General features: G+C 39.2%; 4 protein-coding genes and 1 long non-coding RNA gene across 6 annotated transcripts; 1 reads left to right on the top strand and 4 right to left on the bottom strand.

Moving 5' to 3' along the window:
• Positions 1-5,148: 5,148 nt before the first annotated feature.
• LOC122643692 lies at positions 5,149-5,610 on the bottom strand. The gene has a single exon (XM_043837287.1). It carries the CDS (start codon positions 5,608-5,610, stop codon positions 5,149-5,151), a length of 462 nt encoding a protein of 153 aa, XP_043693222.1.
• An 893-nt stretch (positions 5,611-6,503) lies between these two features.
• LOC122643691 (cytochrome P450 71B10-like) lies at positions 6,504-8,134 on the bottom strand. Its single transcript, XM_043837286.1, has 2 exons — positions 7,196-8,134; positions 6,504-7,118 (listed from the first exon to the last, which is right to left on the bottom strand). Exons 1-2 carry the CDS (start codon positions 8,078-8,080, stop codon positions 6,504-6,506), a joined length of 1,500 nt encoding a protein of 499 aa, XP_043693221.1. The 5' UTR covers positions 8,081-8,134.
• Positions 8,135-21,638: 13,504 nt separating this feature from the next.
• Positions 21,639-26,471, top strand: LOC122642177 (serine--glyoxylate aminotransferase-like). 2 transcript variants are annotated; one of them, XR_006330019.1, is made up of 6 exons: positions 21,639-21,948; positions 22,582-22,866; positions 24,580-24,946; positions 25,055-25,265; positions 26,083-26,302; positions 26,374-26,471. XR_006330019.1 is itself a non-coding variant. In XM_043835606.1 (5 exons), exons 1-5 carry the CDS (start codon positions 21,744-21,746, stop codon positions 26,218-26,220), a joined length of 1,206 nt encoding a protein of 401 aa, XP_043691541.1. In that variant the 5' UTR covers positions 21,639-21,743; the 3' UTR covers positions 26,221-26,304. The 2 variants fall into 2 exon arrangements, 1 of the variants encoding a protein (XP_043691541.1); XM_043835606.1 differs by lacking the exon at positions 26,374-26,471 and having other exon boundaries at positions 26,083-26,304.
• LOC122642178 lies at positions 26,427-65,062 on the bottom strand. Its single transcript, XR_006330020.1, has 5 exons — positions 65,051-65,062; positions 64,242-64,250; positions 43,030-43,098; positions 41,977-41,980; positions 26,427-26,438 (listed from the first exon to the last, which is right to left on the bottom strand). It is a non-coding gene; the product is annotated as an uncharacterized LOC122642178 (long non-coding RNA).
• LOC122643689 (disease resistance protein Pik-1-like) lies at positions 65,063-65,723 on the bottom strand (the record flags this gene model as incomplete). The annotated part of the gene is made up of 3 exons (XM_043837285.1): positions 65,718-65,723; positions 65,545-65,623; positions 65,063-65,235 (listed from the first exon to the last, which is right to left on the bottom strand). Coding segments are annotated over exons 1-3 (258 nt in total), but the record flags the coding sequence as incomplete, so codon positions are not given.
• Between the last annotated feature and the right edge of the window lie 214 nt (positions 65,724-65,937).

Genomic DNA, 65,937 nt, shown 5'->3' with positions numbered 1-65,937 from the left:
GTGAAGGGGCTTGGTGCTATTTCTAAAATGTTTGAGAGATAAGAACGAAATTTATGAAGGGATTTTTCAATTTGAAAGATTCCATTTATTGGAATCTAATTGGATCTCAAAAGAATCTTGGTTGACTACAACAAAGAAACACGAATGAAAAACAAAACAGAGCAAGGATGACACAGATTTAATGTGGTTCACACACCAATGTGATGTGCTACATCCATGGGTGAAGTTGAAGATAGTTCACTATGGAATGAAAGAAAAGTACAATGGAGATCTCTCAAGTACACCCAAGCGGCGCAGCAAGAAGTCTCTTTTCAAAACCCTAACATTAAAACCCCAAAACTCATTTCTAATTCTTGTTTACACAAGACAATAAAACTCGGTAATGCTCCCTCTGACCTCAAAAATAAATCTCATTTAGGTCACCACCAAAACTGTCGGAGTGAGTACAAAAATTTGAGACACACATAAAAATCACAATATTCTTTTTCTTCATACACTTCTCAATTGATTTGGTCTCCCATTCCTTGTAGTAATAGTCTAAGTCTTTGTTAGCAAAAACATGTTTTAAACTCGTTCCCCTTTTTTATCGTTTTAAACGTGTTTTATCGTATGCTTCCCAAACATACGGTAAAAAAGGGGCAAACGGCAGGAATTCCTGTTTTAAACGTTTTTTTTTTGTCATTTTTTAAAAAACTTGGACTTATTAAACAATGGCTTACTTAATTCACCATATTAGAGCTCTCCCGAACTCTGATCGACTTGATTCTTTCACCGACGAAAGCTGAAAGGACTACATTTCTCATGATATCACCTTCAACTCAAGGTCAATGCATGGACCCCAAAATTGAGCAACAAATTGATGTATCTATTGAAAAGGGTTTCTAAAGTGACGACTCCCAACTCCAACTAAACATGCATCACTCTATGAGTGTGTTGGCTGTGTTGACAACAATGAGCAACACCATAGCCAAACCACATTGCTTAACTTTGGACATTATGGTGTATGAATTGTGAATTGATATTGGATGATAATAGATGACATGTCTTGGAGCTTACAATGGGTTAATTGATATACATATTTGTTAGAATTAGAAGAGGATAATATTGATTTGCATTAATTGATTTACAAAGATGGTGCTACTTAAATAGCACAAATACAAGAGATTCTCACATGTGATAATGGAGAGATTTTAGTGATAAGGTTTCCATAATCACATGCGATGATAAAAAGGAAATAAAGATTTGAAAGAAGCTTTCCATAGGAGACAAATATGATCTCTCCCAGTAGATCAAGCTAATAGTCCCCCTCAAGTTGGAGCGTGTAAGTTACGAACGCCCAACTTGGATAGGAGGAAAAGAAATTGATCACGCCCAAGGGCCTTAGTGAAAATATCCACTCGTTGCAGCTTGGATGAGACATGGAAGGTCTTCAGACAGCCTGATTGTATACGCTCTCGCACCAGATGACAGTCGAGCTCTATGTGTTTAGTGCTCTCATGGAAAACTGGGTTGGCTGCGATGTGAAGAGCAGCCTGATTGTCACAAAAAAGTCTCATTGGTGTGGGTAACACCACACCCAGGTCTTGAAGGAGCGCACGCAACCACAGCAGCTCGCATGTTACAACTACCATAGACCGATATTCAACCTCAGCCGACGATCTGGAGACAGTGACCTATTTCTTGGATTTCCAAGAGAGGGGGTTGGCACCCAAAAATGTGATATAACTAGTAACCGATCGTCGTCTGGAGGGGCATGCAGCCCAGTCGGAATCCAAAAATGATGTGAGAACAAGAGTACTTGGAGCTGAAAAGAAAATACCAGTGCCCAGGTAGGACTTGATGTAGCGAACCAACCTCAGGGCCGCATCCCAGTGTGGTTGGCGTGGCTGATGCATAAATTGATTGAGAGTATTGACAGCATAGGTGATATCAGGCCTCGTAATGGTCAAGTAAATGAGGCGTCCTATAAGCCATCTGTATAGCGATGGATCTGCTAGGGGAGGGCCTACATCAACGGCCATGGATTGATTTTGTTCCATAGGAAACGTTGCGGGTTTTGCACCAAGAAGACCCATCTCAGTAATGATAGCCAATGCATATTTGCTCTGATTTATATATAGACCATCACGTGTACGAGCCACTTCAATGCCGAGAAAATATTTAAGGATTCCCAAATCTTTGAGATGAAAGCGGGTATCCAAGAAAGTAACCAGCCGTTGGATTTAAACTAAATCGCTGCCGGCCACGATGATGTCATCGACATAGGCCAACACAGCCATATAAGAACTTGAACTCGCCTTCACGAAAAGAGAGTAACCGGACTTCGATTAATGAAATCCAGCATCGAGCAGCGCCTTGGTGAGAGTGGCAAACCAATTTTGAGACGCCTGCTTGAGACCATAAAGAGATTTCTGCAGTTTGCAAAAACGTGTCTCCCCCTCTTTGCCATAACCAGGGGCTAGACGCATATACACATCTTCGTCAAGGGCACCATGAAGAAAGGCATTATTGACGTCAAGTTGGCGAAGGTGCCAACCACGGATTGCAGCCACAGCCAACAAACTGTGCATAGTAACTAGCTTGGCGACCGACGCGAAAGTTTCATTATAATCCAGTCCTTCCTGTTGGGTATATCCCTTAGCAACGAGACGTGCTTTGTAGCGTTCTATGGAACCATCAGCACGGCGTTTCACCTTATACACCCATTTGCAACCTATCGAACGTTTACCTGCAGGCAGAGGCTCCAAAGACCAAGTGTTATTCTGTTCCAGGGCTAAAATCTCATTTTGCATGGCTTGTTGCCAGTGGGGATATTGAATGGCTTCTTTAAAAGATGCGGGTTCATGGTTAGAAGATATTATATATAAAAATGCAAAATGTTGACTATTAAAACCTAAATAGGACAAAAAATTGCTAAGTGGATAAGGTGTGGTACCTGAAGTGACGGATGAGGATCCTTGCGTAATGGCACCACACACAAAATTCTGCAGTCGAGTGGAAGGAATGCGAGCACGCTCTGAATGGCGCAGGACAGGTGGGTTTTCGGGTGGATGGGTGGTGGAGATGGATGCAGGTGGACTTGGTGGAGCCGTGGGTTGAGGATCCAGCATGGGAGCTAGTGGGTGCAAACCGGATGGGGATGGCTGTGGGGGAATGTTGTCAATGGTGGAACCCGGGTCTGGAGCGGGGAGAGGAAGAACCAAGTCAAAATTTGGACTAGGTGGAACCAATTTGTAGGGAAAAATGTTCTCGTGAAATACCACATCACGAGAGATAAAATATTGGTGTGTCTCAATGTCATAAACCCGATACCCTTTTTGACCATATGGATAACCGATAAATATGCATTGTATTGCACGAGGATCAAATTTTGTCCGTCCTGGGTGGTGATCATGAGCGTAGCATAAAGAGCCAAAAACATGCAAATGATCATAGGATGGTGGTGAATGCAATAACAGCTCATGAGGTGTTTTGCCCCCGAGATTGGGTGTGGGTATGCGATTTATGAGATAAGCGACTATGAGAATGTAGTCCCCCCAAAAGGATAAGGGTAAATGAGCCTGAAATCGCAATGCAAGGGCAACCTTGAGGAGATGCCGATGCTTGCGTTCTGCTACCCCATTCTGTTGCGGGGTGCCAACACAAGAATGCTAATGATGAACACCCTCTTTAGAGAGAAATTCCTGAAATGGTCGAGAAAAGAACTCTTTCCCATTGTCAGTTCGAATTTTCTTGATGGTGGTTCCAAATTGGGTTTTAACCAATGCAAAGAATGAAAGTAGAAGGCCATAAGTCTCAGATTTTTGACGCATTAAATAAACCCAAACACAGCGAGAGAAGTCATCAACTAAAGTCAAAAAATAATGGGCACCGGTGTTCGACGGGGTGTGGTACCCCCCCCCCCAAATGTCACAATGAATGAGATCAAAAATTACAGTGCATCGAGAACTACTAATTGGAAAAGGGGAACGGGTTTGTTTAGCTAAATGACAAATATCACAATGTTTAGGTGTAGAAATAACATCGGAAAATTTATTTGATAAGAAAGATAAACGGTCACGTGATGGGTGACCCATACGCATTGCCAAAGACTTGAAGAGAGTGCATGAGAAGCATGTGGTAAAGTGGGTAAGGAGACAGGGCTGCCCGCGGCAAAGTGGTAAAGGCCATTACGCAGCGTTCTCGTTCCAATCAACTTCTTCGACAGAAGGTCCTGGATGCCACAAAAAGATGGAAAGAAAAGAACAGCACAGGATAACTGATGAGTTAGCTTACTAACGGATATTAAATTAAAAGAAAATGAAGGCACATAGAGCACATCATTAAGAATAATATTAGGTGTGAGATTGTGTGTGCCACGATGGGTGACTGGCATGGTCACGCCAGTGGGTAACCGAACCTGTATAGGTGTGGAAAGAGGTGTAACATTGAGCAACAAAGATAGATCAGAAATCATATGGTCAGAAGCCCCACTATCAAAAAGCCAAAGTTGAGATCCCAAACCTGAAACCGAAAAACAATGATCCATACCTGCAAGATTGGCAGCAGCAGAAGAATCAGTGTTCAGAAGCGATAGGAGCTGCTGAATCTGTGATGGCGTGGACTAGCCGTAGTGGGCTGGGCTGGCGTTGCTGCAGCAGCCTTGGCTTGGTTCGCAACCGAAGAGCCAGGCTTTGAAGATGGGTTGGAGGAACGGCGATGCTTCGAATGCCCAGGTGGGTAACCATGCAACGGCCAGCATGTGTCCCTAGTGTGACCGGGGACCTTGCAATGGTCACAGAAGGGACTGTTTCTATTTGAATCAGCTCCCCCTGAACCACCATTATTGCGGGACGGCTTAGATGATGCAGACCGATTCACAGCCATGGCAGCCGTGTCAGAGATGGGTGGTGCAGAGAGGGAACGTTGCTGCTCCTCTTGAAGGACGAAATGATATGTGCGGTTGACATCAGGAAGGGGATCCATAGTGAGGATCTGAGCATATGTGTCAGATAGACCCATAAGAAACTGGTATACCCGTTCTTGCTGGCCTGCGGAATGGAGAGCATTTTGGGCACCGCAAGAGCATGAGGGAACAACCACATAGGATGCAAGTTCGTCCCAGAGAACCTTCAATTTGGTGAAGTAGGTGGAGAGGGAATCGGTACCTTACTGTATAGTGGCGATGGAGCGCTTCAAATGGAAGACGAGAGGAGCATTGCTGCGAGAAAACCGATCCTCAAGTTCCTTCCAAATTGAAGAGGCAGTCTCAGCGTAGATCACGCTGTCCGCAATGGTCTTGGTGAGGACATTGAGGATCCAGGAAAGAACCATGAAATTGCATCGATCCCAAGTCTGGACCGCAGAGAGTGGTGCAGTGGGACGTGTTAGGGTCCCATTAACGAACATCATCTTATTCTTGGCAAAGAGTGCCATGCGCATGGCTCGCCGCCAAGTTGGATAATTGTCACCATTGAGTGGCGTGGAAACAAGCAACGCACCAGGATTGTCAGAGTGATGGAGATGATATGGTGAAGAGGGATCGAGGCTGGCAGAAAGCATAGGGGCTTGGGAGGTGCCAACCTGCAGGTCACCAGAAGCAGCGATTGGAACATCTTCCTGGTTCGGCATGATGGAGAAGAAGGCTGAAACGTGGAGAGGGAAGAACCAAAGGTTGAAAAAGGTCCAAGATCTTTTAAAAAACTGATACCATGTTAGAATTAGAAGAGGATAATATTGATTTGCATTAATTGATTTACAAAGATGGTGCTACTTAAATAGCACAAATACAAGAGATTCTCACATGTGATAATGGAGAGATTTTATTGATAAGGTTTTCATAATCACATGCGATGATAAAAAGGAAATAAAGATTTGAAAGAAACTTTCCATAGGAGACAAATATGATCTCTCCCAGTAGATCACGCTAATAATATTGATTAAATTTGGATGTTACTGTTTATTTTGAACATTAGAAGCATGTATTTCAAATAAAATTCCTCAATTTATATGAGAATAGTGCCGTTTTTTATATTTAAACGTTTAAAACGCGTAGCGTTCGTTTTTCGTTTTTTTTTCTTCTGGTTTTCTGTTTTTATGACCATTTTATTTGACTGCTTGTTTGCAATTTTTTACCGTTTAAAACCCGTACCATTAGACTCTGTTTTTTATTTTTTGCCGTTCCCCTTTTTGCTAACTATGGTCCAAGTAGTATTTGCTGCTTTTACTCACATTAATCCTCTCCAACTGGGCCATTAAAACACAATTGAAATGTGTTTTCCCAATCAACTATGTCCCAAATCTTCAGGAGTTCAGCCCTCTAATTGAAAACTAATAATTCAGACAAAACACATATAAATGGGGAAAAAGAGCTGAAACTAAAACAATGACCACACACCAGCCAATACAAGCCGATTGGAATTTGCAATGCAAAGAAAGCTACCATTGCATATTCACTTTGATAGAACACACAATGTAATTATGTAAAGCAGACAAAGAAAGAAAGAAAAACAAATTAGACAATTTCAACTCAGGTCGTAGGGAGTAGCCATCAGTATGAGAGGTGTCTTCTTGATGAGAGTGAGATTAAATATCTCCTCCATGTTGATGTCTTCAATTTTCATTCCTTTGGGAAGTTGCCAATCAAAACTGTATAAAAGATTTGCCACTGCGAGCTCCACAATTGCAACTCCCATATTAATCCCAGGACAACCCCTTCTCCCTGATGAGAAGGGCAAATACTCATAGCTTTGCCCTCTCACATCAAGTGGGTTCTCAATGAATCTTTCTGGAATGAAATCATCTGGGTTCTTCCAAATTTTAGGATCTTTGTGGATTGCAAAAACGTTAACATGGATTCTTGTTTTGTTGGGGATATCATAACCATCTAACTTGCAATCGCACATGGTTTCTCGAGGAATTAACAGAGGTGAAGGTGTGTGCAATCTCCAGCTCTCCTTCAATGCTGCCCTGAAGTAATGAAGCTCTTCCAGATCACTTTCTTGGACCTTTCCCTTCTTACCCACATGATTTCTGATCTCGGCTTGCACCTTCTTCATCACATTTGGATGCCTGATAAACTCTGTCATTACCCACCCCATGCTAAGAGCACTTGTGTCTACTGAAGCAAGGAATACATCCTGAAACGAACCAAAATAAAATTGAGGTTGTTGGGTTCAATCTTCAGAAAATAAGATGAAAGGTTTGATAAGCTTACCTTGAGAACTCCTTTGATGTGGTTATTGGTGATGGGAATTCGTCTAGATTGGTCTTTCTTCAGTCGGAGCAAGACGTCGATGATGTCTTCGTGCTCTGTTTTCTCCCTATTGGGATTAAGGTGATCCTGAATGGCCATCTCAAAGAAATTATCCAAATTATGGAAAGCCCTATCAACCGTTGCAGTGTGTCCTGTGAGTTTGTCAATGATTCGCCCAAAATAGGGGAAGAAATCCTCTCCAGAAAAATTGCTCAAGCAAGCCATGGCATCATGGACTGCTTCAGAGAATTTACCATTATCAAAGCCTCTCCCTTTATAAACCTTACCAAAAGCAGTCCTGCATATCAAGGTGTCTGTGAGATTCACTATCTTCTCAGAGATGTCAATAGGATCTGAAGAAGCTTTGGCAATAGAATCAACCATATTAGCAACCTCTTCTTCTCTCACATACAGATAGGATTGAACGGCTTTGGGGCTAAGAAGCTCTAAAGTACAAATCTTGCGGATCTCTCTCCACCATTCTCCATAGGGAGTGAAAGCAATATCTTTGTAATCATAAGATATCTTTCTTGTGCCAGGCTGAGCAGCTCTGCTACACATGTTGGCATCTTGGTTCTTCAAGACCTCTTTTGCCATTTCAGGGGATGAGACAAACACCACCGGTACCCTGCCTAGACGAACAAGCATGACCGGTCCATATTCATGGGCGAGCTCTGCTAATGTGCGGTAAGGCAAGGCACCCATTTGATGCAAATTGCCTATGATGGGAAGCCCAGGCGGGGAAGGTGGAAGCTTGAGTGGCTTCCCAGTTTTGGTTTTCCATATGAGAAGCAGGAGAGGGAGAAGAGGAACGAAGAACAGAGCTAAAAATGTAAGTAAATCCATTAAAGATTGATTGTCTCAGCTCAGCTCTGTTTCAATGGTGTTATGAACTTATGATATATATTAGTGGTCTTGGGCACTTGGCAATGCAGTAGTTGTGACTGGAGTGAAGTCACTGTTCGAAAGTGGGGCTACTATAGTGTCACTCTCTTATATTTAAATTGGGATCGGGATCCTCTTGCCGCGGCCGGCATGCAGCCTCATATAGGCAGTGCGTGGACCCACCCGGACAGGGTGCTCAAGCAGTGGGTATGGCGGTCATTTCGCTCCTGTCAGTGTGAAGCTGTGCACCGATCGCACATTCAAATTGTTTAAATTGGGACAAGTACACGCCGAGGCAAAACACCGTTAATGTTCTTTTCTCCCTATTTATTAATGATATTCCTCTACCTTAAATTTTGTATGTGATTCCATCAAAAATTGAATTTTTATCTCTCCTCTTTCCTTGGTAATTTTAAATGATCAAATTATCCTTCTATTCATCCGTCGGTTCTCATCAACCACCTACCCGCTTTTTTCCGTCCTCAATCCCACCCTGCTCCTGCCCGGGGAAAGAGGCAGCTGACCACTCAAACCAAACAATTGTTGCCATGGCAGAGCGTGACTGAAGTAGGTCTGCCCAAATGAATAAATGGCTTGCAACTGACCAAGTGGTTGTATTGATGCCGAGGAAGTTTGTGCGGAGGTTTGTTGAGGGTGAAGTTGAAGTGAGGACGGTAGATTATGTGGAAATCCTAATTCCAGATATAATTTTCAAGCTATTAGAAATCCTCCTCTGCCCAAGGTGATGCGCGATTTGATTATTTCTTCTGTTTCTAATTTTAACAAATAGCGCAACTGAAATCAAGGGGTAAAACTTATCTTCAGTCCCAATTGGTAGCCACGTAGCTTCACAACTTCAGGAGAGTTGAGGAAGAGTAGCCATGTCGCTTCAAGGGAGTGAGCACTTCAAACTCACAACAAACAAAGGAGAGATTTTGTGGTGAGAGTGAGCAGTTCACACGAACAACGTGCTTGCAAAGATCATCGGAGAAGCCCTCCGTGTTTGGCGATGGCGACGGCGAGCTCTATCTTCAGCGATGGGGATGGCGTTGGGGAAGGCGATGGCGAGCTTTCTTCTTCAGGAATTTCTTTCCCTTTTGTCTCGATGGTGTTTCAATATTCATTAAGGGTAAAAATGTAAAAGCACCTTCATTAAGGATATTATGGGTATTTAGTAAATATTTTTGTGATGACATCATCACTTAACTATTCTCAGCTAACGGTAGGGGTGTGTTTGTAAGAATCTTTCAAAAATACAGGAGAGGTTTATGAAATAGATGAAATCCTAGAGATGGTAGATATAATTGTTTGAAAATACAGAGGTGGTAGATGTAAATTTCCCTAAAAAATTATCATCCTTATCTTTTGTTGTATGGATGATTGAGCCCTAGAAAAATTGACTTGTTTTTAAGAGAGAGAGAGAAATAGATCACCAAGTTATTATTAATTTTCGGGAGATGGTTGTCCATACCAATAGGTATTTTGCTGAATGATGAGGCAAAAAATTTAAGATTGGTAATGAGATAAGGATTGAGTTTTCCCACAACCATTGTAAAGAAAGAATCCTTTGCGTATGGCCATCCGATCACCAAGAGAAATATTATTTTTGAGTTGATCAATATGATCAATATAGGGTGGGAGTTTGTTAATATGACAAAAAGTCCCCTCCTATGATCACATCACCAATGGACGAAGGGATTCTTCCCATCCGATTGATAGAATGAAAGTTTTGTCATGAGTTCAGGGTTTTTTACAATTATCACCCTAAAAACTTTCATATCTATTATTATCCCCTCCCCCAAAAAAAAAATTTCAAACAACTGCTACCCTCCCCTATTGCATACTAATAACTAAGTGACCCCCACCGTTATAGACCTGTAACGGGAGGGGTTAGTAGTGATACTGTGCCGTTGTCACGGAATTTGTAGGACGAAAATGCCCTTCGTCCAAAGTGAAATTTTTTAAAATTACCACCTCAAAAACTTTCATATCTACTATTACTCCTCCCAAAAAAAACTTTCAAACAACTGCTACCCTTCCCTATTGCATACTAATGACTAAGTGACCCCCACCGTTACAGACCCATAACGGTGTGGGTTAGTAGTGATACCGTGCCGTTGTCATAAAATTTGTAAGACAAAAATGCCCTTCATCCAAAGTGAAATAAAACAATCTTCAAAGGGTTATACCTTCACTTCCTCTTCACTTCACCTATTGCAGCGAACCGGAGGAAGAAGAACTTCATCCGCAGCCGATACATCGCCCGCTGAAGAAGTTCATCAACACAATCCAAACAAGCAGCAATGGATTTCTCGCCAGCTAAGGAATTCCAATCCCTGGATGTGGAGAGTAATTCATCAATGGTGTCGAGGAAGGCTGAGGCATCGGCGAAAACAGACCAAATGGGCTGGTCAGCTGAGACATATTGAGAGGTCTGACGATCAAGAGATTTCAAAGTCTGCTCCAAGGCAGCATAACTTCGAGGATCGTCGCTGTTGATCTTCTCAGACAACTTCTCTCTAGAGAAGCGGCCGTCGAAGGAGGAGAAGAACTGAAGAATGCATGTCATCAGCCATGGTCTCGGTCCGGCCAAGAGTCTTAGCAATGTGGCTAGCCACAGCGATGAGTTTGTCTTCACCATTTTCAGCCATTAACGTCTGAACCTATATGATTCAATCCAAACTCTCTCTCACCTAAGGCAATAACCACATCACTGAGATTGAGAATGAAAGAGGGATAAGGTTTTTTGTACAGATTTGGCTTCGAAAATGGTAATCAAGAGAAGAAAAGGTATCTGTGGCGAAGTGTTGGATATGGATAGGGAGACAAGAAGATGAAGAAGATGAGATAATAAAGGGTTCTGGTTCTCCTTCAAGGAACGCAGTTTCTGTGAAAGAGAGTAGCTATAGTAGTAAAACATCCTAATTCCTATGGAGGGCAGGTCGTTGAGACGAAGAAAACAAAAAAATAACCCTTGGAAGATTGTTTTATTTCACTTTGGACGAAGGGCATTTTCGTCTTACAAATTCCATGACAACGGCACAGTGTCACTACTAACCCCCTCCGTTACGGGTCTGTAACGGTGGGGGTCACTTAATCATTAGTATGCAACAGGGGAGGGTAGCAGTTGTTTGAAAGTTTTTTTTTGGGGGGGGGGGGGTAATAGTAGATATGAAAGTTTTTGGGGTGGTAATTGTAAAAACTTTCACTTTGGACGAAGGGCATTTTTGTCCTACAAATTCCGTGACAACGGCACAGTATCACTACTAACCCCTTCCGTTACGAGTCTGTAACGGTGAGGGTCACTTAGTTATTAGTATGCAACAGGGGAGGGTTGCAGTTGTTTGAAAGTTTTTTTTTTGGGGGATAATAGTAGATATGAAAGTTTTTGGGGTGATAATTATAAAAAACCCCATGAATTAATGATACTATCAATTATTTGACACATGAGTTTACCAAAAAAAGGAGAATGTTTTCTGTGCCGGGCCGTAGGCTGCGCCCAGACACATGGGGGTGAGCAAAATGACCATCTTGTCCCTTGAATGGCAGGCTTATGTGTCTGGGTGCAAGCTACGCTGCGACACAGAAAACATCAGCCCAAAAAAAAATTATTTAACACATGAGAAACTACATTTGTCGGGAATACGTGGTTGCACAACTTTCTCAAAACCATTTTTTCAGCCCAATATATCCACCTAAGAATCCATCTGTAAAACAATTAACCTATTCAACCCAATTTACGTGCATCTATTATTCCACCCTTTGACAACTACAAACTTAGTGAGACTCTTAACACCCCCCCCTCCCCAATATATTAAAAAATATCCCCTTGTATTGGATGCAACCCACTCCCCCAATATGTCTATGCACATATTCTGATTATTACTTGTATTCTCCTATTTCTTATATTTTTTAAGATTCTATTTTATCAATTGACAAAGTTGAATTTTATTTTATATTTTGGGTAAAGGACAAAGTTGAAAGTTGACATGTGAGTAGGAGAGGTAGGGGACTACTTGTCTACAAAATTTATAAAAGTGGTATTCATACGTTTATAAAAAGGGTCATCTACCCTCATGAAAAGGCCGTTTACCCATACATTTAATTTTTAAGTATTATGTAATACCATCAGGCACGAATATTTGTATTTGTTTACTCATTTTATGTTTATTAGGATATCCATTATTCTACCAAAAAAAAAAAAAAAAAAAAAAGGATATCCATTAATTACTCGATCAAATATGATTTAAGATAGAGGGTTTTCTCTACTTATTCCTGTGGTATTCAGTGTGGGTCGTCGTTGGTGGCTGAGTCTTTGACGGTGTGGACAGGGCTTCTCCATACGATTAGTAGTGGTCTTACTGAGATTATTATTGAATCTAACTGCTCTTCGCTTATCTGTCAGTTGAACTCAAGTTCCTTTGATTTCGAGATTCTCAACCTCTGCAAGGATGTTTCTCAATTACAACTGCCCTTCTCCTCTTGCATTTTTTTGTATGTTCCAAGGTCCTCCAATGTTTTGGTAGATTCCTTGGCTAGGTCGGCCTTGTCGGATGCGTCCCCGATCATTTGGCCTTGTACCACCCAGTGGTTCATCCAGCTTGGTTTAGCTGATGCCACTACTTGTATGGATGCCCCACCAACTATGGCATAGTAATGGCTTGGGTAAAAGAGGATCCACATGGTTAGGAAAGAGAGAATCCTAAAGGGTCATAGATGTTAAAAGGTGTGGGGCAAAATCACACACAATCGGCTGGTTGGGAATTATTTTCCCACTAATTAAATAGATATAAGCACGGATCTATTGATATTCGCTTTGTATTCAACTTAGGGATGTCAACCAGTCAGGTTTGGTCGGGCTTAGCCGGGCTTCACGTTGCTTAAAGCCTGCTTCGTGACCGTCGGTTTAAGCATTCGGGCTAGGTCGGGCTTCAGGCTATAATCAGGTAATATAATCAGTCCTTAACCGGGCCTTAAATAGTGCAAAATCGGGCTATGGGCCTGTTTAAATATAACGGATTTTAATCGGTGCAACCCATTAAAATTGAATATTTTAATTTTACAAAGAGGTGTACCATCTTGCCACCTCTTTTCTCTATTTTTCCCATTAAAATTGAATATCTCAACTGTTCAAACATGACCGATTCATTAGAAATAGGCTGAAATAGTGCAACCTGTGCTGGCCCATGTCCCATGATATAAATTTAAGCTAAAAAAAACATAAAAATCTACCAAATACGTCAGGCCCACCCCAACAGAAAGTTAAACAGATTTGGGCCAATAAATCAAACAAGGCCCAAGCCCATAGAAAAGTTTACAAGTTAAAGGGTCGGGTTGTAACAGGTCAGGCTAAGTCAGGCCTAGAATTGGGAGGTCCGGTCGGGCGCCCAACGGGCTAGGACCCTACACCGGGATCGCCCAGTTAATAAACATGTCGGGCCGTTTAGTAAACAGGCCGGGCCGGTCCGGGCTTTAGTCAGGCGGGCTCAGTCGGTTCTGTCGGGCAGGCCTAGAATTGACAACCCTAATTCAACTCACATACAGTGATACAGCCCTAAATTAAATAGGGAAAAAAGAACGATGTTTGGTCACGTGGCTCCTGCGCTTAGACATAGGACCGACAAAATTACCACTCAACCCCTCTTGAAATTAAGAATCCCATCCATGTTGATGCCCTTGTGTGCTCTCATTGGCCCCCCGCGCTAGTGCAGGGGCCACACGACCAAGCGGAGATCTCTTGCCCATTAAATAGTTGGGTGGCAAAACAAGATATTTTCCCTAAAAAAAAATGTTGCTTGGTCGCGTGGTTCCTATGCCCAAACACATGAGTGAGCAAAATTACCATTCATCCCCTCTTAAAATCATAAGAATCATCTGTGTTGATGCTTGTGCGTAGGCTCCCCCCAACCCTCGTTCCCCCTCCCATTGATATCGGGGCTACACAACCAAGCAACGATCTCTCGCACAAAAATAATATAGTTGGGATTTGGGATGAACCCTCAGATCGAGCAAATGTAAGTTAGCAATACCCAAATCCAAGCCCAATTAGTTTTCTTTTTATTATTATTTTTGGTAAATCAAGCCCAATTTAAACTATAAAATGAAATGGATTGTTACCAAATTTGGTCCAAATTTGGTCAATAAGATACGGGCTGGACAAAGGACGCTTCTCAGTATTATTATTTCTGGCAAATTTAGTGTTTGGGCATTCTCTGACTTCTAAGGCGTCCAAGGTTGTCTTTCTCTCGGGTTTGGTTATTCCAATCACTAGTTTTCCCGTAATTGTTTCTACCAGTGGGAGTTCCTCTTGTGCTAATCTGGTTTAATAAATTTTTAGGGAAAAGGAACCCTAACCGATGCTGTGTGTGGGGGGATGTACCTGCGCTCAGACACAGCTCAACGCAAAAAAGACCACCGCACCCTCTTGGAAGGATGGAAAGGTGAAAAGGTCCAGAGGTGCGGCGGTCTTTTCATACCAGGCTGTGTCTGGGCGCAAGTACACGCCCACACAGCACTGGTTAGCGTTCTTTCTCCCAAAATTTTATTTCTCTTGAGCTGATCTGCTTTAATAAATTTTCTTTGCTCTTGACCGGAAAAAAAAAAGGATACAAGAGGTCTACAGTCATTACCCAAAGGGGGGGAAAACAGAGGTTCAAAAGAGTGGCCACAAAACAGAGAAAACTGGGGATAAAAAGAGATGTCAAGCAGCATGTGTTTGGATCATAGCCCGCCAAGCCCAAAGATGATATGCAGATCAGGTTTTGGCTAATACAAAAAGCCCAGTCGGAGCTCAGCGCATTGAAACATCTCAGCTAGGGCTGCTAAGGGTCCGGTTGGGCCGAGGCCTTTAAAACCCTAGCCCAACCTTGAGTCCCCTTAGCTGGGCCTAGCCCGACCCGGCCCTGACTTAGGATCAGAAAAATCCAACCCTGACCCACCCTCAGGGTCAAGCCAGGCTGATGATTTGCCCTGACTATGGGGGGGAAGGGAGATTCATGGGCTGGCCAAGCTGGGAATGGGAAATGCATGCGCTGGTCAGGTTGGGAAGAAGAAGACAGGATCGGGTTTGACCGGGCCAGACTCAGCCCTGACTCAGGGTCGGAAATTTCCAACTTTGACCCACCTCAAGGTCAAGGTATCTCAACCCAGACCCTGTTCGGGCTCAGGGTGGGCTCAGGCCGTCAGGACCAAACTTGCACCCTTAATTCTCAGCCATCACCCGTTTGGGCAGAGTTGGATTGATCGATACTGATGCCAACCCATATCACAAAGATCCACCAAAGATTGGATTGGGCCGGATCAACCGATTTCTATTGGGTTCGACAGAGCTCAATTCCATTCCAGACACCAAGTTTTAATTCCCTGATTTTTATATCACTGAGAAGTCATATTTTAGCTCAATATTTTATAAGCTCAAGGATATTTGGACATTTTGTTACCATAAAACAAAAAAGAGTATATTTGGACATTTCATAGTGACTAACAAGCCTATTTATTGCTGGAGGGAGGGATGTCTTGTATTCCGTTGCATGGCAAGACCTTAGGGCTTGAGGCTTGGAGGAATCGACCCACCTTATGTGATATCTTTGTTAATGGAGTCTCAGTGAATTAGGGGTCCATGCGGGGTTCGGGGGTGGCAACCCCTGAGGAAATTTTTTTAGAATTTACATGGGAGTAATTCGGGAAATTCGTATCTCTCTGTTTTCCTATAAATTGTTACGAATGAGGACTATTAGGGTTACTGTAGTTCTTTGTAAACATAGAGAGGCGTAAGGAAGAGAGCTTATAACCCTTCCTCCATTATTAGTGGAAACCTCACTCATCTCTTCGTGGACGTAAGCACCTTGTTGAACCAAGAAAATCATTGTATTGCGGTTATGTGTGATTGTTTCTTCTTTCTATTTATTGTCTTTTTCTGAATTGTGAATAAGTTTCAGATCCTACATTTTTATAACGTACTAAAAAGAGCCTATCCAATGCACGAGGCTTCTGTCATTACGGGATCTAGGGAAGGTCATTACGTACGCAGCCTTACCCCAACTTCTTAGATAGACTGTTTCCCTACTCGTTTCCCTACTCGAACCCACAACCACGAGATCATAATAGAGTAACCTTACCATTACGTCGAGGTCCGCCCTCTAAAACATACATACTTAATTTAACCTAGTTTCAGAAAGGAAAATGTAATTAAATAATTTCATAGAGGACAACCAAAGCATGTCTAAAATGTCTTATATGCCTTATGGAATAATTTATTTATGAGTGGTTATCCATGTAACAATGGAAGGTGCTCAAACATGTCTTCCATGAGTCATGACCCAGTCTGGCACTTTTTCTAGATAGGCTTAAATATCTTCGATGTAGCAACTTAATTGGTGCTCAAACATGTTTCACACCACCATCTCTATTTGAGAGTGCATTTAGTTCTGTAATACAAAGTTATTAGAAACAGTTAAGAATCCCAACACCCCCCCCCTCCTTTCTTCTTTCTGTTTTTTTTTTTTTTTTTTTAATTTTTTGATAGAGTGATTTTACAGCTAAAAATACAAGAAAATATTAAATACATAATTACATGTAAAGTTGAAATGAGACATGAAACTTGCCATGTGGCCAATCCAAAGGGTTAACTAGGAAAATAATTCTCTTCAATTCCCTAAATTGTGCAATGCGGTAGTTCGGGATGGAGATGTTGACTCGTGGCAGCTCGAACATCCAATGGTCCGAGCTCATTGATTTTCCTTTTTTTTCTTGAGCTCGGCACCGTTGGATGTCCGAGTTGCCACGTGTTGACATCTCCACCCCAAACTACCACACTGCACAGTTTTAGGAAATTGGAGAAGATCTATATGTAAAATGGTCAATTTTGACAACTCTCTACATGGCCAGAATAGGTAAATATGCCATCAAGGCAAAAGTGATAAACAAACATTTCATTTTGATTCTATACCCCTTTGGAGTTTGGATAATTCTTAAATCAACAATAAAAAAGGGTGTATCTAATGCACGAGTTTCCCACCATTTTGTGGTCTAGGAAGGGTCATAATGTATGCAGCTTTACCATCGGTTCATGGAGAGGCTGTTTCTCAACTTGAATCTACGACCACTACGTCACAAAAGAGCAATTCTGAGACCAAAAATATCTAGGAATGATTTAACCATTTTCACTGTTAGATAGTGTGTAGTTTGAAAGGTCAATGCTAAAAATCTTTGACTCAACTCTGAATTGTTTGGCTCTATATTATTTATTGGGGGTGAAAGGGTTTCCAACTAAATTTAGTATACTTAATAGATAGAAGGTGAAAATGTATCCTAGGCAGGGCAATCTAAGCAGGCTGGGCTGAGCTAGAGGATACTCTGATATATACATTAGAGAATCCAAATTTGTATTCTCCTATGATCTTTTCATTTTATAATGACTTTCAATAAACAATTAAAAAAGAAGTGTGACTGCCACGGAGTAGGTGATGTAAAGAAAGTGCTTTTGTGTGACTTTTTTTTTTAGTAATCATCAAAGTTGTTTTGTGGTCTTAGATCATGTGGAATTTTTTTTTTTTTTTAAATAATTCAATTGGACATCATGGACCCATAAACTAGTGTCAGCCCAAACTAGCCCAAAAGTTGTCTGGGGTTGGCAAGTCAGATGGGTGGGCCCAAAAACCATTAATCACTTTTTTTTTCTTAACAAGTATTATATGTCATTGATGAAGACTAGGAATGTAAATGAATAGTCAAAATTTGTTTTCGTATTCGTGTCTGTGTCTATTTAGTACTATTTGAATCCGTTCGAAAGCTAAACGGATGCTGATATGGATAGACTATAACTATCTGAAAAGCTATATTTACATGTAAACGGATGAAATATCCAATCCGTATCTGTGTCCATATCTGATTAGCACTATCTGAATCCGTCCAAAAGCTAATCAGATGAGGATATAATACTATTTGAGCCAAATCCGATCCGTTTACATCCCTAATCAAGACACTCAAAGGAGAGAAAACAGAGATGAAGAAGCCGGTGGCCATTCTAATGCTCATTGTCATTCTCTCTGTATTCTTGATCTGCAAAATTAGTAATGTAGAAGATCAATGATATAGTTTTAAGTAAATCGATTCATTTAATGGCCAATGAACCCAAGATGTGTGATGATTCATTGTGTTTGATCAGCAGATTATAAAGGGTTTGGCTTGTCATGCCTTGCGTATGGATGGAGTCACTCTCTGGTTTTTTTTTTTCACAGGAAAAAAAAAATTCTCCATTTTTCTGAGAAAATTTTACTTACAACTTTTGTTTTACTTGATAATCCCATGTGGATCCAATAAATAATAATTGGGGAAGTGTTCCCTGTGGGGGAGCATGGTCTTTGTGTGGGGACCATTTGGAGCGCATGGAAGTATCTATAGGAGCATCATTTTCTATTTCATGGGGGATGGGGTGGTCATTTTGCCTCTTCATGTATCTAGTTGCACGCGTGGTGCTCCCCCCTCCCCCCCAAAAAAAACCATTTTTCTATAATAATTTTCCCATTTGCTAAAAAAAAAGTAAGGGGAAGGGTATGCCAATAATTTTTCCAATGGTGAGGGGGGTTTGGCCATTTTGACCCACCATTTGACTGTACATATAACCTTTTTTATCAAAAAAAAAAAGAAAAGGAAAAGTAATATTCCATTCAAAATCATAACAAGTAGTAATAACTTGGTTTCTCCTTGCATGGTCAGCATATCTGAAATAGATTTATTAACAAGAAAAGAAAACTTGGCAAAATTATGATACAATCAAATTCAAGAGTTAAATGGATTGGGAACCTCTCCAATGAGCATTCCGCCCCATGAGTGTTTAATGAGGTATCCAATGTTTGGATTGCCATGCGCATATCCCGGTGCATGCCAAGGCAACCCAGTCGTTGGATGTTCATTTGGCACTCATTGGGTGGGATGCTCATTGGATGATTCGAGTTGAACCCATATGACCTCCTGAGAGATTTGAGAGGCCAATGCAAGAAACCAACCACTACACTGGCAATTGTATGGCTTGGTTCCCTACGAGAGAGTGTGTGCACCTTGCAAAATGACCACCCATTATCACGTCATCCCTCTCCCAATTGTTCACATCGTCATATATTTTCACAAAAATACAAAAATAATAATAATAATAATAAATAAATAAATAAGAGATTTTCGTATTGAGATTCTTCAAGTTGTCAAATAATATGTATCCTTATTTTTTACATTTTTAATATAATATAATTTATTTTTAATAAAGATAATAATATTATCATATATATGTCTTTGAAAAAATATGCATGACGATGACATATTTTGATAATGGCGTAATGGCATATCAATTTCAATTTATTTTTAAAAATTCTTTTATACCTCTTATCTTAAAAACCTTTTGAAATAAACAAGGGCTAATTAGGGGAAGATGTGATGCATACACCAAAGGTGTCATTCGGACACTTCCAATAAAAAAAATGGCTAATTTGCTCCTTTGCGTGAACTACTGCTTACTTTATACATATAAAATAATTAAAAAATATATATTTTAATGTTATATATGGTTCTTCTACCAAAAGAATGTGTTATATATGGCTCAATTTTAATATCTTTCCTAGTCAGCCGCAAGATTCAGGCTGCCTCACAAACTTATCTGCCACCGTCGAGATTCCGTGGGCCCAAGAAGACGTAATGAAATGGCCCAGGTAGTAATCCTCTATAAATATTGATTCTTCCCTCTCCTTTTCCATACCTCCATTCTCAAAAGTTTAATTCGGCTCTACCTGCTTTAAGTTTGGCGCAGTGGCAGGTTCCTGTTCCTGTCGAATTTGGGGAGAGATTCCATCAGGTAATGTATACTGCAGTTCCCCTTTTTTTTTTTTTCTCTCTCAATTTCTTAATCGGGGTTTTAAGAATCGGGGATTAAATCGGTGAATCGATGGATCCGGGTGATCATTGCCATTTTCACTGATTTGACAATGTTGATTCACACTCAAATACCCTAGAAATTCCTTATTTTAAAATCTGAGGACCGATTCTAGAGTTGAGCTCCTCTCTAGGGAGCCCAGCACGCCCAGGGAGCATCCAGCCATTGGGCTGTGCCGCACACATTCCTAGGCATGCATCGAGATGTGTGCGGCACAACCCCACCCTTAGATGCCCCCTAGGCACTCTCTGAGTGTTGAGCTCCTTGGAGAAGGGGAATCATTGGCCTACCAAAAATTAGCACCCACTATATGTCTCTCTCTCTTCTCCCTTTTGAAATGACTCTCTTGCCTCTCTTGTATAATGCCCATACCGCACCCATTGGAACTGAGGCTCGAAATCGAAACCTCAGGGGGTCTAAGTTCCTACCGTGCTAGTCCATTCCAATCCTACTAGGTAGGGAGTTGTTGGATCCGGCTCCTCTCCAGCATACTTGTGTGCCGAACGGTGTCCAGCGCATATCGTGCGGCTGGGGAGCTCCGATCCACACTACCGCACGCATCCCAATGCAATAACGTATGGATCGAGGCCTCCCCAGTCGGACAATGTGCGTTGGACATCGTCCCACGTGAGAGAAGAGCTCAATCTAGGAGTTGTTCACCTCTTTGAGCGTGGCTTGTCTCAAATCATTGAAGTGCTAACCTAGCACTATAAGGAGTCTAGAGGATCCAATACCTCACATTTATGAATTTAGGTATCCCCTCCACTTCCCTACCCAGCCCAGTTTTCCAGTCCCCTTAATAGGAAGGACGTAATAATCATCCTACCCCTACCCTAACACTCTGCCCAGGTGGGATCCACCCCTCTTATTAGAGGGACTGGGGAACTAGAGAAGATAATTTTTCTCGGATTGGCGGTATCAGTCGACCTGTATCGGTGTCAGTCGATATTGAAACTAGCCCGATACAGGATCGGTGGTATAAAAACCAGGGATCACAGATTCACATCCCCTCCGTTTTGTTTTCACGGGGACTTTTAAGTGGCCGGAGAAGATCCGTGACAAGATTGAGTCGGCCGGACGACTGGAAAGATATCGTATTTATTATTTTTGCAATTTTCAGTAGTCGAGTCACAAGTGGCGCCTTCAAGTCTACAAGGCTTGAACCATGACCCCCCCAAGTTCCCAACAACGAAGTTCATGCCTATTACTAGAGTTCCAAGTGTGTTGAGAGTTGAGATGGGTTCTTGCTCGTAGCAGCATGTGTCCTCCTCACTCTTCATTACTCAAAATTATTTCAATTGTGATTCAACCCTTGCCTTCATCTCCGAAGAGTGTCACCCAGAAAAACATATAAAATTTCGAGTTGGATTCTCAAATCCGACCTTCTCCCAGCTTGAGGCTGATATATGAAGTTTTAATTTTCTTTTCTGATAGAAGATTTATGTGGGTTAATCTGGTTTAAATCCATTGGTTTGCTCCTGCTTATTATCTTTTGTTCTTCTTTCTTTATTAAGAATTAGTTAATTGATGTACTGGAAATGGGTTTCTTTCTTACAATATGAAAATTCATTAATTCTGATGAAGGAGAAACCTACAGAATGAAACTTATAATGTTTTTTTATGATGGGTTTTCAGAGGTGAGAGCAGCAGATCGCTTTGCCCAATTCAATTGTTATTATTGTGAAGTTCTGAGAAGTAAAAAAGATGGATTACGTATACGCTCCGGGAAGGAACCATCTTTTTATTCCAGGGCCTGTGAATATCCCAGAGCAAGTCATTCGGGCGATGAACAGAAACAATGAAGATTATCGTTCCCCTGCTATACCAGCCATGATGAAGACCCTTTTGGAGGATATTAAGAAAATTTTCAAGACAACTACAGGGACGACCTTTATTATTCCCACTACAGGTATTCTTTGATCAATCACATATTGTAGCATTTGTTGTTTTATGGAAGATAATTTCTATGGTTTTTGTATACATTTGTCTGAGCTATTTTTTTTCTGTTCAATCAAATTTGTTTGAATTTCATGAATCCTGTATTTTATTATTGAGTGAAAGAATTCATTCTTTTATATTTTCCATTACAATCCTGCTGGAATTTAATTGCACTTATGTTATGAATGAACTCATCTAAAGAATATCTAATTGAACTCGTCATACTGTGCTAGAATTTCAATTTTATTCACAACTGAATGTTTCTGAATCAGTTTATCGTTCACACTACAGAGAAGTGTACTACTGAAGTATTATAACTTGATTGATTTGTTGACGAAAGGAAATTTGTTTCTTGATTTCAGACATATTGATTACAAGATAGAAAATATAGAAGAATCACTTCACAGACCATTTCTTAGCCCCCCATAACAAGAACAAGTACTGACTACAAGGAGATGATATTTAGATTGAAAGTGCTCTGCAGTCCTGCTTTGTATTCCTATTAATTTCATACATTTCCCCTTCAGTGTTATTCTCTTCAGTTGTTCAGTGTTTGTCAGAATTAACTTAGTATTATTAAGATGATATTACTGTTATCGAGCAGGTACTGGTACATGGGAAAGTGCGCTTACAAACACATTATCTCCTGGTGATCGGATTGTATCATTTGTGTTGGGGCAATTCAGTCACCTCTGGATTACTGCACAGCAACGCCTCAACTTTGATGTTGATGTTGTAGAAAGTGAATGGGGCCAAGGTGCCAATCTTGACATCCTGGCATCAAAACTTGCAGCCGATACTGCACATACCATTAAGGCTGTCTGCATTGTCCATAATGAAACTGCAACAGGAGTTACCAACAATATGGCTGCTGTGAGGAAAATACTTGGTAAGCATGAAGTTTATTGGCCAAACTAAATTGCAAAATCCATAACCTAATATTCTGTCTCTAAGATTGTGCTTAACCCTCTGTACAAAATGCATCCAAGCTGTTAAAATTCATAGGTTGTCAATTAAAGTTAGTACTTTACCAGATATGTTACTGGTAGGCTATGTTCTTAGAGAAGAAGATAAGATATGTGGGGACCTATAAAAGTAAAGTAGTGCTTGAACCAAAATAAGACATTTTACACATACATGAGATCTAAAATGAGGGACACACATGTTAATGCCAAATGTATTCAATAGAAAAGGAGATATTTCTTCCTTTTCATCATTCTTCTTTTGTGGGTGATTTTATTTGGATGTAAATCTGGACATGTTTCTAATCCCAGGTACTCTTCATCTCATTTGTTAAGTATGTTCATAAAACGAATAATTCGACAAATCAAATTCAAAAAGATGGTGAATCGTCTTATAAAATCTAAAATAAAAAAAGGTTTATGGATTTTTTTTTTTTAGGGGGTTGGGGGAGGGGGGGGGGAGAGAGGAGAGGAGGGTTACGGATTACGTTCTATTATGAATGCACCTAGCAGATTTCTAGGTTTTGAGACAATCGATATACCGAACAGAGTTTGATTTGCTCTCTTCTCCACAAATTATTAAAGATTTTTGTAAAATAATAACCTTTGGGGGATGTGATGTACTGTAGCATAGAGGGTTCTTGAAGAAGTTGCAATCATCTGATTCTTCTTGTGGTCTCTTTTCCTTCTACTTGGTCCTCATAGTTCTTCATACCATTTGATTGCTAGAGCCTACCAATTCTCTCCGCTTCTCATCATGGAACTTTGTTTTTGTGAAAACAGAGCTACACTCTGAACTGGTTATACCCTTATAAACAGTTCTTTATTTCTCTCTATTTTTTATTTTTTATTTTTTTGCCAGTGTTTTGGTGTCTTCCTGTGTTAAACCTAAAGTGTTCCTCATTGAAAATTAGAATGTTATTACAGTTGCAACTTTTTGACATTCCGATTCTAAACTGGCATGCTGTTTTGTGATTTTTCTTAGTCAAATCAACCTGATTAACACTTACTAGTATTTTAAGCAAATTTATCAACCTCTATTGAATTATAGTTCACATACTCAAGAATGATCGACTATAGTTCAGGGAAGAGATTTGTTCTTTAGTGTTCCTTCTTGCTAGTGTACTTGAACTCGCAGAGTACTGAGCTAGATGATGAATTTCAGAAAATGAGACACACATCCAATTTTCAGTGACTTCTGGATGGATATAAATTACATAAGAAACTCATAAACTAAACTATAGTTGTGACTGAAGCTAAGTACAAGAAAAAGCAGATTGGCCTGGAAAAAGTTATTCAGTGTTCAATCTTATCATTGCTGGTTCTGCAAAGTTGGTTTAGAAAGTGGTAAAGGATATCAATTAATCATAACAAATCAATAAGCTAATGTAGATCCTTTAAATTGACAATAATTAGAAAATGGATGTTTAAATCCACATAGATAAAATATAGGATCCTGGTAGCATTGTGGCTCGATATCTGCACTCACATTTCATTTTTTTTATTATACTCAATAATATCTTGTGTTATTGAAAAAAAAATGCACATGGATATTTTTCTCTTCTTCTACATTAGTTATGTGATTCATGTTTTATCATTATATTCATACCCCTGATCATAATTCTCTTGTTTCTTCACAGATGATAACAAACATCCTGCACTGTTTCTTGTTGACGGAGTTTCCTCAGTTTGTGCTCTTGATTTCCGTATGGATGAGTGGGGAATAGATGTAGCTTTAACTGGGTCCCAAAAAGCTCTTTCCCTCCCCACTGGTATGGGCATTGTTTGTGCTAGCCCTAAGGCACTTGAAGCATCAAAGACAGCCAAATCAACACGGGCATACTTCCGCTGGGATGACTACCTTAAAAGCTATGAATTGGGAACCTACTTTCCATACACCCCTAACATCCAACTCTTGTATGGGCTGCGAGCTTCTTTGGATCTCATTTTTGAGGAAGGACTTGATAATGTAATTGCAAGGCATAGTCGCCTAGGCAAAGCAACGAGGTACACTTGACTGTTTCTTCCTGTCAACCGTTCCAGAAATTATTTTGGCTCTTCTATTTGATCTATTTGGAACGGTGGAGGTCATATTCTTACAAATTTGACATGCAGGCTTGCTGTTGAGGCATGGGGTTTAAAGAACTGCGCACAAAAGGAGGAATGGTATAGTAACACAGTCACTTGTGTGGTTGTTCCACCGCACATTGACGGTGCAGAAATTGTTAAAAGGGCATGGAAGCGATACAATTTAAGCTTAGGCCTTGGCTTGAATAAAGTAGCTGGAAAGGTTTTCAGAATCGGACATCTTGGTCACCTTAATGATGTATGGTTCTGTTCTTCTTGAAATAGAATAAAGCTCCAGTTTTTTTTTTTTTTTTTTTTTTTTGTCTTTTTCCACTCATGTCTCCTTAGAGGGGAGGATTTTTGGTAAGACCTTGCAAGTTTCTTACTTAAAGAGTAAAACTAAAACATAGATCTTAATAAGGACAATTAATAAAACAAGTGCATGAATTTTACTGAACTCTATGTCAGATTTGATACTATATTATAACTAAATCTTAACTTTCATCTAACTACTAAATATTTTCCCTTCCTGGTTTATAATGTGATTATCTAGCTGTGACTATAGTATGAGCACATTCATTATGACAAGTGAGTTCCTTGTCATCCAAGTATGCCAATGAAGAAGGAGCAGTATTTAATTTTCCTTGTTTTTCCACATTGCATCAAATGTAATGGATAGGATTTCTTGATCTATTGGATGGTGAGAGCCATCTAATGGTACTCATATTTACATCATATGCATGGTCATCTCCAACAGTTATGCTGAAGTTGACGCTTCTGGTTAATTTCCCAAAAGTATAAGGATCATGTATCTGCTTTTAGAAGTTCCTTCTATGGTTTCCTCACCAGCTCTCTCATTACCATATATGAGGGCTGGTTCAAAATGCTTGATTTTCAGCATAGCTCTGGTTTGCAGGCTGGATTGATAGCTAGTGAGATGGAATGGAGGTCAACAGACATTTTGTTCATGCACTATATTAATTCCCCTACTATTTATGTGAACAATTAGATATCCATCTAATGGATGTAATTTTTATGGGTATGAAAACATAATTTTGTTTCCATGATCTTTGCAGCTGCAATTGATGGGTTGTCTGGCTGGTGTGGAGATGATCCTCAAGGACGTGGGATACCCGATTAAGCTGGGAAGTGGACTGGCAGCAGCTTCTGAATATCTGCAGAATACCATTCCTATGATCCCTTCTAGGGTTTGATCCATCTGCCTGTGAACTGACTGTTCTGTTGTTTTCTTTTCAAACTATTGTAAAAAGAATAAACCCCCGGCACCCTCCTGAGGCGAGACTTCTGTTCTGTTATATTCTTTTCAAATTATTGTAAAAAGAATGAACCCCCTGCACCCTCTTGAGGCGAGACTTGCTTAGAATCCATACTCATATGTATTGCTTCATGCATAATCCTGTATTTAAAATTTCTGTCTAATATTAATGCTGTTCTTTTGCGGATTCATTCTCTCTTTGGAGGCCAGAAGTAGCTCTTATTTAGCTGAGATGGCTTTCATGTATTATGGTAATAAAAATTACAGTCAACCATCAATGAAGAAAGAATATGACCCTAGCAAACAATTGATAATCCTCACTCAAATCATTTAAAGAACTAGTCATAGACATATCATGAAGATATAATTCTCACAGCCAGCAGTGTGCCAGGATAGCCCCTGAAAGCATGTTTTTTCTGTTGCAGTTCGTGGGGCTGTAGGTCTTGGAAAACTACTTTGTTTGGTAATAAGATGTGATCTGAAGAGGGATCCATACTCTGGATAACCCAACTCCATTATAATTGTCCCAAATAGATGTTCTAGATTAGGCAATCAGATTACTGGTAGGGGTGTCATAATGGAGCCTGAATCGGAAAAAACCGACTGATCCGAATTCCTTATTGGTAATCTTCGGTTCTGGATGTTTAGAAATTGATAAAAATCGAAATCGACCAGACCAACTGAATCGATTGAAACCGGACCAATAACGGTTGGTTGCAATTAGACTTTTAGAGACCGAACCCCTTACAGTTCATCTTTTTATGCAAAGTAACCACTCTCAACACTCGAAACAGAACTTTTACCTTGACAGTCCGAACCTTTTACCCCTGCTCCATTTAATTGGGGATTGTACTGGTTGGCATGGACTGCCTCCAGTGTGGATCCTACTCCATGAAATAGAATCTTCTCCCTATAAAGGGGCATAAAAGCTTATTTTTTGCATCAAGTGCGAATACGATGAAGTACTCCATCGTTTGGACATACCGGCAAGTTTTTGGGGACGGTAACCACTTTTTTCATTTTTCTATGTTAGGGGTATTTTGATCATTTTACATGAATGATTTGTGAACCAGTCCAGGGGTGTGGGAACCTTTCCAAACCACAAATAAAAGAACTCTCAGCCTCGAGGGATACTCACCATTGTGAAACAGTTAAAAGTCAAAGAAGATATCTGTGGTTTCAGATTGTCGGGGGTGAGCACAATCCTACCGGTACCTTGCTCAAGAGTGCTGGAACACAGAAAACAAAACCATGAAAACAAGGATACACGAAATCATCGAATGCAGAAGTAAGCAGCCAACAAAACAGAGTAAGTTTTGAAAGCTGGGATTTTGAAGATTAAAAAAAGGCCATCAAAACGGTGTGCAGTTTTGAAAGCTCCTACTGGCAGCCAAAGGGCCTTGAACCCTAGGGTTTTGGGTGACAAGAAGTTAGGTCAAAATAGTGTATGGTTTCGAAAACAGGGTGATGAAAAGGGTAGGTTGGGCATTACTTACCTGTTCGGACCATGTTCACGGCTTGCGATTGTTGATTGGTTATTTTCTTTCGTCTATGGTTATTTAAAGAAACCAATTTTGTCAAACTAACCACACTACCCTTCCTCTGATCTCTGGTTGTTTGTAGAAAACTAATTTCTCACTCTGACCACCCCACCCATCCTCTATCCTTTGCACTAACTCATCATGGAAGTCACTCCCTAGAAAAGCAAGCAATCCTCTAAGAGAAGCAAAAGCCACAACTCAGATTTTATAGACTGGAATTCAGTCGCTCACAAATAGCCAAATGGGTACAAATGATGTCCTCAATTATACCACTTTTTTCCCACTAATGCTCACCTGTCCCATATAAAACCAGCTACTCTTAAACATTGCATTATCCTCTATTTCTATAAATGAAGCTAAACTGAATATATCTTCCGGACCAACAAATGTGGAGATGGGTTACTGACAATTAACTGCACATGTACAGATCTGTAGATGAGACAACAAACCATTATACAGGAAAGAATAGTTCACAGTATAAATGTGGGGATATTCTATCGGAAGTTTTACAACATTTAATAATGGTTTTGGATAAAAATATGTCAAATCATTGAGATATGGCCATTTATTCTAGCCCCTTCTACTTAAAATTCCATCATTTTTGGTTGAGTTTTTAATACCTACTGTGAAGGTTGATACCATTCATTTAAGCAACTGTCACCCATTTTATTTACTTGAGTTATCAAAGATGGAATCCATCTAACGCCTGTATTCCTAATCTTTTACTGTCAACTCACAAAAATGGAAAGGTCTAATCCTTCTATTCAATGCCTGAGTATGAATCATGGAATGAAAGCTTGGGGGGATGCATAAGGCTGATCTATCAAGTACTATAAGGTTTGTCTGTGCAAACTTCAAGGAAGGAGCCCAATTGGAGTCTTAACTCGAAAATGTCTGCTTAGGATTCCATTCCTCATTATAATTACATTTGGCTCTCTGGGCAAGGGTTGGGTGGACATCAAAATAAGGCAAGGAGTATTTCCAAGATCTTGACAAGAACAAGAAAGATTTTTTGTGGGTAAATGAGCAAGATGGAAAAGCCATTGAACTTGCATTCAGCAAGAAGAAGATCAAAGCATGGAGAATTGGCTCGGGCAATTTTAGGTTAAATATCATAATAACCAATATTGATAATTTTGAAAAAGATAAAATCTCATCAAACAACATTCACAACTCTGAAATTGCATACCCACGAAATTCTGATAAAGTTGTTCATTCTTTTGTAGCTGGAATACTTATCTTGATTAGAAGGTGAAGCTCATAAAGTACAGTGACTTTGTCAACTAGGGGCTGATATTGTTTTCCATGGCTGATATGAAAAGATCAACCCCTTCTATGGTGGATGGTTTGAAACCAGGCCAACGAAAGATTATATTTTGCTCTTTCAAGAGGAATTTTGTGAAGGAAGCTAAGGTTACCCCATTTTGTGGATATGTATCTGAGCATTCAGCTTAACACCATGGTGAGGCAAGTCTTCAAAGCACAATAATTAGAATGGCACACAGAAAGGACTCTACAAAATAGAGGTTCAATAAAACCAAAAAAAAAAGATATGGAAATGGAAAAGACTCCATGTGCTAGTACTATGGAGTGAACCTTCCAGTGTACTAGTATTTAAGAAGAACCACTGCGATAAATCAACAACAAACTCAGCCTTATGCCAACTTAATGGGGTCGGTTACATGGATCCAAACAAAACAAGGTAGGGGAAAACTGGGGTCTAAAAAAAGGGAATGAAGAGATGGGGAAAAAAGGTGAGAAATGAAAAATGACAAATGGAAGATAGGAAATAAAAGAAAAATGAAAGACGAAAGTAAGAGGAAAAAGGCACAGCCCAGCAAGTCAGGAGAATCTCAGCTAAATGGAGTTTGCTACATGGATCCTTGCCCTCCAACAGGCTCTATCCGAGGTCATACTTGGAACAAGACCTAGACTATGCATGTCCTTCCTCACATCTTCTCCTATGGTCATTTTAGACCTGCTCTAGCTCTTTTAGCTCCTTCAATCAGGATTCTATCACTCCTCCTTACTGGGGCGTCCCTAGACCTCCATTGGACATGACCATACCACCTTAAATGACTCTCTCAGAGCTTGTCATTGATCGAGGCAACTCCCAAGTCAGCTCTAATACGATCATTCTTTACTTTATCCTTCCTAGTTTTTCCACACATCCATCTTAACATCCTCATCTCTGCTACACAAAGCTATTCAATATACCTTCCGCCCCATACATCATAGCTGGTCGTACAACAGTCCTATAGAACTTTCCTTTAAGTTGCAGAGGAATACGTCGATCGCAAAGCACTCGGACACGCCTCTCCACTTCATCCATCCCACTTTAATTCTCTGTGAAACATCATCCTCTATGTCACCTTCTTTATTCATGATTGACCCCAGATATCTAAAATAGTCACTTTGCGGTATCTCTCTTTCCTCAATTCACACCATATCAGTATCCATCATTGTATGACTAAAATTACACATCGTATACTCCGTCTTCGTTCTACTAATCTTAAAGCCATTTTTTTCCAATGTTGATCTCCAAAGCTCTAACTTAGCGCTAATCCCTGCTTTTGTCTCATCCACCAATACGATATCATCAACGAAGAGTATACACCACAGTACCTCGTCTTAAATGCTCTTGGTTAGGTCATCCATGATAAGCGCAAAGAGATAAGGGCTTAAGGCTGATCCCTGATGTAACCAAATTGTAATTGGGAATTCCTTGCCCTGACCTCCCGTAAATCTCACACTAGTTACCACGCCCTCATACATATCTTTAATTATATCCACGTATTTACTTGGCACCCCCTCTCTTCACTAGAACATGCCGGATTAAATCTCTAGGAACTCAGTCATAGGCTTTTTCCAAATCAATAAAGACCACATGGAGATCCTTCTTGCTATCTCTATATCTTTCCATGAGCCTCCTCAATAAGTAGACAGTTTCTACTGCGGATCTACCTGACATAAAACCAAATTGGTTCACCAAGATATGGATCTCTCTTCTCAAACGGGCTTCAACAACCTTCACCCAAAGTTTCATAATGTGGCTCATAAGCTTTATGCTTCTATAGTTATTGCAACATTGGATATCACCTTTATTTTTGTAGATCAGGACTACAATGCTTCTCCTCCATTCATCTGGCATCTTCCTTGTGTTCATAATCTTGTTAAACAGATTGGTTAACCAATATACCCCACAACTTCCAAGGGTTTTCCACACTTTTATTGGAATCTCATCTGGACTTGCTGTCTTGCCTGCTTTCATCTCTCTTAAGGCTTTTTTAACTTCCGCCACACTAACAATTCGTTCATATCTATGACGTGTGGTGTCTTGTTGAATGATGTAATCGTCCAGAACATTTCTTCTCGGCCTGTCTCCATTTAGTAGGTCACAAATATATTCATCCCATCTCTTCACAATGTCCTTATCTTTTACCAACACTCTTCCATCAGCACCCTTGATACACCTTACCTGGTCGAAATCTCTACTCTTCCTTTCTCTCATCTTTACTATCTAATATAAAGCTTTTTCCCCTTCTTTGGTGTTTAGGTTGATATAGAGATCCTCACATTTCTTTGCCCTAGCGATCCCCATAATCTTCCTAGCTTCGTTTCTAGCATCATAATACCTCTTTTTATCCTCTATTTCTTTATTCCTTTGACATGTCTTAAAACACTCTTTCTTGGTCCTAATGGCTGATTGGACATCATTGCTCCACCACCAAGTCTCTCTAGGGGCCTGACGACTACCCTTCACTTCCCCTAGCACATCTTTGGCAACCCTTTTAATACAAGTCATCATTTCGTTCCACATCACATTGGTTTCTCCCTCAAAGTTCCATTTTCCTTGTTTGACCACATTATCAGTAAATGTCCTCAAGGATTCCCCTTTTAATCTCCACCACCTTACCTTAGGGTATATAGGTTTCCTCCTCCTAATCTTCTATACACCGAGGCACATCTCTAGGACCACCAGTCTATGTTGGGTGGTTAAGCTCTCCCAAGGATAACCTTACAGTCCTTACACCCCATTTTGCATGCCCTTCTTGTTAGGAAGCAGTCTATTTGACTAGTATGATTCCCACTTTTATAGGTAACTAAGTGTTCCTCACTTTTTTCAAAGAAATGTTCACAATGGAAAGATCATAAATTACCGAAAAGTCTAGGATTTAGGTCCCCTCCTCATTCCTCTCCCCAACTCCGAAACCGCTATGTACACATTCATAACCTCTACGATCCCTCCCAACATGTCCGTTCAGGTCACCTCCAAAAATATTTGATTTATCTTGGTCAAAACTCTGCATTAAATCATTCATGTGTTCCCAAAATTGATATTTACTACTTTCATCAAATCCTACTTGAGGTGCATAAGCGCAAACAATATTGACAACCTCTTTCTCCAATACCAGTTTGATAGATATAATCTTGTCTCCTAGTCTATTGACCTCTATTACATCATTCTTTAGATCTTTGTCCACAATTATGCCCACTACGATAAAACATTCCTGAGAAATGAGAACTTTAAGAACATAGTGCCAATGACCATTACTGATTATGTAATACATTCCCCACTTTGTAATTGGAAAAGAAATCATGTAGTTAAATGTTTAGAACTAGTGTCGCCGTGTGGCTGAGTTATGTTTGCTGTTGTTAGTTTTATATTGTCCACCCTTTTGTTGTTTCTTGATAAGAGTGTCTTCCAATCCTGTCTAGTGATTTGGTTAAAAGTGAGCTGGTGTATGCCATTTTGGGTGTATATTGCAGAAGAATTTGAATAAAATGCCTAAAGTCAAGAAACATGAAAGGAATTATCATATTTGTGACTCTTAAAACCAATATGTCAGTTAGTAATATCTGAAAGCTTTTCAACATCAGTTATTACTAGAAGAATTCTTTCTTTTGTCTATATATTTGAAGCTACATACCTTGAACCAAACGGCTTCAGGATCACAATTTGCATCAAATTGTTGAAGGCCTTTGGAACAATTATGAAGCCAACAGCACCAGGCAAAACAACATTATTTGTTCATTAAAGGGAAATTGTAACTCATAAGTGGTTTTTTTTTTTTTTTTTTTGATAAGTGTAACTCATAAGTATCATACGAATTTATGTCAAACTAATCCAAATCAGTTAATATACTGGCACACAAAAAAAAATCTGTCTGGACAACCAAGGACCCTGAAACACAAACCCATGTTGGCTGCTCTTGCTGCGCTCACCAAAATGGCCAGGTATTTACATTTACAGTGGATTTTAACTATGGCCAGATATCTAGCTTTATTGAAACTGATCCTTGGATTTTAACCTTGTTGGGCATTCTATCAAACAGTAATCTTGCACTACTAATATACTTACTCACAATAGGCATACATAGTGATTAAACATCAACACCATGAAAATATGTATAATCTACCACCACGTAGACTCGACCAAATCAGTTTCAGTGATCAAGAGTCAAGATAACTACCGACACACAGACTCGACCAGAGGCAAATCCTCAAAAGAAATACTAGCCAACATAGTAAGCCAACCAACAAAACATGTCTAATCTTCTTTGAGTTAACATCTCCACCCCCATTAGTCTAAATAGGCCATACGTCAATACTATGAGGGTTCAAACCAAGTCTACCAACTCCTAACGAGAGAGAGAGAGTACCTGCACAATGGTAGATCGTGAATGACGGCTCTCCGTGGAACAGAGTTTTTTTCAAACAGCAAAGAGCAAGCTAGCTTTCTTCTTCGAGTGGCATAGAGATAGAGATAGACTTATCTGAGTAGCACAGTGAGAGTCTTCTCCTAGTAGCATAGTGAGAGGAGAGAGAGAGAGAGAGAGAGAGGGGGGGAAATGGAACGATTCCAGCAACGAACATGGCATTGGTCGGAGCGAAAGAAGATAGAACTTCACTGAATCGAGAGCAATGTGGCTTTGGCTCAAGTTGAGCCATTTATCCAAGCCGCGTGAATCAATGAAACCACGCTAAAATTGAATTACCCACTTTGTCCTTAATTTTAAATCGTTGAAAGAAAGAGACAAGGGTTAGAAAAGAGAGGTTACAAAGTCCATTGTAACTGGTTCAGTTACAGATAAATTTACACCAATGATAAATTGATTTTTTTATTTATTTATTAAAACTTCTACTTTAATTCATTTTAGGAATAAAATGCGGGACAATTAAGAAGACCTTCAAGTTCTAAATACAAACTCTTCTAGGGTTCCATTCTGGAGTTCTGTTTTAAGTATTATGTATTGTTTTTAGAAGAATTTTCTGAAAAATGAAAATGACATTGGAGAGTAAGGTTTTAGTAATTGGTATCGGTATTGGTCTTTGTTGATACCAATTGGATCGATCCGTATCGATCTAAATCTGTTAAGTATATCCCTATTTTTTTCAAAAAATAGTTTTTTTGGCATTTTTATCTTTGTTCATATTGATCCATTGATATGGGGACCAGCCATGAATCAGTATCGACTGATACTGATATCGATCGATCCTACAAATCTAATACCAATTCCTCAAACCATGATCGGGAGTCGAGACATCTTCTCCGAGATTGAATGTCAAGTACAAAGTTTACCAAAAAAAAAAAGAATGTCAAGTACAATAGTATAAAAATTGAACCAATCCCAATTCCGGCTATTCTGTAACGATGGATTCTCAGGTTTTGGAGATCGGATATATGGGTTTCTGATGAGAGTGGAAGATTCTAGGGTTTTTGGGGTGAATCAGACCTATTCCAATCATTTGATCCCGACTCTAACTTTAAAATCCTAACAAACGTCTATGTGTCACTACATTATTGGGCTGTGAACAAAGAGATCCATTGTGAATGTTATGGTAGCGATTCACAACTAAGGGTGTCAATTTTGGTCTAGAATCGGACCGGACTGGAACTGATCCATCTAACAATTTATTGGTTTGGTTCCAAATCTTCCAATTAGGAACCGGTGGAACTGGAACAAATTCATTTCCTAACCCTATATAGTGTATAATTTTAAGACTTAAGATCATGAGAGCTAAGGTCAACCCTTTATTTCTTCTAGTCTTTCATTTTTACTGGTACCGAATGTCTCATAGAATATTTTACCATAAATTTGATTGTTAATTTAAAGGTCTATATTTGGAAATGCTAACTTAAAAACTAGGGGTGTTAACTGGTCGGGTTCGGTCGGGCCTAGCCGGGCCTCACCAATTTTACAGGCTACACCGTGTCCGACAGATTAGGCATTCGGGCTTGCCTTGGGCGGGCATGGTGCGGTTTCATTTCGGTCGATCGATGTTTGGTCTTTAATCGAGGCAGCCTTATTCGGGCTAAACGGGCCTAAATCGGGCAAAAAATGGGCTACTGAGCCATTTAACTCTAAACGGTCTCTAAACGGTGTGGGTTTACTAATTAACATGCAACTAAAATTTTAAGTTCAAACCATCACATTGTTAGGCAGTCACGGTACACCTCAACTCAAAGTCAAATAAAGCTTATCCCAACTAAAATAGTAACACAACACCGAATAGAAACACATCTAACAAAGTAAGTAGAGGAGAAACAAATAACAGTACAACACCAAATAGAAGACACATCTAACAAAGTAAGTAGAGGAAAAAAAAATTGCAGCATAACATCGAATGAAAATACATCTAACAAAGTAAGATCTAAAAACTAAAAAATAAGCCTCATTTCACCTATGTTAATGTATCTAACCAATAAATGTCAAAGACCAACAAAAAAACCAACAAAAACAGGAAATTTGGAGGGAAGGGGAGGGGAAGTTTATAAGTTAAAGGTTCGGGTTGGGTCGGACTGTAACCTATCGGTCTAGGTCGGGCCTGGAATCGATCGGTCCAGTTGGACGCCCGATAGGCTAGGACCCCACACCGGGACCGCTCGATTACCAGGCCGGGCCAGGCTTTAACCGAGCGGGCTCAGTTGGGGCTATCGGGCCGGGCCTAGAATTGACACCCCTATTAAAAACATACCTTAAAATAATAAGGGTAAATTACACGTCACCCCCTGGTTTTCAAACGAAACTCAGATCACCGCCTGGTTTTTCAAAAAACTCAAATCTATGCATTATTTTCTCACTTCTCCTAAGGTCATAATCCATGAAACCACTCCACAAAGACATAAGCTATGCATGTATTTTCTCACTTCTCCTAAGTCAGGTTTGGTCCGTCTTTGGCTCTTATAGTTCCTTTAATCTGAATCAAATCATTCCTCCATACTGGTGTATTTAAAATTTTAAAGGCCTCCGTTGAACATGGCACCTCAAACCACTTTCTCGTATCTTATTATGTGTCAAAGCTACTCCCAAATAAATCTCTAATATGATCATTCTTTACTTTATCTTTCCTAGTTTTGCGACTCATCCATTTCAACATCCTCATATTCACTACACTGATTTTTATCTATATGATGTTTTTTAGCTACCCAACATTCTGCATCCTGTCGTATGCTCATATAATAAATTTTAGATTAATTCGTTTGTCGAGTAACAAAACAATGAATTGAAAATCTAAGCTACCAAGAGGGTGCACACATGACTATAAATAAGACATACATGGAAGGGTATGACCCTACATGGAATTGTAAATGATTACGTTTGAAGCATAAATTTGACAAATGATTTATTTAGACTATTTCCTAGATATGAAATAGTTAAAATTTGCATATCACTGTTCGACCCTGATAAGATGACTACGTTCATCCACTCATTTTGTCTTTGTCCCAAGGTCACAATCCACAACCGACCACAAAAAACTTTCCACACTTAATTAAGATTTTAAGTAAGAAATGGATTTTTGCTTTGTGGAAAGAAAGAAAAATTGGTACGTAGGTCAATTGTAACGGATCTCTTTTTTCCTCTCTTTCTTTTGACTTTTTTAACACTTAACCAGTTAATCTCTCCCAAATTGGAAATCAACTGTAAAGAAAGAGCGAAAAGAGAATAAAGAAAAAGGAGGCGTGCCAGAGTAAGTTTTCTTTAGCAAAGAATCCACTCCTGACCCCTGTAGTATTTTATTCTTCTTCTTCTTCTTATTCCATGCCGCTAACTGAGGAGGTGGCCTGGACTGGCTAAGCAACTGGGTTTCTTTACTTTCTAAAAAAGCCAGTTGGAGAGAGAGTGACTGTGTGAGTTTAATCTCTTTCATCAGCTTTTCCTTTAAATTCCTACTTGGTGCAAGTAAAGATTGCCTATTTCCATTTTTTTCATCTTTCCTTTGAGATATCATCTGCTCTATGATTTAGCTTGAGAAGGGGGGGGGGGGGGGGGGCGGTTCCTGAAAAACTTTGTAGTTTCCAGATCTTAAGTCAGGCCTAATTGGTTTTAATTGTTCCTTGAACCCTGTTCTTATTGGTGTAGATGTTTCAGTTTTAATATTTATTTCTTTCAAATTATTTAATTTCAATAAATTGGTGTCTTTAGAAGAGTGGGTTTAATTTATCAGTAGTTTAAGGGAATCGAAGTGCCTTCTTCTTCTTCTTCTTTATTTGACAGTGAATTAAGTTCTATTTGATTCCAAAACAAAAACAAGTCACTTCAATGCATGGATATCATATATGGGAAGTCTGGTTAAGACCCAAACAAGTAATCAAATTGACTTTAATTTCTTCTGTTGGTGTACTTGTGTGTAGGTTGTGGTGGTCCTAATTGGTGGATATGGGAAGGTTGGCTAAAGTGATCAGAAGTTGAAGTAGAAGATGCTGCTGCAATTTTTTGGGAAATGCCCTAGCTATCCTTTGATAGAGAAGTTAATTAAGTGGTGAAGGGGGATTGACTGATTGATTGATTGATGATCTGCCTGGCTCCCTGAATGCCATCTAGGAAGCTTTTGTCAAAATCGACTGACACTGTTCTTAGTTGGCATCTGGGGAGCCATGCAGATTCCAGAATACTAACCTCCAGTGATCAGATCAGATCAGATTCAAAGCCCCTCTTCCCTCTTCTCAGGTGAATTACTGTCACAAATACATCCTTTATTATATTTATTGATGCTCTGCATTTTTCTACTCCTCTTCTTCCTCCTCCTTTGAGTCCTTTAGTCAGAGAGAGAGAGAGAGAGAGAGAGAGATTGAGATTGAGATTGATTACTAGGTCCTATTGTGCAGATGATTTCATCATGGATTATCAAATGGTATTTTCTTTTAAATTGTTGAGATATTGAGAGATATAGAGTTATCATCCCACATTGCTGAGACCTTGGATATGTCTTGCTGTACCATTAGGTTATTTTTATGAGATAGTTGAAGATTTTGGATCGGACCCCCCAAGTGGTACCTCGAAGTGATACTGAAATGATATTTTGGCCCTATCCCACTTTCAACAACAACAACTCAGTGGATTTTGATTGAAGTGGGCTATGATGTTCTGTGTGGAGAGCATGATTTGCACATGTTGGCATCTTGGAGGGTGGGATTTTCATTTTTCATAAGAACAGGTGGTCATTTCACCTTTTGTGTGTCTAGACATGATCGATACATACCTTAGATATGTCTTCCTGTGCCATTACGTTATTTTTATCAAATAGCTAAAGATTTTGGATCAGACCGTCAACCGGTATATTTTGTCTTGGTCCTATCCTATCCCACTTTCAACAACAACAACTCAATCTATCTTGACTGAAGTGCGCTGCAATGTTCTTTGTTGGGAGCATAATTTTTGCGCACGTTGATATCTTGAAGGATGAGATTTTCACCTTTCATAGGGCAGACGGTCATTTCATCTCCTCGGTGTCGACATTTTCAATACACACCCCCCACATACATAAAATTTTCTTCCCCTATCTGCCTTTCTCAACTATTCTAAGTTGGTAGTGTAGATTAGGCAATAGGAAATACGCTCCATCCCCTGATAGGGTCAGTCTGTGGCTCTCTCTGCTGTCCCCATGACCTTTAAGAACAAAAGCTAACAAAAAACCAAACTTTTGATTTGCCTTAGATCCCAACCGTTCGCTACCATTTCCACTTTGCCAAGGGAGTCTACACTTGTCATGGAGGAAAAAGAGAGAGAGGGGCCCTAACAGGGTATGAATAATTGGTGTGGGGACAACGAAGTGGGTGGTTTAGATAAGTCTTTTAGATCAATTACAGCCAAAGGTTTTTAAAACTTGGACTTCGGCAGTGGGATCGAATTTCGTGGGTTTGAATCCAAATTGGCCAGAAATAATGGAAAGGATTTGACTGCAAACGCCAACGATGGGACGGCGAGGGCAAAGATTTTTTTTTGAAGGCTGGAAAGGCCGCCAAGGGTATCAACATGGGTCGTTCTTCTTTCAATCCAGATCGTCAACGGCCTGCCTGAGCAGCATCGTGATGAGGTGCGGCGCAATGATCATCTTATCCTTGTTCGACATCTTGTTCAAATGGGGGTAGGGCAGTCATTGCACCATGTCTCATTAGTGAGCTGCTATAACCGCTATGGGCAGCAGGTCGTAGAGGATCAGGGTCCTTCTTTTCTCCTTTTTGGAAGGAACCCCTTTTGCTTTTCTGTTTCCAGCCTTGTCCTGGTATGCCAATCCTCTCCTTTTCTATATATCAAAACTAGGGTACTGCCAGGTTCGTAATCTCGGATTGAATTGGTCAATATCGATTGGATCGGATTGGTATCGGCTATGACTGATTCTATCAAAGTATTGTGAATCGGAATTTGGATCAAATAATTATTTCAGATTAGACGTTCCAATCTGATATGCATGACTTATAGAGAAGGGTGTTAAAACCCTTTTCCCAATTCATTCTTTGAGCTTTAAATCGCAACTTACAGATTTGGTAGCCTAAAATCTAAGAAAAAAATTAAAGGGGATCTTACCATTTTGACTGGGGAATTGATTAAAGGAATATTTTATGGGTGAATGCTATTAGAGTGTATGTTCTCCCAACTTATCATCACTTTATTATTCTATTGTAATCGTGGATTTGATATAAAATAACCTAAACAGTGCATTAAATTCCCACCTAGTAACCGGTTTCTTCTGGTTACGGTTATCAAAACCAGAAAAAGAAAAAAAATAGCAAAGGGATTGTTCGTTCAGTTGAGAGTTGACTGCTAGCTTGCAAATCGCCCTATTTAGGCGTAAGAGGGCAATGGCGGGTAGGAGAGAGAGAGTGGGGGGGAGGATGTGGTGCTACGGGGTGCAGAGGTTTTTTTTAGGAAGCTAAGTCATATTCAACCAAAATGACATCGTTCTAGATTGTGTATGTAAGGAATCATAATCAAGTGCTAGACCTCTAACGTTTGCTCATGGAGAACAGGGTTTTGTTTTTAAACATTGGTTGCTTTGAGTGGAGCCGATAACAAATGGAAAGAACTTTTCTAATTTGAAAATAAAAGTTTTAACAAAGTTGAAAAAGAGGCAGATAGAATTAGAGAAGATACGTTTGGAACCTCTTCTAATTTTTTAAATACCATTCTTCTTGAACTTAAAAGTTTCCATCAATCAAAATGAAGGTACCAGAGTCTTCCCATGGATTGCTATTAAGCAATTTCAACAACCCACCACCAGGATCACATCTAAATCTCTCCTCCCTTCCAACCAACAATTATGGGTTTCTTAAAGCCTGCAACTTCTGCAATTATATGCCAGTTTCTCCAAGGTTTTTAAGTTTGGCTTTAGTTGCAGACCTCATAGACATAGAGGATGTTTGATACCGGTGAAGTGGGAGCAAAAATAGTTGCCAATAATGGTTGTGGATGTGGATAGGGGCGGGGACGAGCGCTAGGGTAGGAGCGAGGAGTATAGGTTTAAGATGCCCAAGGGCTGGAGGGAGTTGCAGAGAGGTGGGGTAGGGAGGGGATGCAGAGGCAGGGAGGGTAAGAGGGATACAGAGGCCGGGAGGGGGAGAGATTAAGCTCTGTATGGTAACGCTTCTATTTTTTTTAGTGTTTTTGGGTTCTACACACTTTTATGTGTTTCTGGGTCCTGAAATTCTATATGGTAATCCAAAAAAAAAATGTTTCTAAAACTCAGAAGAACCAGAAATCTGTATGGGTCGTACTTAGCAGAATCGTTTCTATTGTTTATAAAAAATTACGTAATTACCACTTATACCATGGTTTTTGTACTTATGTTTTTTTAACAAAAAAAAACAACAAAACAATAACCACAATTAAAAACTACTTAAAACTGTTTAGGCAGTACAACCATGAGTTTAAACAAGTTATTACAACTGAATTCTAAAGATGAAATAAAACATAAACAAGAACAATTGATATGATCAGGTTCCATATCAACAAGAAGGATGTAACATCGAATACAAAATACTTCGGTTGATTTCCTGTTGGTGGATGACTTCAAATGACAGTCTTGATAACATTATCATTGATACGCTCATCAATATCCTCATCAAGATTGTGCCACTTGAAATGCCCTACATGATCTTCATTTGCGGGGCATTTGAAAAATCATCGTCCTGGATTTTTTTGTGTGCGAGATATCTTTAACACCATTGAACCTTGACCACAAGGACACATAGGACCTTCACCTTTCATCTTTCTGTAAGATTAACTAAAATTAGGGTTTATAATTTTGAAGAACTATGTAAAAGAGAAAATTGCACATAATTGGAATATGAATGTTAAAACAAAGTCATACTAATATAAAAAACAACATATAACCAAAATGATAGCATAAAAAAATAACATTAATGTACTTGAATATCCAAAATTAATAAAAATTATGAGTCAAGTAATGTGAGCCATTCCATGCTTTGTTGCTAACTTGTTCGCAATCCTCTTCCTAAGTACATCCATCTCTCAGGTGAGATAACATCATCTTCCGATTGTTCTTCTGGATCCTTATCTTCATCTCTATACTCTTCAAATATTATGTCTTTCTCTTGTTCTTCTGGATCCTCTTATCTTCATTTCCATACACTTCTTCTTCAATGTCTTCTCTTTTTAGTTCTTCCAAATACGCACTAGACACACGACCATTATGAACCATTCCTAAAATAAAATAGAAGAAACATATTATGACTATATCGAACTTAATCTATAATAAGAAACACTAAAAATCCTTAACAACAACTTAAACAACATTCTCACACAAATAGATTAAAAAGAAAAAATCACCACAAGCAATTCCAAATTCAAAGTAACACAACAAATTATCCTAAAAAAATAACTTTTAATTCTACTCATAATACAAATAACCAAACTTCAATCTAGAGTACAGAGGAGTATGGACTTCCTGTGTGCAGGACATGAAATCAAGGTTTCTCTCCATTATGTGCCTATCCCATATCGAGTCATCATCAACAGTAGCAGTTCTTGTCAGAGTATTCCAACCAAAGCCAGTTGTGTCAAGTAACTTCTTAAAGCTACTATAGTCCTACCTCAATTTGTTCATCTTGTTTCTCATTTGTATATAAGAAAATTTCAGACCGGTTTCTTTGGTAAACTCTTCCAGTATGTTTCTCCACCTTGTCTTGTTAAATATACTTGTTGTTCGATTACCTTTTCCAACTCCACTCACCATAATGTTAACAAAGATGTCTATATTAGATTAATTCCACTTGGCATTCTCATTTTGTGAACTTCCCATTATCGTAACTATTTAAACAAACAAATAGTTCAAATCTATAAACCCCATATAGGATCAATCAAATAAAATAACAAATAGAAGTTGTATAAAAATAATAATCATAAAATGTCACAAGTTTTATAGAAAGAATGGTTGTAATTTTCCTAATGAAAGAAAACCTTTTTACTCATGCTGCTATTGGATTACAAGGACACCCTCCCAAGGTGTTGGCTGGTTGCACTGAGCTTTCTAGAGAGCCACCACCATGCTTACCTTCGTTTCTCCCATTCTTGTTTTACCCCTCTTCCCATTAGTTCAAGCAAAAAATTGAAATTGAACAAGCTGGAGCAATCCTCAAACCCATATAAGTGTATCCAACATATATGAGGTGAATCACCAGTACCCCAATATTCAAGCGAAAAAATCAAATTGAGGTTCAGCAGGAGCCATTCACAAGCACCTCTAAGAGCTCAAGCTTATCTAAGTTTACCCAACATAGAAAACTGACCCCAAATGCCTAACAACCGAAACTTATCTCAAATAACCAGAATTTTTCATCTCAAATCAGCAATCATATAAACCCTAGGTACAAAAATTCTCTGTGAATGTTATAAATTGAAACAAAAATCAGAATATTTTTTATCTCAAATCGCATGAGCAGGGATCAAATAAACCCTTTATACCCGAGAAATTTGATGAAGCCCATACGGCTTCTCCAATCCCTCTGGCTCATGTGAGTGATGAGGAATAGTCTCGTGTATTTTTCATATCAAATCGCATGAGCAGGGATCAAATAAACCCTATGTACTAGGGATTTGGTTACTATGACCAGCGACTTCAATCGACAATCAAAAAACATAAATTTTTCGTCTCAAATCGCAAAGGCAGAACTTCACGATTACCCATCCTCAATGTTAGATCCGTTAGGTTATTTCTGATTCACCCACACCCACAGAAGCAAAAGAAAATACAGAAGACTAGAAAGTGAACCAAATTGCAGGGAAGAGGTAGAGAGTACCTTCGAAGAGTCGATTCACCCACACCCACAGAGCTTCAACTGCACAAAGGTCCTTTGAAGAGCTTCTACCCACCTACAATACCGTGAATTGGCTTCGATCACAGGGGTCTTCCAAAGAAGAAGACGCTCTCTCTTCTAAGCTGCTGTGTTTCTCCAACAAAGAAGACGATAGAAGAAGAAGATTTGGTTTTGTTTAGGGCACAAAATGATGGTTTTTATGTTTTAAATGACAAATCCCACAAATACCCCGCGTACTTAAAATGGACGGTTGTTTCTCTGACTTTTTAAAAAAGTGTTTCTCAAATGTGTGCTAAAAGTGTGTCAAGTGCCTGAATCGTTTAAAAAAAAACCAAAAAAAACAAATCGGGCATACTATTCAGATTTTAGCGTGTTTCTGTTCCAAAAAATGGAAAAAAAATACCAGAAACACTAAAAAAAATGTTACCATACAGAGCCTAACGGACTAGACTAAAGTGTTACAATGTTTGAAAAATAGGAGTGCAATTGGACATAATAAAGTTTCAAGGGTGCATCTGTACAAATGGGCAATTTGAGGGTGGCATTTGAAAAAAACCTAAAAAAAATAAAAAACGAAACTTTCAAGGATTAAAATCCTCTGCAATGCGCGCTTGAGAGTTCGACAGGTGGAAGAAGCTTCATCCAATGATGTGAGTTTGATGCAAGGCAGTGTTTTTTTTTTCCTTTCTTCTCGAGCCCAATACTTTTGGATGTCACAACTTCCATGTGTCAAGCTCTCAAGGTCACACTGCAGTGCACTGCAAGATTACGGCACTATAGATTAGGGTGTCATAGAAACCCGGCCATCCCGACCCAGCCCTAACCCTCCCTGAGCCCGGACAGAGCTGAGCTGGGCCTGGGGATAAGAAAGGGTCGGGTTGGGCCAGCCCGACCCTGTATTGATCCGATGAAGTTTATTTCATTCGTGCCTGCCCTTTCACCCTGGTATTTTGTGGGATGTTCATTAATCATTAGGCGACTCAAGCTGCCAAATCTGAGACTGGAATTCAATCTAATTCGTGGGATTTAAGCAAGACTTTAAGTCTGGTCCTTCCATCGCCAGATCTGAGTTGCAGGTTTCTTTCTTTAAACTTCGAACAATAGTTGGAGTGATACCTGTTGAATTCAATAGGGTAAAGGGTCAGAAACCTTCGCCAGAAATCTTGCTTGGATTGGAGTTGTGTTGAGTAAGTTCTCTCAATTTAAAGAAGTCTAGTCTTCCCCCCTGTTCTGTGCGCAAGGTTGAAGTCTTGAAGACAACCTTAATCGTGGGTTGTGTCAAAAACACCTTACATTCTTGTTTTCCCTAAAGTGCCCCTCCCTTCTCCAATATTTCCATACCTTAACGTTGTTTAACGGTAGGTTTTCTTAGTTCCATCACTTCCATGACACAGTAGACAATGGGCCAAGTTATTCAGGGCCAATCAGGCCCAGCCTGGCCCAATCAAGGCCGAGCTTGGGAAAACCTTGCCAGAGTCGGGCTGAGTGTAAGGTTTGTTAGGCAGTGTCAGGACCAGGCTGGGCTTGGGTTTAGATTAAGACCTTTAGGGTTGGGCTAGGGTTTAGGCCAGGCCCGGCCCATTGACAGCCCTAACTGCAGAGGAATTTTTTCCAACTTTGAAGAGCAGGTATTTATGGCCAGGACACATCTCACTTAAGAGGCAAGAGGAAGGGCTGCATCGAACCTACACTGGCCAAGCCATCAAGTGGTGTTCTCTCTGGTTCTTTTTTTTTTAGGAAAAAAGTTCTTTACGTGGGATGCGGGGGCCACAACATGCCCAAGTACAGTGGTGATGGAATGACTGCCATACCCCCATGTATGGCCAAAATTCTACCTCTCAATGTACTGTCGTGCATGCTCTCATTGGCTGGCACGTGCGGTGTGGCCCCTGCATCCCACGCAGGAACGGCTTCCCCCTTTTTATAAACAAGAGGAAAGACAAACTTTTAAAGAAGAAAAAAGAAAGTGGCTCAATTCTTAAAACTGTGCTCCCTCTATGGCTCAAATTGTCTCACAAATCTCTTTTTCTTTTTCTTCTTTACAATCATCTGACCTTTCATCGAAATTCACTCATAGCATAAGTTCTTTTGCAGGTAACCGAATGAACAAGGGAAGAGAACGTTCATGAAAGATGATTATTTTTTTTATTTTATTATGTGTTGAAAATTGGAATTGTGTTTAAGCTTTCCCAAGTTAATGTCAATTGGATTTTGATGGGGTTATTCTCGGTCAGTGATTCAATCACTTTCAATTCTCCTCGCCAGGCCCCCACCTTCCCCCCACTTCAATTACCCCATGATACAGTGCGATGCAGTTCGGGGTGGAGATATCGACACCTGGTAGACATGACATCCAATGGTCTGAGTTGCACCACCTCAATTTTTTTTCTCTTTCTTCTTGAGTTCAACACTATTGAATACCATGCCAGTCAGGTGTTGACATCTCCACCCCTAACTGTACTGCATTGCACCATGGGATAATTGGAGAGGATTCCCCCCAAAGGGTTTCCCATCATGATCGATCATCATCATCAGTATAGTCACTGGGCACGCGCTAGTTGATTGACCAAAGGAGAAGGCAAATGAGATGGAATTGGAAAACAGGAATAGTAGTTGATTTAAGCATTTGTGATTTGAACCACATTCATGCTTCTTTAAGAGTCCATCTTTATTTTCCACAAAAGTTGATTGACGGAAGTACATCAGACTAAATTGAGATGGAAAACAGGAACAGTCTTTGATTTGAGCATTCGTTTACCTGTAGCTATTCACCAAAGCTTAGAAGATATTCGCATAAAATTCTTTTTCTCTTATTCCCACTATAATAAGGCAAACCATATGCCGGTGAAAGAGAAATGGTAGGCTAAACATTAAACTTTTATATTAGAAAAACAACGCCCAAAATGATGATTTTGTGAAAGAAAATGAAGATAAAGAGTAGAACAAACACATTATCACACAAGACAAAGTTTTTACCTGATTCACTATTTTTCTGAAGCAAAAATTACAAACCCCCCTCAAATCTTACACACCTCTCAGAGAAATAAGGACACTTTATAAGAGAACCCTAAGCCATAAAAGTGCATAAGTGACCCTAGAAGCCCAAGAGACCCACTTGGTCTAGTTCGGACCAGAACCCAACATATGTCAATATACATATCAAATCAAAGATCTCGATGAGCTCCACAAGAATCAAGGCCCATAGCGCTAATGTATGCACTTTTAGACCATTCTAGTGTGTTTCGAAGCGAAACGGCCCACCGAAGAATCACATCACTTTCTAGAGTAAGATCAGAGAGTGATAAGGACACCAATAACATTTTAGAGCCAATATGAACAAAGCTCTGCTAGCGAAGAAAGCTTGGGAATTGTTACACCCTGAAACCACATTATGGGGGGATCCTAAGGAAAACAAATTACTTTCCTAATACTGATTTCCTGCATGCATTGGCTCGGTCAAACTCATCCTGGGGTTGGAAGTCTGTTATTGAAGCTCAATCTCTCTTGAGGAAAGGATTTAATTTCTTCCAAGTAGGCAATGGGCGAAACATTACCCCATGGATTGACTATTGGATCCCACATACAGGTCCCTTCAGTATCTGCTCCCTTTCCCTTACCTAGGGAAGCCCCTTAGTGGGTAGAACCGTAGAACTGCTAATTGATAACCGATGCACCCATTCTTGGAAGGTAGAGGATATCTTTCACTGGTGGCCACCTGATATAACCTTATATATGTATTATTAATATTAATCCTTTACTATTAATTAACAAGGAGGATAGATACGTATGGCTTCACACCTCAAATGGTTTATTCTCAACACCCTCAACATACGGGTTCGCAATTCAGGATCTCAGCATTCCCTTCCAAATCCAGTGTGGTTGAAGATTTGGCACATTCCAATGGCCCCTAAAACTAAGGGTATCAATTTTGTACCAAAACCGAGAACCGATCTGGTAGGAACCAAAATCGGCCCACCCAATAGCTTATTGGTCCAGTTCTGGATCTACTGATAAGTTATTGGTCTAGTTCCAGATCTACCAATTAGGAACTATTGGAACTGGTGGAACTGGAACAAATTCACATCCTAATCCTGTATATTATATAATTCTTAAGACTTAAGGTCATGAAAGCTAAGGTCAAACCCTTTATTTTTTTAGTCTTTCATCTTGATTGGTACCACTTGTCTGATATACTATTTTACTAAAGATTTGGTTGTTAATTTAAAAATAATTATTATGTGAATAAATCTGATGTAAGATCAACGGTTCAAAACAATTCTTGTGTCAATAAAGTTGCAACACCGTGGCAAATTTTTTGGAAGATCAGATATTTTTTAAGTTTTGGTGGGACTTTGGAAATAGCGTGCCTATTCCTGAATATGAGCAAACGGTATAGAGGCCTTTCCCTGTTTTGGTTCCCGAAACAATTTTTTTGTCATTTGGGATTGTAAGCTCCTTCATGTTGATGTATTACGATTCTACTTTGGAAAATTGTCACCTCAATTTTTTTGTCCATCAATTTCCTCAATTCCCTCTAATAAAGGGAGGTGGACCCCACCTGGATAGTGTGTTTGGGTTCTTTAACCCTCTCTATTAATACATGATTATAACTTCTTGTTAACCAAAATAAAAAAATGATTATAACTTTTAACCCCCCCCCCAAAAAAAACGATATAGAGGGGTGCATCGGGTTTACAAAATCATAATTATGATGGAATCGTTTACAGTTGATTCTTGATTCGAATTGGATTCAAATCGGTTCGATCCAATTGTTTCTAAGCTAGTTTGTGATGAAAATAGAATCGAATTAGGAATCGGGATCGGCTCATGATTCGGTCTGATTCAAGGTGGATTATAAAGAAAATGACTAGGAATTGTCCGATTAGGATCCAATCCAATTTCAATTCATGCAGCAATGATTAGGAACAGTAAAAATTGGGACCGTTGTCAACCGATTCCACCGATTCACTGATCCAATTCCCAATTCTTGAAACCCTAGGAGTATAACAATGAGGTGTGCTAGAATGGTTCCATATACAAGAAAGAAAGTAATGATATCATTTCACATGAAGAGGAGAGAAATAGAGAGAAAATGTGTTACCATACCCGTCCCCGTCCCTGAGGGCCAAAGTGGTTTTGGACCAAGTCGATCTTGTACTCAATCTTCTCTTTCATCAATCCATTTTGGGCTTTTCCGAAGTCATTGTCAAAATGTTAAATCATTGTTTAGCTTTTCGTGGTGAAGTCATTGTCAGTATGCATAGTCATTCTTCAAGGAGTGAAACTTTTGCGACGAAAAAATATATTTTTAGCCACATATCACATATTTATGTCGCTAAATGGTCAAGAGTCAAGTATACAAGGAAGTCATCCGAGGCAAATGAGATTCGATCTTTTCATCCGAGTCCCAACAAATTTTACAAAAAAAAAAACCCATTAAACTATTCTCATTGATCGAGTAAAATGGAAAAAATCCTTAAGTCCTCGTATTCGATAGTTTGTTGATGGAAAATGAAACCCTATGATGTCCCTCAGCAACTTGTTGATGGCTAACAATTGTGAGTCTTTGCATATTTGATTATCAATTATTGCTAAATTAAATGGTGTATAAAATGGATAGAACTTGTAATACAAGATGAATACGTACGTATTTCTTTAATCAATCACATTGATCCTCATAAATGAACTCCAACCCTTTTTTTGGGATGAGGGTGAGGATGAAGGGGGGGGGGGGGGAGATTCTATTTTTTTTTTCCCGTTGATGAACCACTATACACTTGTAAACAAAATAACTTGATGAACAATGAATTCATAACATATATAATAATAGAAGCTTCAAGAAATTTCAATCAAACTTTTTAATGAAATATGGATTAACAAACCATGGCCCCAAAGGCCAAAACCACTAAAGAGGTTTCCCATCATCACTCTTCATTATTTTAATAACTCTGTTCTTTTTTCCATGGATCCACGGATCAAGAAATCCTTGACCAGAAGAACAATGCAACCCGGGAGATGAAAACCAGGAAAAGTCTTTGATTTTAATCATAACTCCATCCTCCAATCATTAATTACTATAATAAGGGTACAAGTGAAATTAAAGACTCAACTGCGTAGTACGTAGGATCGTTCTCTTCTCAGGTTCGCTGTCCGGTCAGGTTTGCAAGTTCCTCTAATAGGGGGTGGAAATAATGACCTCACCCCCTGCCCAAACACATTGCTCGGGTGGGGTGAGGTCGTCATTTCCACCCCCCTATGAGAGGAACCTGCGAACCTGACCGGTCAGGGAACCTGAGAGGAGAAAAATCCGTAGTTACGTACGTACCAATCTGTAATAGCCAAAACTAAATTAAAAAAAAAAAATCCACTGCAATGCCTTGCCCTATTCCAAGGGTGCACTACCCAGTACATCACACTTAATTAGCTGTCTGTACAATATTTACAAGGATAAAAAGATGCCACTGCCCATGTTTTTACGGTTGAATTATTAACTAGTATCCTTCACATTCACATGACAGAGCAAGAACATGGCGTTGGTGGTTCGTAAATCATATCGTATCCTACGAATTGCGGATGATGATAATATTGAATAGTCTCCTTCTCCTTCTTCTCATCATCTGACTTTTTAACTTCGTGGAGGGTTAAGATTTGTGTGTGCCCAACCTTTTTCCTCAAACACTTGGTCAGACGAATGGTGTCAACACTTTCTCCAATCACCACCAGTTTGTCTTTCTCTTCTCCTTCTAACTTCACTTCCTCCACCCCTTCATATATCAATTATTAATTTCATCCTTTGATCAGTACTACTACCACTACTACTAAATTTCAATCAAAAACATTAAATAAAATAACTTTACTATACTAAGTAGTAATGAGAATGGATCATCTGCACGTAGTCACGTATCAATAGGTGACCGTATATGTGAGAGCCAATCATATTTTAATTTTGTTTCCATAAAAATCTCTCCTCCTCTTATAAATGGCAAAAATAGGATAGATGGTTGGCTTTCACATGTATATTCACTTGTTGATACGTGCAGCGGAACCGAACTCATTACTAACTACACATAACTTACCAACTGAGGAAGCAGCAATCTTAAGGGTTTTGGTCCTGCACTTCTGGCAGCATATCCCCACCTTCATTACTAATTTCTGCTGCTTTTACATTACACCAATCATTACTATTATTTCTGCAGTTGATAAATAATGTCTAAAACTTGAAGAGGGCACTAGGAATTGGTGGGTATACCTTCATATTAATTCTTCAAGCTAGCCCTTTGATGATCTGGAAATGAGGATTATATGATTCTTCTATCTGAAACACTGAAACTAAGAGAGAGACAGAGAGAGAGAGAGAGAGGGAGAGAGAGAGAGAGGATAGAAAGGGCTAAGGTTCTCTCCTTCCTTAAATACTAAAAGAGTGATCAAACGAAGACAGAGAAGAGTGAAATTACATGGAAAAGAGGTCTGAACAAGTGATGAAGAATAGTCTTTGAGACTAAGGAGTGAAGAAGGGGGACGAAATTAAATTAAAAGACCGACTTTGGAGGCCACGTAAAAATGGATGGACCTATTGAGTTTTCCTTAAACCACCCAAGACACCTCGTCAACGGTTAGGTCTTTTTATTTTAATTTTTGTTTTATGGAACGGTTTGTTGTTGTTGTTTTTCTTCTTATTTTTATTTGGGAGAATGTTCTGTATGCCGCAACGTAAGCTGCGCCCAAGCACATGGATCTGTAACTCAAAGGGATATGGTGGTCATTGCACTCACCCCATTTGCCTGGGTACAACTTACAGCATACAGAACAACACCCTTTCTTATTAGGGAACTATTTTTCTACACAGGAGTGTGGTCTACGCCAACACTCCCTTGTGTCTATCTCTCTCCTTCTTAAAATAAGGGGACAGAGGTATCTTTTCACATGGAGAGGAGAGAGATAGACTCACGGGAGTGTGGCCGGACAGAGAATTTTTTTCCCTTCTTATTATTATTAAACTTGTAGTACTTTTCATAGTAAACAGGCTCCGCAAACCGCGTAGGATTAATGGAGTTTGGGATTTTTTGGGAGCTGGGTGGGTCCCTCTCCTTGGTAGAGACAACTAATTAAGTGTAAACCATTGAATGGGGAGCTGAGAAGACGAGAAGTTTATATAATAAACCACTGAAAAAGGACAGAAAGAGTGAAATGGCGAGGAAATTAATTTAATAATAGAAGAGAGAGAATAAATTTTTTCTTTTTTTGGGCAGAAGAAAAGAGAGAATAATTAAATTTTAGAAAAATAAAAGGATGGATCGTGTGTTTGATCAGATTGGTTATCAGTTTGTTGGGACTTTAGGAACCCCATTCCTGAATCTTAAATAAGTAATGGGGGTCCTCTTTCCTTTTCTCTGAGTCTCTGAAATAATTCTCCAACCGTCAATCTGTCTTATTTGTCGTACCAAAAAAAAAAAAATCTGTCTTATTTTTAGATTTTTCAAAAAAAAAATGAAATAAACACAAAGTTTTCCTTCACCCATAGGGGACAATTCACCCACCATCTTAGAAGTGACAAACACAACCAAGGATTTTGTATGTTCCAAAATACCGTCCCGATATTCATTCCCACCCTTCGATTCCATTCACTGTTGGTAGAGCGACACTCAATCCCTTACTTTATGGATATGGAACGAATATTCAATTTTCTTTTAAAAAAAAAAAAAAAAAAAAAAACCAATGTTATGATCTAGTAATACCGTGAACTAATCTAATTAACGGTCTATTGGTAATTCATCTTAGACACCCAAGTGGACCACCAACAACAAATAGCTTACTTTTTCCTTTAAGATTCAAAGTTGACATCATCATATGATTCATATATAATAATGGACTGAGTTTTCCTTCGGTCATGGGGATCGATTCACCACAATGGGTTCAAATGCGTGCAGAGTATCAAGAATGTATTTTGGGGAACAACACTAAAATCCATAGGGGTTTGTGAACCCTAAGATGGTAGTTGAACGTTTATCAGGCGGTGGAGGAAACTTTTGTCCTATAATAATATAGTTGGACGTATAATTGTCTATCACATGGATTTTTACCTTGTCAAATGCAGTGCATTGCCTAGTACACCTACATGGCGCATCGGATGGTGCACCACATAAGGAGAGTGATGGATTTTTATCCTCTCAAGTGTTGTGCACTGCCCGATGCATCACGTAGGTGCACTAGGTAGTGCACCGTACTTGAGACGATAAAGATTCCTATCATATGGTTAGGATTTTCCCAAGTTTGGTAGGAAGACGTATAGGATTGTTATTTTTAGGGACAATTTCTTAGATCTACTAGATAAAAATGGAAATTACTCGATAAGTAGGTTTCAAATTTGTTTTACATCCATTACTTACCCATTTTGAAAGGATTTACTCAATACCCAAAGTTGGTTAGTATTAATGCAACACAAGAAATTGCTCAGTTGGCAAGGACCAACACGCTACAAAGAAGAGGTCATGAGTTCAACTCTGTTTGAGGTCTACCTATCCAAAAAAGAAAAAGAAGAAGAAGAAAAGAATAAAATGAAAGTAAATTTCCAAAATTACCCCTAAAATCTATTTTAAACCATGGAATATAGAAAGAAAGTGGCCGTTTTTATTTTTATTTTTTATTGTTTCTCTCATTCATGTTTTTTTTTTGTATTTTTGATCAAGTTTCCTTCTACGCACTTTGAATGGGATCTCACTGCGGGGCGGGAGAGGGCGGAAATAGGTATCAGGGATGGTATTTTGGAACATACGAAAATCCTAGGAGAGGTTTGTGAACCCTAGGATGGTGGATGAACCATTCTCATTTTTATTTTTTTTAAATATGTTTCTATATTAGGGAGGGAATAATAGGATTTTTTTTTTACTCCTACAATTAAGGTGCACTCTCATCTGATTTATAATTTTTAAAACAAGTAAATGAGGGTGGGGCAATTTTGAAAGTTTGTTTTTATTTTATTCTTGCATGGCATGAGTACTAACCAACTTTGACGATTAAGTAAATCTTTTTAAAATAGAAAATAGTGGATGTAAAACAAATTTGAAATCTACCTATCTTGTAAATTCCTTTGTTATCTAGTGGATCTAAGAAATTTTCCCTTATTCTTATTTCCCTATATGTTTCTCTCAGGTTGTACAGAAGTCCAAAATGCTCTTGACAGGCCCATCCAACTACCAAAAATAGTGGGTGAAGGTGAAGACCGAGTCCAACAATTAAAGTGACAGCTTGTCCCTCCCTAATCTTGACTACCAGTCTACCACCAACACCAGATTCTGATCCTCTCCACATACATGGAGAATAATTACTCACCATAGACGCCCAAATATTGCCACCTGCCTTGATGTTTTTCTTTTCTCTTCTCTGAAGAGCTTGAATTTCCACTAGGGGTGCAATTGAACCGACTCAGACTGGGTTTTCTAAACCACAGCCCAACCTTAGAAGTTAGATCCCCTTAACTCAGTCCACACCCAGCCCAACCCAAGGTCAGGTTGGAATATCTCAATCCAAGCCTAACCTTATCGGGCTCAGCCTAACTCGACCTTGATTGACCTTGGTTGATTAGGCTCGGGTTGGCCTTGATTTACTTTGATAACCTTATTTTGAACTCTTCAAGGCAAGATAGGACTGGATTGGACCTATTGGAATATGAGGTAAACAAGCGCAAACTCCTAAAGAAATTTGAATATGGTTTCGGTTCAAGAAGAAGAAGAACTAACTTTGTATTCCATAGAAATCGAAGTGATCCAAGGAGATCGATATACGTATATTGAAGAGCAGAGTTTTTCTGCAGACTCACTTGCTTATTGTCATTGCAACTACTGCTCCTTTTTAATTTAGTTTTTCCACAAAGATGGAAAAATAAAAGGTTTAATACCCCTAAAATCTAAAATGGACCTAATATTCCTCATGCACACCTAAGGTTTTGACAATTTCACACACACCTCTTGAAAACTCCACGTAACCTAAAGCTATTTAAATCTAAGCCGTAAACTTTAGGCATTAAATGCTAATGGATTTGAAATTGAAGAATGTAATGTATAATTATATCCTCGTTAGGGTATAATTAAGAGGGTATAATTAATTATTAGGTAAATGACACCTAGGGTATCCAACGTTTGAAAAAATTATACCTTGATACCTAACATTTGAGAAATTGTAAGTAGGGTATCTATTTTTGTTTTTCCAATTATACCCTTAATCACTACCACCACTACAACCGTTACCGCCGTTATAACCACCACCACCACTGCTACAACCGTCACCACCGCTACCACACCCCCCCCCCCCCCCAACCCTCTGTTCCTTCCCCAACCCCCGCCCCACCCACGTTACTTCCATTGTCGCTGCAAGCCTCATCGCAAAATCACTGCAAACCCTTCCCCTTAGCGACCCTTGTAACCCACCCTCACTGTTCCCCACCATTACATCCCAACCCAAGCTACCCCACCGCTACATCTTGATTTGCTACCATCCCCTTATAGAACCTTTCGTCTGCCACCATCCTCACCATCTCCCCCCTTTTTTTTGTTTTTGTTTTTTAGCCTTTAGTCCCTGTCAATCCACTGGTTCTGCTTGTTGAGGAAAGGTGGGGGACGATCTCGGATACGAGCATGGTGTTGGCCACTGCAAGTGCGTGTTGGTGAAGGCAGCAGTAGCAAACAGAGAAATAGACCAGGACAATATGTGTGGCTGGGTGTTCGAGGCTGGGGTGCGCAGGCTGTAGTGGAAGGAGATAACGGAAGAGAGGGCGGCAGAGGAATTTCTCAGCAGGAACCAGCTTCAGGGCCCAATGGGATCTCCAGGGGACAAGGGAATCATGGATTTCTCTTGAGAAATGATTAATTTCCTAGGGTTAGCTTGCCTATATCTCTTTGAAACTGATATCGGCAAGCTAACCCTAGGTCATTCTCGTTGGAAAAACAGTATGGACAATTAATAATTTATTAAAGGAGAAGTATTTTTTGTGGGAGAGCGTGGCCCCTACATGTATGCTGAGACAAATAAGAATGTATGTCCCAAGCATCAGATGCGTAGTCGTTTTCATCTTTCATGGGAGTCATTTCGCCCCCCTGTCCTAGCATGGACGGTTTTCTGAGCAGTAGGGTTGGGTCAGCACTATGTGTTTACATTCTCCTTACATGAAATGGCCATGTTTCTTACTTAGCCCCCAAAAAAACAAAAAAGCCATGCTCCCGCTTAGATGTTTTTTTTACTCGATTTGTTTCACTGGCATATAAAAACATATCGGTGAATCCAAACAGTAGATTTTGCACAAAAAAAAAGTAAAAAATAAGAAACAAAAATGTTACCAAACGGGTTCTTGGTTTTTGCCTCTCAAACATTAAACAAACTGAGGATTTTTTTTTTATTTATTTAGTGCAACGAACGAATTAAGGATTGACAATAGAAAAAGGGGCAAACTTTATTCATTCACACTAGGATAATTGTCCGCCATAGATTTATGCTAGGTTAATCTTTTTTTTTCCTTTGGTAAACTACTAGATTAATCTTAACTGTTGAATAAAAATGAAAATGGAAATTGAAGACCGACTGTTGCGATGACAGCTAATTTGGTGAAGTATATTATTTTCTTATTTACCATTTGTGTGAACAACACTAAACATGGGTTGGGGATTCTTCCCGTTCGGAAGAATACGAAAGGATTTGCAGAGGATGGGGTGGACAAAGGGAGCAATTTGGATTCTCTATTGCCGAGCTATCCGGCAGAACCGTGCTGCCTAGACATGTCGAGACGTGTAATGACCGCCTTACCTCTGCTCGAGTGTCTTGCCCAAGTGGGGGTAAGGCGATCATTGCGTGCCTCACCATGTCTAAGCAGCACAGTCCTGCCGGGCAGCTCGGCAGTAAAGGATCTGAATCCGAAATAGGAGCGTAAATGCCGCTGGAGATGCGCTAGTTGCAACAACAGCACCGCCAGCGCATCCGGCCGTTTTCCCACCTGTCTTAGCTTTATAAACGAATCATTGCTGCTTTACAAATAATCACTTAACTAAGATGAGAAAATGAACTCATAGAAGAACAAACTTGGAAAGTGTGAGCAGGAAGTTGCCAGCCATGGCGCCTCACCATAACTGCTGAAAATGGTTCCGCAGCAAAGAGCCAAGCACTGATCGATCCAACTCAGATCATAACCCCGGGCAGAAAAAAGACCCTAAAAAACCTCCCTCCCTCTCGTTGTCTTTCACGAGGTTCCTTCTGCGTGATTTTTTTATTTTCTTTCAACCGGTTATCTATCACATGACAGCAGGTAATAGGTTTATTCTTGGCCAACAGAATGATGCAGGACAAGGCAGCCACCTTCATTGACAAACCTCCATCTATGATCAATCCCTCACAGGGAATTACTTATTGGACACCTCCTATACAAGGATATGCCAAGCTAAATTCTGATGGTACTTTCATTAAAGGAACAGCTTCTGATTATGGTGCTCTCATTCGAGATGATAAAGGTTTTTTTCATGGCAGGTGTTGCTCTCAAAGAAATTCCAAGATCTGCCATTTATTTTGAATGTGCAGCCATGAGACTAAGCCTGTTGCTTGCTTTGGAGTTGGAGATCCATGATTTGGTGGTGGAATCAGATTGTGCAGATTTAATTAAATATATCAGACATCTTTATAATCCACCATGGGAAATTTTACCACTTATGCAAGACATTTGAAGCTTTCTTTCACACTTTCATTCTGTTATTATTTTGCATGTGCGATATGCAAACTCTTCAACGCATCTCTTAGCTGCTTTTGGAATTTCATTTTATGATTAATTTCTTTGTAAATGGGTGGGTATGCCCCCTACTTTCTTTGGGATGTACTTGAACTTGATCGTGGGTTTATTTCTAATGCATAACTTTCCATTTGACAAAAAAAAAAAAAGACAATAGGTTATAGGTTTTCAAGGTTCTTACATTCGACGGTTGAGATCAATATGATATAAGATCAACGGTTCAAAATAATTCTGGTGTGAATAAATTTGCAACTCCGTGATGTTGCTATCAATTTTTGTGGTAGATTAGATAATCGGTCTGATCTAATTGTTTCTAAGCTAGTTTGTGGTGAAAATAGAATCGAATTAGGAATCAGGATCAACCGATGAATCAGTAATGACTAAGAATCGTCCGATTAGGATCCAATCCAATTTTGATTCAAGCACCAACGATTAGGACTGGTGAAAATGGGGGTTGCTGTTAGCCGATTCCACCGATTCACTAATCCGATTCCCAATTCTTGAAACCCTACGAGTGCAACAATGAGGTGTGCTAGAATGGTTTCATTTACAGGAAACAAGGTAGTGAAAATGTGTTACTATATACCTGTCACTGACGGCCACAGGAACCTTTTCCATTTATTAATTGTTTTTGGACTAAGTCTTGCACTCATCTTCTCCTTTATCAATCTGTCCTTTCTGGGTTTTTTCTGAAGTCATTGTTAAAATGTTGAGTCATTGTTTGGTTTTTCGTGGTGAAGTCATTGTCAATATATTTTATTTTTGATGAAACGATAAATTTATATTACTAAAAAGATGGTAAAGAAGTACATTGTTCATACATACAAGTAAGAGATTATGTAGCAGTTAGTTTGGCCTTATATTTTAGTCAGGTTAGAATTCTGTCATTAGTTATGTTACCTTGAGAAATATCCTTGGACAATTCCAAGACCTGCAAAAACATAAGTTAGTAGTTCGTAGGGCCAAGGAGATCGGGATGGAGTTGGAAGAAGTCCAGGCAATGATTTGTCAGAACACCAAACTTCTTTTAGCTTCAGACCTCTCTTGTTAGCAAAATTTAACCCGGTCATTATCTCAACCAGCTCTGGTTCCATATCATGACATTTCTTAGTGAAACCTATACTGATCAAAATGAGTTTGCCATCTAACAAAATACCAAAGGCCCATCCAGAAAAGATTAAGTCTTTGGAGTCAACGCCTGCGAATAACAAAATAGAAAATTCTAAAAGAGGTAAATCAGGCATGGAAGAAATAAACATATCCTCCAAACAAGAGTCATTTATAGATAGGGATGAAATTGGGGTTGGGCAGATATGGATATCCTGCAGTCAAGTATTAACCTTTTTCTAAAGAAAGAGGATTAGGTTTAACAGACCTAAAATATAAATTGTTCCTAACTTCCCAAATACAGTACCAAGTAATAATAAACATAGAAAAAACCTAGTTGAGAGTGGTCTTATCAAGCATGAAGAGAGAAAAGTAGACAAACATAACTGTTCCATTGAAGGATGGATAAGAAACTCGGTTCTCAGCCCCAGAGGACCAGTTGCCCAGATATGTTTAACCCAATCACAAAAGAAGAAGATATGCCAGAGGGTCTCATTACAAGTGTCACATAGTGCACAAGTGGGGTCGACCTGAATTCATTTTGAAACAATATCCTTAACTGGAAGCCCTGCATTTAATACACACTAGAAAAACATTTTAAACTTAGGATGCAAATTAAGTTTTCAAAAAAAATTCCACCAATTGAAAGAAGAAAAATCATGGTTAGGGGAATTAGAAATGAGAAAGTTAGGTGCTCGTTTAGTATTAAACCGACCACCCTTAGCAAGGGTGCACCACCAAGTATCAGGAGAATCAGAAATGGGGATGATAGAGATGGTTTGGGCATGATCAGGGACAAGCTGTCTTAGCTGATCAGTATTCCAAGAGAGGGAATTGGTATAAAACAAACAAAGTTTCTCAGGGTGAGTTCGGTGGGAAGTATTTAAATGGATTGAGAAACCAAGAATAGAAGAAATCCAAGGGTCAGTCCAAAAAAACGTATTCTGACCATTACCAATCCTTCTAAAAGTAAAGGACCGTAGAGTTCCAACAACCTTGGTTATACTATTCCAAGGTTGTCAATATGTTTAGTCTTTTTTTTGATAAAATTATCAATATGTTGAGTCATTCTTCGAGGAGTGAAACTTTTGAGACGAAAAAGATGTGACCATATTTTATGTGACAAAACATTAGGTTTTTAGCCACATATTACATATTTCTGGCGCTAAAAGGTCATTAGTCAAGTAGACAAGGGCATGGTAGAAAATGACAAGAATCGATCGCAAGTCATCCGAGTCAAATTAGATTCCTTCTTTTTATCCGAGTCACAACAAATTTGACAAGTCCAATCATAAAAAATAAAAAATAAAACAAAAAAAAAAACCCATTAAACTATTCAACTTGATCGAGTAAAATGGAAAAAAATACTAGAATCCTCATGTTCGATAGTTTGTTGATGGAAAATGAAACCCTAAGTTCCTTTGCAACTTGTTGATGGCTAACAATTGTGAGTCTTTGCATTTGATTATCAAATTATTCCTAAATTAAATGGTGTACAAAATTGACCTATATCGAACTTGTAATATAAGAAGAATACATATCTATTTAATCAATCACATTGGTCCTCATGAATAAACCCCACCCCTTTTTTGGGATGAGGGTGAGGGGGAGGGGGAGGATTTTCCATTTCTGTTTTCTCGTTGATGAACCACTAGACACTTTTTTTTGGTAAAAATGAACCACTATACACTTGTAAACGAAAAAAGTTGATGAACAATGAATTCGTAACATATATAATAGAAACTTCAAGAAATTTCTTCCAAACTTTTCAATGAACAACAAAAATTAATTGATATGTTTTTTTTTTTTTTAATTTTTTATGCTTTCATATTTTTTTTACTATTTATAATATGCATTATATTTAAAAATAAAAAAATATGACTCGCCCTAACTATAAAAGTCAAGTCAAATCTATATATGACGAAAACCTTATTTGTTGTAGATCTTTACAATACTTCGAGCTTCATTGAACTGAGTCCAGATCCTCTTCAGCGTCATTGAAGAGGATTCCTCTCCAATGACCTTCTCCTAATGCCACGTCTGATGTCAATTAACGGAGAGTTAACTTCCATTTCCTTTTTTTTTTATTCTTTTTTCTATTTTTCTTTGTCCTCTCTCCTTTTATTTTAGGAAATCATAAATCGTGATTGAATTGAAAAAGATAATTAAGATAGAGCCCTATAATTAATAATTTATTGTAGGAGAAGTATTTCCTGTGGGAGAGTGTGGCCCCTACATATATGCAGGGACAAATAGGATTGTATGTCCCAAGCATCATGTGGGCAGCCATTTTCATCTTTCATGGGAGTCATTTCGCCTCCTGTCCCAGCATGGACGGTTTTCTGAGCAACAGGATAGGGTCAACACCATGTGTCTTCTTTCTCCTTGCATGAAATGGTCATGCTTCTTACTTGGACGAAATTTCGCAGTTACACTAGTAGCAGGAATGTTCTTGCTACAAGTCTGGCAACCAAGGAAATGGGATCTTAAGGGGTATTTTAGAAAATACCAAAACCTAGGAGGGTATTTATAAACCCAAAGAGGGAAGTGAATTATCCCATTTCCTTGGCTGCTAGCCTTGTAGCAGGAACATTTGTGCTATAAGTGTAGCAGCAAAATTTTTTCCTACTTGGTTCCCCCCCCCTTGGATCCTGTCAATCCGGGCAGCGTGCAGCAGTGTGCAGTGCCTGGGATTGAATAGGCATTTTTACCGCCTTGCCCCTTGTTGAACGCCCTGCCCAAGCAAGGGTAAGGCGGTCAAAGTACCTACTCAATCCCAGGCGCTGCACAAGTGCTGCACGCTGCTCGGATTGACAGGATCTTCCCCCCCCCCCCTCCCCTCCCCCACCCACCGTCCCAAAAAAAAAAAAAAAAAAAAAAAGCCGTGCTATCAATTGGTTTTCGCCTCTCAAACAGTTGACGAATTGAGGATTTTTTATTTTTTTGGTGCAACGAACTAACTAAGGATTGACAATTGAAAAAGGGGCAAAAGGTCCCAACACCCGCGCAACAGGATAATTGTCCGCCATATATTTATGCTAGGTTAATTTATTTTTTGATAAACTGCACGGTTAATCTTAACCGTTGAATGAAAATGAAAATGAAAGTGGGAACAGAAGACCGCCTGTTGCGATGACAGCCAGTTTGGTGAAGTGTATTATTTGAGTAAATTACTCCCCTCCTCCCCTCGATTATGCTCGAATGACTAACCCCTCACCTGGGCCGGGTATTGCGTAATGACTCTCCCTTCCTATGTATTAACAAGATTCTATCAACCGTACCCATTCCGTTAAAAATGGCTGTTACGTGTTAAAAAAAGACCATATTACCCGTTGAAAGTTAAGTGTTAGAAAGAGACCATATTACCTTCTGAGGGTCAAGTCTTACAAAGGGTAATATGGTCTTTTTCTAACACTTAACTTTCAGAGGAGTTGAAACCGTCTACAACTCAAATCTCTTGGACTTGCAACTCATATCGGCTTGGATTTGCAACTCCCATCTCGGCTTGGACCTGCAACTCCCATCTCGGCTTGGACCGGTATCGCCCTTGATGAATCAAAGTAGTCCTGGCAAAAGACGGCCTATTGACGGTGATCCAAATGCAGGCCATCGTTGTCGGTAAAAACAACCTGAATAATCCCTTTGTCCCTTTGTCAACCCGATTTCAAAACCCAAAACCACCATGAACAGCGGCAAAATTGGCTACTACTGGATGCAGAAAATGCCAACGACCCTCCTACTAGCATCCTAAAGGCTGGAACAGAGGAAGAATCGTCAAAGCAGAATTCTACACTGTAACACAAGACGAAATCCAACTCTGATAACGGTGCGCCGAGATCTAAGAAACCCATTTCGCGCCATCTCATTTATGGGTTTTCGTTCTTTTAATCCCTTTCCTCATGATTTGTCGTACCAAAAGGTTACGAATAACTGTGAATTCTTCATTTCCTGCGATTTTACCAGTGGGTTTTTTTTTTTTTTTTTGTGTGAATTCTGTTAAGATTTTGGTGCGGCATTTCCTGATCTGTGCAAAACGAGAGAAAATTTTTTGGATCTTTTGAGAATCCTTGGTTTTCGAAGGGTTACAGGTGAGGGTATGATGAGAGTTCTTTAGGATTGGAAGGATTTAGGGTTTTCTTGGATTGAGGAAAATTATTAGTGATGTAGTTAGATAAAAGTGGGGGCAGTGGAAATGGAAATCACCAGTTTGCGTTAGATCGAATGTGTGATAGCAGGGAGAACAATTAGACGACAATGTCCAATAATTTGCTTTTGTTCCCTGTGTCATCTTTTTTTTCGACGGTGGCGTTAATTATATTGAACATCATGTTTCTAAATTTTATACCCTTACAGGCGTGGCGATCAAGTGTGGTGTCGATGTAAAAAACAAAAACTTGGGTGGAAACCAGTTGGTGCTGTTTGATTGTTCAAATCATTTTGTTTTCTAATTTCTTATTCGTATAGTTCATCTGAGTTGGGAGCAAATGGCATTGCAGGTAGAAGAAGAAGAAGAAGAAGAAGAAGAAGGGCATTAACGAGGGTAATCTTGGGATATCACAATCATAAGGGTATTTGTGGGTTTAAATGAATATATTTAAGGTGATGTCATCACTTAACAGCCATTTTTAACGAAATGGATACTGTTGATAGAATCTTGTTAATGCAGGGGAGGGGAGAATCATTACGCAATACCCAGGGGAGGGGTTTGTCATTTGAGCATAATCAAGGGGAGGGGAGAGTAATTTACTCTTATTATTTTCTTGATTGCCATTTGTGTGAACAACACTAAACATGGATTGCACGTTTGGGGGAGGAGAGAGAGAGAGAGAGAGAGAGAGAGAGAGAGATCAACGGTTCAAAACAATTCTTGTGTGAATAAAATTGCAACCCCGTGGTAAATTTTTTGGTAGATCAAATATTTTTTAAGTTTTGTTGGGACTTTGGAAATAGCGTGCCTATTCCTGAATATGAGCAAATGGTATAGACGTCTTTACCTGTTTTGGTTCCGGACACAATTTTTTTGTCATTTGGGATTGTAAGCCCCTTCACGGTGATGTATTACGACTCTACTTTGGGCTCTTTACGCCTCTCTATTTTATAACTGCTTGTTAACCAAAAAAAAAAATGATTATAACTTTTAACCCACCAAAAAAAAAAAAATATAGAGGGGTGCATAGGGTTTAAAAAATCGTAATTGGGGATGGAATCGTTTAGAGTTGATTCTTGATTCGAATCGGATTTAAGTCGGTCCGATCCAATTGTTTCTAAGCTAGTTAGTGATGAAAACAGAATCAAATTAGATATCGGGGTCGGTCCAATTCAAGGTGGATTATAAAGAAAATGACTAGGAATCATCCGACTATGATCCAATCCAATTTCAATTCAAGCAACAATGATTAGGAAGGATGAAAATTGGGACAGCTGTCAACCGATTCCACCAATTCACTGATCCAATTCCCAATTCTTGAAACCCTAGGAGTGCAACAATGAGGTGTGCTAGCATGGTTTCATATACAAGAAAAAAAATAGTGATCAATATCATTTCACATGAAGAGGAGAGATATAAAGAGAAAATGTGTTTACCATGCCCGTTCCTGACGGCCAAAGTGCTTTTGGACCAAGTTGATCTTGTACTCAGTCTTCTCCTTCATCAATCTAGAGTCCATCTCACGTTGTCCTTTTTGCGTTTTTCCGAAGTCATTGTTTAGTTTTTCATGGTAAAGTCATTGTCAATATGTCTAGTCATTTTTAAGAGTGAAACTTTTGTGATGAAAAAATATATTTTTAGCCACATCACATATTTCTGTCGCTAAATGGTCAAGAGTCAAGTACACAAGGGCAAGTCATCCGAGGCAAATGAGATTCGATCTTTTCATCCAAGTCACAACAAATTTTACAAAAAAAAAAAACCCATTAAATTATTTAATCGAGTAAAATGGAAAAAATCCTTGAGTCCTCATGTTCGATAATTCGTTGATGAAAAATGAAACCCTATGTCCCTCAACAACTTGTTGATGTCTAACAATTGTGAGTCTTTGCATTTGATTATCAATTATTCCTAAATTAAATGATGTATAAAATGAATCTATATAGAACTTGTAATACAAGATGAATATGTACGTATCTATTTAATTAATCACACCAATCCTCATGAATGAACTCCACGAGGGTGAGGATGAGGGGGGGATTTTATTTTTGTTTTCTGTTGATGAACCACTATACACTAGTAAACAAAAAAACTTGATAGAACAATGAATTCATAACATATATAATAGAAACTTCAAAAAATTTCTATCAAACTTTTCACTGAAGAACAAAAATTAATTGATATGTTTTTTTTTTTTAATGTAATTTTTTATGTTTTCATATTTTTTGGTGACCGAAGAATAAATCAAACTGATGAAAACAAGGAAAAGTGTTTGATTCTAATCATTTGTTACTTTGAACCACACAAATGTTATTAAAACTCCATCCACCAATCATTACTTACTATAATAAGGGTACAAGTGAAAGGACTCAACCGCATAGTACGTACCAATCTGTAACGGCCTAAACAAAATAATAATCTACCCTATTCCTACGATGCATTATCCAGTGCATCATACTTAATTAACCGTCCACTCAACATTTGAAAGAATAAAAAGACACCATTGTTCATGTTTTTACGGTTGGATTAGTAACTATTCAGTATCCTTCACGTTCACATGACAGAGCAGAAACTTGGAGTTGTTGGTTCGTAAACCATATCATATCCTACGAATTGCGGATGACAATAATATTGAATAGCTTGAAGATCAACGGTTGATTTCTCCTTCTCCTTCTCCTTCTTTTCATCATCTGATTTTTTTACTTCATCAAGGGTTAAGATTTGTGTGTGCCCAACCTTTTTCCTCAAACACTTGGCCAGACGAATGCTGTCAACATTTTCTCCAATCACCACCACTTTGTCTTTCTCGTCTCCTTCTAACTTCACTTCCTCCACCCCTTCATATATCAATTATTAATTTCATCCTTTGATCAGTACTACTACCACTACTAAATTTCAATCAGAAACATTAAATAAAATAACTTTACTATACTAAGTACTAACGAGAATGGATCATCTGCATGTAGTCACGTACCATCAGATGCACGTACATGTGAGAGCCAATCACATTTTAATTTTGTTTCCATAAAAATCCCTCCTCCTCTTGTAAATGATAAAAATAGGATAGATGATCGGCCCTCACATGTATGTTCACCTGTTGATACGTGCAACGAAACTGAACTCATTACTAACTACTCAGAACTTACCGACGGAGGAAGCAGCAATCTTAAGGACTTTGGTTCTGCACTTCTGGCAGCTCATCTCCACCTTCATTACTACTTTCTGCTGCTTTCACATTACACCAATCATTATTATTATTTCTGCAGTTGATAAATAATGTCTAAAACTTGAAGAGGGCACTAGGAATTAGTGGGTATACCTTCATATTAATTCTTCAAGCTAGCCCTTTGATGATCTGGAAATGAAGATTATATGATTCTTCTATCTGGAACACTGAAACTATAAGAGAGCGAGAGAGAGAGAGAGAGAGAGAGAGGGGAGGATAGAAAGGGCTAAGGTTCTCTCCTTCCTTAAATACTAAAAGAGTGATCAAACGCAGACAGAGAAGAGTGAAATTACATGGAAAAGAGGTCTGAACA

Source organism: Telopea speciosissima, chromosome 10 (genome assembly GCF_018873765.1).
Source record: "Telopea speciosissima isolate NSW1024214 ecotype Mountain lineage chromosome 10, Tspe_v1, whole genome shotgun sequence".
NCBI classification, from domain to species: Eukaryota; Viridiplantae; Streptophyta; class Magnoliopsida; order Proteales; family Proteaceae; genus Telopea; species Telopea speciosissima.
The sequence above is the reverse complement of the archived record's forward strand: the minus strand, read 5'-3'. Positions and strand labels throughout refer to the sequence as shown.

Excerpts from the sequence above, each read along its gene's own strand:
- LOC122643692 (XM_043837287.1), bottom strand. The coding sequence starts at position 5,610 with ATGCCGAACCAGGAAGATGTTCCAATCGCTGCTTCTGGTGACCTGCAG.
- LOC122642177 (XM_043835606.1), top strand. The coding sequence starts at position 21,744 with ATGGATTACGTATACGCTCCGGGAAGGAACCATCTTTTTATTCCAGGG. Across the intron at positions 21,949-22,581 it reads CTTTATTATTCCCACTACAG|GTACTGGTACATGGGAAAGT; the intron begins GTATTCTTTGAT and ends GTTATCGAGCAG. Across the intron at positions 24,947-25,054 it reads CGCCTAGGCAAAGCAACGAG|GCTTGCTGTTGAGGCATGGG; the intron begins GTACACTTGACT and ends TTTGACATGCAG.
- LOC122643691 (XM_043837286.1), bottom strand. The coding sequence starts at position 8,080 with ATGGATTTACTTACATTTTTAGCTCTGTTCTTCGTTCCTCTTCTCCCT. Across the intron at positions 7,119-7,195 it reads ACATCAAAGGAGTTCTCAAG|GATGTATTCCTTGCTTCAGT; the intron begins GTAAGCTTATCA and ends GGTTCGTTTCAG.